Source organism: Cherax quadricarinatus, unplaced genomic scaffold, assembly GCF_038502225.1.
Source record: "Cherax quadricarinatus isolate ZL_2023a unplaced genomic scaffold, ASM3850222v1 Contig1103, whole genome shotgun sequence".
Classification (NCBI taxonomy): domain Eukaryota; kingdom Metazoa; phylum Arthropoda; class Malacostraca; order Decapoda; family Parastacidae; genus Cherax; species Cherax quadricarinatus.
In genome coordinates this window covers 206-72,294 of record NW_027196129.1, presented here as the reverse complement: position 1 = coordinate 72,294, position 72,089 = coordinate 206, and the positions used below count along the sequence as shown (strand labels likewise).

Below are 72,089 nucleotides of genomic sequence, written 5' to 3'. Positions count from 1 at the left end.
TTCAACTTTCTACCTTTACACACATTCCCAAACTCATCCACTAACCTTTGCAATTTTTCTTTAGAATCTCCCATAAGCACAGTATCATCAGCAAAAAGTAACTGTGTCAATTCCCATTTTGAATTTGATTCCCCATAATTTAATCCCACCCCTCTCCCGAACACCCTAGCATTTACTTCCTTTACAACCCCATCTATAAATATATTAAACAACCATGGTGACATTACACATCCCTGTCTAAGACCTACTTTTACCGGGAAGTAGTCTCCCTCTCTTCTACACACCCTAACCTGAGCCTCACTATCCTCATAAAAACTCTTTACAGCATTTAATAACTTACCACCTATTCCATATACTTGCAACATCTGCCACATTGCTCCTCTATCCACTCTATCATATGCCTTTTCTAAATCCATAAATGCAATAAAAACTTCCCTACCTTTATCTAAATACTGTTCACATATATGCTTCAATGTAAACACTTGATCTACACATCCCCTACCCACTCTGAAACCTCCTTGCTCATCCGCAATCCTACATTCTGTCTTACCTCTAATTCTTTCAATTATAACCCTACCGTACACTTTTCCTGGTATACTCAGTAAACTTATTCCTCTATAATTTTTACAATCTCTTTTGTCCCCTTTCCCTTTATATAAAGGGACTATACATGCTCTCCGCCAATCCCTAGGTACCTTCCCCTCTTTCATACATTTATTAAACAAAAGTACCAACCACTCCAACACTATATCCCCCCCTGCTTTTAACATTTCTGTCATGATCCCATCAGTTCCAGCTGCTTTACCCCCTTTCATTCTACGTAATGCCTCACGTACCTCCCCCACACTTACATTCTGCTCTTCTTCACTCCTAAAAGATGGTATACCTCCCTGACCAGTGCATGAAATTACTGCCTCTGTTTCTTCCTTAACATTTAAAAGTTCCTCAAAATATTCTCGCCATCTACCTAATACCTCCATCTCCCCATCTACTAACTCCCCTACTCTGTTTTTAACTGACAAATCCATACTTTCCCTAGGCTTTCTTAACTTGTTTAACTCACTCCAAAATTTTTTCTTATTTTCATTAAAATTTCTTGACAGTGCCTCTCCCACTCTATCATCTGCTCTCCTTTTGCACTCTCTCACCACTCTCTTCACCTTTCTTTTACTCTCCATATACTCTGCTCTTCTTATAACACTTCTGCTTTGTAAAAACCTCTCATAAGCTACCTTTTTCTCTTTTATCACACCCTTTACTTCATCATTCCACCAATCACTCCTCTTTCCTCCTGCCCCCACCCTCCTATAACCACAAACTTCTGCCCCACATTCTAATACTGCATTTTTAAAACTATTCCAACCCTCTTCAACCCCCCCACTACTCATCTTTGCACTAGCCCACCTTTCTGCCAATAGTCGCTTATATCTCACCCGAACTTCCTCCTCCCTTAGTTTATACACTTTCACCTCCCTCTTACTTGTTGTTGCCACCTTCCTCTTTTCCCATCTACCTCTTACTCTAACTGTAGCTACAACTAAATAATGATCCGATATATCAGTTGCCCCTCTATAAACATGTACATCCTGGAGCCTACCCATCAACCTTTTATCCACCAATACATAATCTAATAAACTACTTTCATTACGTGCTACATCATACCTTGTATATTTATTTATCCTCTTTTTCATAAAATATGTATTACTTATTACCAAATCTCTTTCTACACATAGCTCAATTAAAGGCTCCCCATTTACATTTACCCCTGGCACCCCAAATTTACCTACTACTCCCTCCATAACATTTTTACCCACTTTAGCATTGAAATCCCCAACCACCATTACTCTCACACTTGATTCAAAACTCCCCACGCATTCACTCAACATTTCCCAAAATCTCTCTCTCTCCTCTACACTTCTCTCTTCTCCAGGTGCATACACGCTTACTATAACCCACTTTTCACATCCAATCTTTATTTTACTCCACATAATCCTTGAATTAATACATTTATAGTCCCTCTTTTCCTGCCATAGCTTATCCTTCAACATTATTGCTACTCCTTCTTTAGCTCTAACTCTATTTGAAACCCCTGACCTAATCCCATTTATTCCTCTCCATTGAAACTCTCCCACCCCCTTCAGCTTTGTTTCACTTAAAGCCAGGACATCCAGCTTCTTCTCATTCATAACATCCACAATCATCTCTTTCTTATCATTTGCACAACATCCACGCACATTCAGACTTCCCACTTTGACAATTTTCTTCTTCTTATTCTTTTTAGTAATCTTTACAGGAAAAGGGGTTACTAGCCCATTGTTCCCGGCATTTTAGTTGACTTTTACAACACGCATGGCTTACGGAGGAAAGATTCTTATTCCACTTCCCCATGGATATAAAAGGAAAAGTAATAAGACCAAGAACTATTAAGATAAAATCAAAGAAAACTCAGATGAGTGTGTATAAATAAATGTGTACATGTATGTGTAGTGTGACCTAAGTGTAAGTAGAAGTAGCAAGACATATGTAATCTTGCATATTTATGAGACAGACAAAAGACACCAGCAATCCTACCATCATGTAAAACATATTTCGTTTTATATATATATATATATATATATATATATATATATATATATATATATATATATATATATATATATATATATATATATATATATATATATATATATATATATATATATATATATATATATATATATATATATATATATATATATATATATATATATATATATATATATATATATATATATATATATATATATATATATATATATATATATATATATATATATATATATATATATATATATATATATATATATATATATATATATATATATATATATATATATATATATATATATATATATATATATATATATATATATATATATATATATATATATATATATATATATATATATATATATATATATATATATATATATATATATATATATATATATATATATATATATATATATATATATATATATATATATATATATATATATATATATATATATATATATATATATATATATATATATATATATATATATATATATATATATATATATATATATATATATATATATATATATATATATATATATATATATATATATATATATATATATATATATATATATATATTTTTCTGTACATGTACATGTTACGAGCACAGGTTCATTATCAACAAGAATTATGTGTAATTTAGCATCATTCTATATTTTTTGCCAAGTATAGAATGTGGAACTGCGCCATTATCGTTTACGTAACATGTGTTACATGGGAGATAAAACCCTCTCTTCTATACATATCATGTGTGATATAATAAATAAAATCCACTTCTTCATTGAATGTTTAGTGGGGAGTTTATTGCAAACAAAAGATACTTTTATTAATAAAGAAGAATCAGAAAAAAATCACATTCACATGAAATATGTTAAAATAATTCATGAGTTAGGTAGAGTCACCCTTGGTGTCTATAAATGTGTTTAAAGCTGGAAGACATTGTAACACTGTTTGTATCACAGTAATGTTATTATAAACAAAGAATAGATTTATATCCATGTCGTTCATTCGGCTCAAAGCATTATGTAGTGACCAAAATATTGAGTTTTTGTGTATATATCAATTTACTGTATCTACATTTATTATTGCACGTTTGTTTTCAATAGCAGTTTAATATTACAACAAATAATTTTTTCGCCTTATTTCACTCCTATGTATGAGCAGGAAAGAGTTTGCAAAGAATAAACTTATGGAATAAATCAACTTTCTGTTTTTCCTAAAAATTTATGTTATCCGTGTCATTATGATAATGCAGGAAAACCATTAAAGTTACTGCTAAATGTTTATATGAGAGGAAATTTAACACACAGAGGACAGCTGAATGTTGAGTGGGAGTAGTATTTTGTTGGAAATTATTTAAGCAAGGTGGAGTCAACAATACTGAGGATGGAACAGTTATTGTTTTATTACTAAAACAAGGAAATCTCAGTAATACTCAAGTCGAGAGGAATTGGGACCGATGAAAACATTTCAAAACTCCTTGAAACCGGAAATAGAATCATGAATAAATTAGAACTAAAACGCAAAGGACATTTCTCTTGAATAAGCAGAGTGAAAATGCTATAAGTTTGTGAATATCAATGTGATCATAATGATATATTTAGCAAATTTAGCAAAAAATTAAGTTAGGTAAGGTTAGGTCAAGTTTCTAAGTTAGATTTGGTCCAAAACTTACATATCTATGTCTATATCTATCTATCTATCTATCTATCTATCTATATATATATATATATATATATATATATATATATATATATATATATATATATATATATATATATATATATATATATATATATATATATATATATATATATATATATATATATATATATATATATATATATTATTGTAACAACGAACAAGTGGTATTTAATCAATAACAAACTGCGGCTATCCGGGGCATCCAACCCTTATTGTTTTAGCCCTCCTCGTGCGAAGAGAGCGAAAATTCACGATGCTCTAACCCACTGGACCCTTCAATCCTGCAAACAACATGAGCCTAGCGAACTATTCTTCCTTCATGTTGCAAGGATACATGATGATGTGATTGCCTCAGAGATAATTTCATTCTACTCCCCCGGCTAGCTGCAATTTGTTATTGATTAAATACCACTTGTTGGTGGTTACAATAATATATATACTGCTTGTGGAGGCTAGTACGCCAAACAGGGAGTAGAATGAAATTAGCTCTGAGGCAACCATACCGTCATATGTCCTCGGAACATGAAGCAAGCCTAGTTTGCTAGGCTCATGTTGTTTGTAGGATTATATGATCAAGTGGTTTAGAGCGTCATGAATTTTCGCTCTCTTCCCATGAGGCGGTCTAAAACATGGGTTCAATTCCCTGGCTAGCTGCAGTTTGTTATTGATTAAATACCACTTGTTCGTGGTTACAATAATATATATATTTATATATAAATATATATATATATATATATATATATATATATATATATATATATATATATATATATATACATATATATACATTCATATATACATATATATACATTCATATATATATATGCATTTATATATATATATGCATATATAAAAACATATATATATACATATATAAATACAGATATATATATATATATATATATACATATATATATATATTTATATATATATATGCATATATAAATACAAATATATATATATATATATATATATATATATATATATATATATTTCCTTGGTTCAGAATGATTTTGGCTAAATTACTGCACACAAATTTTTGCTTTCCTTGTTCGGCAAGAAGAGCTTTGCTATTTATGCCAAAATCGCAAGGTTTAACTCTTCGGCAAGGCATATATACATACATATATAAAATCAGAGAGTGTTAGTAGGCCTTGTGCAGTGCTCCTCCCACAAACGAATAGTTTTATTTATGCTTAAGCATTTCCTGTAGGCTATGTAGGCCACTATCATTCTGCCATGTACTTGAACACACTCAGTGTTGGGTGGAATTTTGTACAAAAGAAGATATTCACTGTAGAATTGTGTATTGTTAACACCTATTTCATTCCAAGTTGTTAGTGTAGTCGTAGCATATTACCCATCTGCTTTTCCAAGAAGTTCAAAAGAGACGAACATGATTACTGGTTAAGTATTCTTGTTGCTCATCCAGGCAGTAATTTTCTCGGCACAACATACACAAACCATCATTTTTTCCATATTTTACTTATATCAACACTTAATATCACTATTTACTGTCTCTAGTGAAATATTTATGTGTTTACCTTCCTGATGGACTGCATGGCGGTCCTGACTGCGAGGGTAGATGCGGTCAGCATCCTCTCTCAAGTCCATCACTTCGCCCCTTTCTTTTCCCTTCTGGAAAAATGTTATTGGTCACCGACTGGCTTCCCGAAGATGAAGAAGTTTTATATTATTGAGTAAATGCAAAGTTATTAATTTCGTGAACCGTAATAAGACTCAGGAAAATATCAAAGTTGGATATAATGTAAGTCCTGCCCGGGCACAAGAATGTTGTCAGTTTTAGCATTAATAAAGCTGACCAAAGATACGTTTGAAGTTTATGTTAGTTTTGGGCAAGAATTAATAGTTTCGTGCATATTTATGTCGAATATATTAGTCACTACAAATTATATTTGTCTTGAAAATTAATAGATTTTAAAGAAGATAAAATATGTTTCACCGCTGAGGATAAATTTTCTTTCTTCCAGGCAGAATGTTTCTTTATCTTTATATATTGGTTATAGTGAGTAGTGCGACCCTAGTTAGTCAGGTAGTGGTCAAACCTGTCGATCAGGTGAGCTCAGATGTGGGCGGACTGGTGGAGCAGGTAGGTGCAGATGTGGGTGGACTGGTGGAGCAGATGGGCGTGATGGTGGGTCAGTTGGTAGAGGAGTATCACACTGGTTGTCACCTGCTGCTCATCACCGGTACACGACACTCACTCCTTACCTCCACAATACTCAGGTGAGATATATGATCGTATAATTTTTTAGCATTAAATCCTATCTACAACACGAGAGTTATTAAGGCTGTGTTTCCTGTACACCAACAGTAAATGATGAAGCAAGTGGGGATGTATACTAGTTGTACATAAGTTCCTTTGCTTAAGTTTATATTATATACATCCAGAGCAGGTTTTTTGGTGTACTTTGACTAAGAAACATAGACTACAAGAGAAAGATGAAGACTGTATGTCACCTGTGCACCATCAGTCAATAATACAAAGATTTTATAAAGAATTTATTTATAATATTTCAACATCTGAGGAAAAAGAGTTTCTTTATGTCCATGAAACCCAGATTATATTTTAAAATAAATGAATTTGTATGTATATTAACAGTAGGCACTTTGTTAATCTTATATACAATAGGTCATTGATTGTTCAACTAACAAATATTCTTATGTGCGGCAGATCATTGATTATATTGTAATCACTTTCACTATCCTTCGGTGCTGTAGCAGCTGTGAACTTGTGTCGTCGGCAAAGAGAACCTGTGAAAATTCCCATTTAGTATTTAATTCGCATATCATTTATTTCGACACCTTTCCTAACACACAAGTATTCACTTCCTTTACAATCCTATCTATGTATATGTTAAACAATCACAGTAACATTACATCCTTGTCTGAGACCATCGTATACTGAAAATTACTCTCACTTACTTCTACATATTAACCTTATCTTAACCTTCTCTGTTTTAGTAACACAGAGCAGTGACTATTCCATACATTTTTAACACCTACCACATTGGTCTCCTTTCCATCCTTTCAAATAGCTTTTCTAAATAATTAAATGCAACCTATTTTTTTTTAATAATAATTATACCGTACACTGTATTTCCGATAGACTTAACAAGTTTGTTTACCTAATTATTCACACACTCTTGTCCCTTTTTTTCCCTATAAATATACGAGATGTGACATGGCGTAACGACAGTAATTTGGTGGATTATGTATTGGTGGGTAAAAAGCTGTTTGGTAGACCTCAGGGTGGGCACATTTATGTAGGGGCAACATAAATCAGATTATTTTTTAGTTGTAGATACACTGAAAGTGAAAGGAAGATGGAACACAAACAAATGGCATCAACGAGTAAGAAAGAGGCAAAAGATTATAAACTAAACGAGGTAATTAAGGTAAGGTGTAAGCAACTATTCGTAGAAAGATTTGCTAGCGAGAGAACAGGTAATGAGGATGAATATGTATCGGGTAGATTTAAGTATATGCAGGGTTAGTGTTTAGCTGAAGTTTTTCGATATAGGAGGATGGGCGTGAGAGGGAAGAGGAGCGATTGGTGGAATGATCATATAAAGAGAGTGGTAAGAGAGAAAAAGTTAGAAAATGAGAATTTTTTGCAAAAGAGAAATTATATAAGGTCTTAGTATATATAGATAAAAAAAAAGAGGCTAAGAGACTGGTAACAGAACGTAAAATGAGAAATAATGAAAAAGAGAATGATGTGCTGTAAACAAATTTTGCTGAGAATATGGAAAAGATTTGGAGAGATGGAGGCATCAAGATGGAAAGAATATTTGAGGAACTGTTAAAAGTTAATTAAGAGACGCAAGCTGTGATTTCATGCATTGGGCAGGGAGGTAAAACACCATTTAGGAGTGAAGAAAAGCTATGTGTGAGTGTTAGGGAGGTGCCTGAGGTTATGGGTACAATAAAAGTGGATAAAGCAGCTGGGATTGATTGGATCAAGACAGAGATGTTAAAAGCGGATGGAGATATACTTTTAGAGTGGTTGGTGCTTTTACTTAATAAATGTATGAAAGAGGGTAAGGTAAAATTGTAATGGATTAAGCCTGTTGAGTATACCTCTTAAGGTGCACAGTAGAGTTATTATTGAAAGAATTAGTAGTAAAACATAGAGCAGGATTACAGATGAACAAGGATGTTTTGGGAAGAGTAGGGAATGTGTATACCAAGTTTTTACAGTAAAACTTATAAGTGAACCGTATTTAGATAAGAGTAAATGAGGAAATTCATTGAGTCCAAGAAATTCCACCGATCGGATTCGTTTGTAAACAAGTTGATGGATGCAGCAGTCACAGGAACCCTTAACACCCACCCAAGCAATGATACTACCATGGAAAATGTAAGAATACGAAGAGAAAATCGTAAGGTTATATGCGCTAACTGATAGATTCACATATAAGAATGAAACAGGTACATTAAAATTGTTAATCACTAATATTAGAATTAATAATATAGCCTTAGACTTAATATAGATTAATATTAGGTTATATTAAGTAAAGAAACTAGGTAAATTGTGCTAGCTGGCACCTCGTACAAGCAAGTTTGCTTCACAGCCTAATGGGTACTAGTCCATTCTTCTTGAACTAGATTGCTCGAAGTGAAGAACTCCATAGGGAGAACAACTCATCAAGCACACTGCCTTCAAAATACCAGCCTGGAAAACGGAGAGGCTTCCCTTCAACTATGGTTATTTGTCTCTTCCCAGACTCCCTTAGTAAGACAATACTATTTGTTGGCCAACGGTACCCGGAGGCCGGAATTTGAGCTTTGGGTTACGATCCGAGCAAAAGACCAAAAACAGAGTGAGTTAAATTGCAGTGTAACTCCTTTTAAAGATTAGTCCAGAAGCTAGTGTCTCAGACTGCATAAATACTGAATAGAGGATACCCATTGAATTCAGGGACCCCTCAAGGGGCAGGCTAGAGATACTAATATTTGCAGGAGTCAGTCCTTCTGTGCTCGTGGCATCTTGAAGTCAGAGGTCACAGAAGTTCAGATTGCTTGGGTAGAATCAAGGGATTTCTAGTTAGCATAGTGTCCACAACCAAGTAAGTCAGTTCTAATTTGTGCATGCAGATAAGAGTTTCCTGCAGAAGGAAGTGTTCTCTAAGGGTCACATGTGAGACTGGGACTTTTGGAGTGTTGGGTTACCTGTGTCAACAGTGACTGTCAGAGTGAGCATCTCACAAGGGACCAAATAGAAAATTTCCTTAGTAAAGAGGTTTTCGTTTCATTTATGGATTTGGAAAAAGCATGTGATAGGGTGGATAAAAGAGCAATGTGACTAATGTTGTAAATGTATGGAATACGTGGTAGGTTATTAAAAGTAATTAAGAATTTTTACGAGGTTTGTGAGGCTCATTTTAGGGTATGTAGGGAAGAGGGAGATTATTTTACAGTTTTACAGGTGTCCCGGAGCTCTATCGCTAGCACACTCAGCTCACACATTGAGGTCCGGAGATTGAATCCCCGGTACGGCTGGAAAACATCAGTACATATTTCCTTAAGACACCTGTTGTGAATGTTCACCCATCAGTAAAAAATGAGTCCCTGGGAGTTAGTGGACTGGTGTGGGTCACATCCTGGGACAAAACTGACATAATTTGCGGGAAATGCTCAGCATAACAAGCGAATTTCTATGTAGTAGTATGTCATTGATGTCAGCTATGGTCTGTATACCTTGTACATGTACTTGTAGAAATATAGATATTATTATTAGTAGTATTATTATTATTATTATAAAGGTATGCCTTAGACAGGGATGCATGTCACCATGGTTGTTTAACATATTCATAGAAGAGGTTGTAAGAGACATGAATGCAGTGGTAATGGAAGGAGGTGTGGGACCGAAAGATTAAGAAACTGACACAAAATGGGTGTTGTCACAGTTGCTTTTTGCTGATGACATTATGCTTTTGAGAGATTCTGAAGAAGAGTTGCAGAGGATTGAGGGCGAATTTGGAAGGATATGAAAAAAAAAAAATTAAAAGTGAGCATAGGAAAGAGCAAATTTACGGACAATAGCGTCTAAAATACCACAAATAAATCTGAATCTATAGGATCTTTAAGAATTTATTTTCCGACAATAGTAATTTGAATGAATAGAACTTAAGAGTTGGAGTAACAAACCTAGTAAGAGCCAATAGTCCTATTGTGTTGCTCACCTATTCGTATGTTAAATATAAAAAAATACAATTAGAGAAACACAAAAGTCATGAAACGATAATTGTTCCTTACGTTCATAATAAAATTCAATGATATATATTCCGAGAATCCAAAAAAAATCTCTCAAGCTATTTTGTATTTACCGAAACCCTTAACAAATCTAAATTTTATCACATTTCTTCAGTCGTATTAGTGAAGGTGTTGGTCCAGGTATGTTGATCTCTCAAGTACATTTAGGGTTTTTTTCTCATGTATTTTTATAACCTGTTATCTTATTCTTTGAGCAGGCTTGGTAAAATTGTATATATCTGTTCCCTAGATGCCTACATGAAGGTGTTGTGCCTATCGCTGTAGCAGAAATAGGGTTGATGTTCTACCAGGATCAGTTGGCCCAGACTCATCTCCTCAAGATGCTGTGGGGCGACACCAAAACTACCTGCCGGGGACTCATTCTCGACTTTACTATCACCTATAGTATCGATCTCACTCTTAGGTAATATTTAAAACAGAAACAGATGTGCCTTAAATTTGACAATATCATTTTTAGTATAAAATTCTGTGATGAATTTGCCTTTGATTTTAAGTGAAATGAGTATCTTCCGCCTTTGCCTTAAAAATATTTTACTCAAAATCATGCAGCACATTTTCATTTCATCTCTAGGAGACATCTAAGATTTTTCATTAAATTAAAATTTCCCTAACATTCGTTTTTGGTGTGAGATCTTTCCTAGGACTGGTTTCGATATACTACGAAAATATTTAGAAGTAATTCTTAGCTTAAGAGGCACGTAAATACCTCCCGTCTTCTAATAAGACGTTCAATTTTCTCACTATAATCTACCTTGTATATAATTACAATCGCATTTCCATTGTCTTTCTCGTAAGGTGAAGTCTAGAATCTTTCCTTAATTCATGGTATAACTTAACAAATTTTTGAGGACAATTGTGTCGTAGAGGTTAGAGCGAAGCTCAGACCTCTACAATACAATTGTCCTCAAAGATTTTTTAAGTTATTATATGAATTACGGAAAGATCCTAGACTTCACCTTACGAAAAAGACAAAGCAAATTATGGACAAAGTAGACTTTAGTGGAAAAATAAACATATTATTAGATAACGGGGAAACTTACGTATTTCTCAAACACCTTTAGTGGGTCCTTACTTGTGAGTCTTCTCATCTGTTCTGGATATTTATACACTTTTAAGTAATGATGCAATATTTTTCCTATTAATAATGATATTCTATCATATTTTTATGCTATCATTACCAAAACACATCATCATTATAAATTAATTACCTCTTCTTGTCAAATATTTATTCATATATGTTGTTGTTTTCTGAAAGTTATTAACATTAACAGTGGTAAATAAAAATTTGAAATGATCAAGCAGGAACTTATTATAAATGACATATTGACGTATTATAAATGATATTTTGACATACTTAAATTACACTAACCTACAAGATTTGTCGTTTATTCAGTACAGAAACATAATTACTTGAATAAATAGCAAAAAGGCACAATACCGTGACTGGAACAGTACACAAATACCCCGTAAATAGAAGTGTGTCTTTGTAAATGGTCCAAGTCGGACCGAAACGTCGTCGTTAGCTCCTCTCTTCTATGTGCAGGTTATTTGTGTATAATTACTTGGCTTAGGCGAGCTTTGAAACACTGATCACGAACCTGAGCTTAATTAGTCGATATCAGTTAAAACAAAACTTTTGAAACACTATAATCAATATTTTGGCTATTTGCGTTTGACCCACATGATATATTTACCTAATAATTATAGGAATTATATAATGCATAGATAATAAGTATAGTGCATGCAATGACTAAAGCTAATTTTTCTTAAATTTATTATATTTAAATATATATAAATAATTTCAATACAGTCAAACAAATATAGGGGGTGGTAGGAGAAGAAAATATTCAAACAGCTCCGGGGAGAACCTTGAGTTTTCGCTGAGGTACGTTTATTGTCTTCTCTGAGGATGAGGGTCCCCAGTGCAGTTACAGAGGTGGTACCTCCCTATATTTATTTAAATATATATATAAGGTGGAATGATAAAGTAAGGGGTGTGATAAAAGAGAAAAAGGTAGCTTATGAGAGGTTTTTCAAAGCAGAAGTGTTATAAGAAGAGCAGAGTATATGGAGAGTAAAAGAAAGGTGAAGAGAGTGGTGAGAGAGTGCAAAAGGAGAGCAGATGATAGAGTGGGAGAGGCACTGTCAAGAAATTTTAATAAAAATAAAAAATTTTGGAGTGAGTTAAACAAGTTAAGAAAGCCTAGGGAAAGTATGGATTTGTCAGTTAAAAACAGAGTAGGGGAGTTAGTAGATGGGGAGAGGGAGGTATTAGGTAGATGGCGAGAATATTTTGAGGAACTTTTAAATGTTGAGGAAGAAAGGGAGGCGGTAATTTCATGCACTGGCCAGGGAGGTATACCATCTTTTAGGAGTGAAGAAGAGCAGAATGTAAGTGTGGGGGAGGCACGTGAGGCATTACGTAGAATGAAAGGGGGTAAAGCAGCTGGAACTGATGGGATCATGACAGAAATGTTAAAAGCAGGGGGGAAGGATATAGTGTTGGAGTGGTTGGTACTTTTGTTTAATAAATGTATGAAAGAGGGGAAGGTACCTAGGGATTGGTGGAGAGCATGTATAGTCCCTTTAAATAAAGGGAAAGGGGACAAAAGAGATTGTAAAAATTATAGAGGAAGTTTACTGAGTATACCAGGAAAAGTAAACGGTAGGGTTATAATTGAAAGAATTAGAGGTAAGACAGAATGTAGGATTGCGGATGAGCAGGGAGGTTTCAGAGTGGGTAGGGGATGTGTAGATCAAGTGTTTACATTGAAGCATATATGTGAACAGTATTTAGATAAAGGTAGGGAAGTTTTTATTGCATTTATGGATTTAGAAAAGACATATGATAGAGTGGATAGAGGAGCAATGTGGCAGATGTTGCAAGTATATGGAATAGGTGGTAAGTTACTAAATGCTGTAAAGAGTTTTTATGAGGATAGTGAGGCTCAGGTTAGGGTGTGTAGAAGAGAGGGAGAATTCTTCCCGGTAAAAGTAGGTCTTATACAGGGATGTGTAATGTCACCATGGTTGTTTAATATATTTATAGATGGGGTTGTAAAAGAAGTAAATGCTAGGGTGTTCGGGAGAGGGGTGGGATTAAATTATGGGGAATCAAATTCAAAATGGGAAGTGACACAGTTACTTTTTGCTGATGATACTGTGCTTATGGGAGATTCTAAAGAAAAATTGCAAAGGTTAGTGGACTAATTTGGGAATGTGTGTAAAGGTAGAAAGTTGAAAGTGAACATAGAAAAGAGTAAGGTGATGAGGGCATCAAATGATTTAGATAAAGAAAAATTGGATATCAAATTGGGGAGGAGGAATATGAAAGAAGTGAATGTTTTCAGATACTTGGGAGTTGACGTGTCGGCGGATGGATTTATGAAGGATGAGGTTAATCATAGAATTGATGAGGGAAAAAAGGTGAGTGGTGCGTTGAGGTATATGTGGAGTCAAAAAAAGTTATCTATGGAGGCAAAGAAGGGAATGTATGAAAGTATAGTAGTACCAACACTCTTATATGGACGTGAAGCTTGGGTGGTAAATGCAGCAGCGAGGAGACGGTTGGTCCGGTTTAGGCCTTCCACTGAGCGGTGTATCCGGTCTAGGACCAGCAGCTGGAGGGTCACCTTTTCACACCTAGGTGTTACTTCCGGTTTTGACCATGACCTCGCCCTCGAGACTACCTCACCCTTGACCCCCCAACCAATACCCCCACCCACGACCCCCCCCCGACCCCCCTTCGCGACCCCCCCGTCGCGCCGCGCGCCCGCCCGCGCCCCCCCGCGACCGCCCCCGCCCGCCCGCCCCCGCCCGCGCCCTTCGCGACCCCCGCCCGCGCCTTCTGCTGCGTCGCCGGATCGCCCCCGCGCCTCGAATTTTTTTTTCTTATGATCTCCTTGGATCAAGGTTTTTGGATTCCCCCCTGCAGCGTCGTCCGGATCGCCCCCGCGCCTCGAAAAAATTTTTTTTTTTTCGATGATCTCCTCGGATCAAGTTTTTGGATTCCCCCCTATGGGGTTTTCGAAATTCTCCAATTCCTCGGATCAAATTTTTGGATTACCCCTCTCACTTTCACCCCCCATCCCCAAAAAATTTCTCAATATCAAAGTCTCCACTTCCTCGGATCACCCTCCCACTTTCACCCCCCAACCCCAAAAATTTCTCGATAATACAAGTTTTTGGATCCCCCCTATGGGGTTTTCGAAATTCTCCATCTCCTCGGATCAAGTTTTTTTGGATTCCCCCCTATGGGGTTTTCGAAATTCTCCATCTCCTCGGATCAAGTTTTTTGGATTCCCCCCTATGGGGTTTTCGAAATTCCTCGGATCAAGTTTTTGGAATCCCCCCTCTGGGGGTAAGCATTCAAAATAGACTCCTCCTATGGGGGCATGCTTACTACAGGTCTAAACATCTTCCCCTTATTATTTTAAAATGAACTAAAAGTTTCCTCTCATTAAGTTGAACTAAGAAGGGTGTTTACTCGGCGGTCAGTGACGTCACGTGTTAAATGAACTAAAAAGGACCACGCGCACACAGGTTGAATCTTGTCGACCCTTTTAGTTAATAAGGGGACATAGTAGTGACGTCACGCGCACACAGGCTGAATCTTGTCGATCCTTTTAGTTCATTCAAGTTAATAAGGGAACACTTACCTTCTGTCAGTGACGTCACACATACAAGCTGAATCATGTCGATCCTTTTTAGTTCATTCAAGTTAATAAGGGGATATAGTACCTACATCATAGGGAAAACATTTTCATCATCAGAAAGACACATTTCAGGATAACACTAATACACAATATTTTTTTTTTCATTATTTATTATACAAGCAATACATCACTCTATTCTCCTACGTTTAGATGGTGGAATATCAGGGTGTCCATAAGCCAAGGATTCATTAGTATTCAAATGATATCTTTTATCATCAAAGGCTGACAAACCTCTCTTATTAATTCTTACCGTACATATTTCACCTTTTACATTACTTATAGACTTACACGTGAATAATTCTCTATCTACATTTGATAAAACATTCTTATATCTTGCATGTGTTAATAATGGCATAAATTGCGAAGGAATACCCTTGGCTCTGCTGACAGTAGTTGATCTTCCAGCAATCTTGACAGAATACATTTTAGCTTTCAGGGCTATCAACTCGCTAATATGGTTATCACACATTTCAGATTTCAATAACCCCAGCTCCCCTTTTCTACTATCATCATATAAGGGATGCTCAGGACTGAAATTTGAAAAATCCATATAACCTAACAATGGTTCACTTTTTAACTCGGTGTACAAATCTTTACATTTCAAGCTAAAAATATACGAGTCAGTATCGGTATAAAGAAGTCTTACATCATCACCATAATGCTGTTTTAAAACTTTATACCAAAAATGATACAATTTCTTTTTAGCTATCTCAAGAATTTGAAAACCGAGATAAAGTGGTTGCTTAACTTCTAATATATCTTTATTGAATGTGCAAATCACTCTATCTTGATTTAAATGTGTGATATTTTTTAACAAAGGATCTTTACTCGCTCTAATAAATGCTTTCTCATTATTGATATATCTATATTTCTCAGCATACTTTGTAATATTCAGCAATGATTTCCCATATATGGCGTTATTAGTTAATTTGAAGGCTTTTGACTTGATAGGACATCTTGTAGCTGTTCTCTGTGCAATATTAGTTGATATGAAAGGTTCTAAAAATTTTGTCTGTGTATATTCATATATGGTATGAACCTTTTCCACCTCTAACCCAAGTTCCAGTAATAACTGTAACAATTCTAGACTGATCAAATAATTTTTCTGAGGTAAATGACTGCCCACTAATTTCCCATTAGATTTGGGGATCTTTCTACCTTCATTTTTCAATATAGATTCACAATAAGGAGATAACATCTCTTCTGATATATTCATATGTGATAATATTAAAGGAAGTTCATCAGTGAGTCTAGCTACCTCGGGGGATATGTGCTTGGTATCACATTCTATCCAATATCCCTTTTGACCTTCACAGGAAACATTACTTAATCCCACATCGAGGAAAGCATTCTTCTCGTCATTGGATAATTTTCTGATACCATTCTGTGGAAGAGCTTCAACCATCGCACTAGCATACAAAGAATTGAAATCTAGATATAGAATATGAGTGCCCATTCCACTCTCAACATCAAAATTAGGGTTAATTAGGGGATTATCTGCTTTAGAATACTGATTAATTGCGCAGGTAAACCCACCTCTGAGATTCCTTTTAATCAAGTCATATAATTCATGGGAATATATCATATCTAATCTTACATTAGTTTTCAATAGGAATGCATCCCAACTGAATGATGGTAAACTTATATAATTACTAACGTCTAACTTATAAATATCCTTGAGTGTTTTACGCCACTCCATGAAGACATCGGCTAACAAACCAACATCTGTCTTGAGATATAACATCAAGTAATCTCCTAAAGTCTTACATTTACCCAACTCAAACACTTTCAATGCATGTTCATAATCTTCTTGGCTGATAGCGCTATTTCTCAAAGAATTAAAAAAATGATCTTTACTCGGTAATTTTGTTTCATCGAGCTTCTTTAAACTATCAATATAATCATAACACAAAATTTGTTTTCCTTTACATAATAAAGGTAAGACATCTCGAGGCACATCTTTCAGAATAGTCTCTGTATATTTCAGGGATTTACCTGCCTTGATATGTTGTTCTGCTAACGTGGAAAGAGATCCATTCAATAAAGACAGTGAATCCTGAAACCTAACCTTACCTATGTCTACTTTCAAGAATTTGAATCCTTGTTTCGAATGAATTTCAACGTTATATTTATCAACATTCAATTCCTTTAAAATTATTCCTAAATCATACGACATGTTATGACAAAAAAGCAATAATTTCTCTCTCTTGTCTTTACACTGCATATTACAACGTGCACAATAGGCTCCAATATAATTATTGAAATTTAAAGTATGGTCATGGTGTTTATGTTTGTCCTTGGGTTTTTTGAAGGTGTTACCACATAATTCACAAGTGTTCTGAGAATCATGTCTCATCTCATCCTCCTCTGTCATATGGATTTCATGATACTGTCTTCTAAACTTTATTTTATTCCATTCACCACTAACATTTAAAATGAAATGATTAACAGCATCCTCCCCCTTATAACTCTTTATACACACTATTTCTCCTTTGCGATCAAATATAATATAACAATAGGCAATGGCTTTATGACGAGACTCAATTTTACCTGCTGGGAGAGTTGTGTCTAATGCACATTCGAAATCAAATACACCGATATATTCGTTGGAATGCGTATGACTAAAATTTTCAAAGTGTACTGTTGTTCCTTCCGGGGGGAATACGAGAACCTGATTGATTTTACATCCATCTTCGTGGATATCTAACTCTTCCTGTGTATTCAACTTCATCAAACAACTATGACAGTGCTTCTTTACACCTTTTTCTGTCATTATCGTTCTAACATACCCGTCAAAATCTTTGATTAAAACCAAATGTCTTTCATTCAACAATAACGCGCACATAATGTCCTTATATTTCTTATTCCCCTTACGACACATAGCCATAAATGTCCTATCTTGATCCTTTCTTAATTGATAAACATATAATGACACTTTATTTTCCTTCTCTAATATACCTAACTTATCACGCGTAATGGGGAAATCATCTATAGAAGATTTTGCATGATTAAGACAACCTCTCTTAGTATTAACTGCTCTGCGAATATCACGCCATGACATGTTCTTTTTATGACATTGATAGGCGGCAAAAGCACGCAGTACACATAACCCATCATTAATCTCTGGATTAAATACATATTGGTTCCCTCGCAGTTTCTCGGGATATGCCACATATGACCCCACTTGCACTCTGAATTCTACTTTAACATATTCGATACTGAAAGATTCGATTTGATCTATGATCCAGCCAGATCCTTCCTGATCTTGCAACTCTGACTCGTATCTTTCTAATATTGTTCCCACCCATCGATCAAATACTTCAGAGATTTCCTCTTCACTTACTAACTCAAACGCTAAATTTATCACAAATTGTCCATTTTGATCATCACCCGATATGTTTTGACGTAATGTCCTTATAACTATAATTGGGTGGATTCTGAGCGACATTGCTAGAGGCGATCTATCATACATATCTCGCATCTGTTCTATAAAATAATCCCTATAAACATGTAAATACATTCTTAACTCTCTGTTATAAGATGAAGGAACACTATATTTCCTCACTGTATGTCTACCTCTAAAATTCTGGATATATGTAATAACTTCTGGGGTCTCATCTTCACTATTATGCGTGTCAGACACGTCATGCGAGGTAGTTGCTCTCTCATCATCATTAATGGGGGCAGAAGTACCCGCACCTCCGCATTGTGAGGTACCAACACTAGCACTCTCACCACCAAGCTGTGCGACATTACTACCAGGTGTATTTCCTGCAGAGGAAAAAAGCACATCCAATTCATAACCCAAAAAATATTAAGATTTCAATGAACAGAGGAAAAAAAAAGCACATCCAATTCATAACCCAAAAAATATTAAGATTTCAATAATATTACGTCCAGTAATGGGGGTAAGAAGGTCACCCTTCACAATTTTTACATAATACGTTTTAAGATTTCAATGAACAGAGGAAAAAAAAAGCACATCCAATTCATAACCCAAAATATTAAGATTTCAATGAACAGAGGAAAAACAAACATAATATTTTAAGATTTCAATGAACAGCACATCCAATTCATAACCCAAAATATTAAGATTTCAATGAATAGAACAAAAAATCTTTTCTCGAGTGACTAGCACAACAACAAAAGATCACAAATTGGTTACATACCTGTTTCTATAGCCTTCTTCCATAAAGCATCTACACGTGCCCACTCATTATCCAATTGCAATAACCTTTCATTGCGTTGTACACCGCCTTTCTCGATTACCAACGAACGCTGCTTTCTAATCGATAATCTTCTCTTCACCAATGCTTCCAAGTATTTCGAATATATGCTATCCCCTGTTAAGAATTTCACTTATTAACGCACTAACCCAGTAAAAATTTCACTCGTATGCTTCAACAAAAATTAAAAATCATGTAAAAAAAAACAAAAACAATCTCCTCTTCACCAATTCACTTATTTAACCCATTAAAAATTTCACTTATTAACGCACTAACCCAGTGTATGCTTCAACAAAAAAATTAACCTAAATTTCACTCGTATGCTTCAACAAAAATTAACCCAAATTTCACTCGTATGCTTCAACAAAAATTAAACATGTAAAAAAAAAAAACAAGAATTTTCTAAGTACAACTTACCTTTCTCCATGATATGCGGTTCAGCGTTGGAAGATGAGGTCCTTTAACTTAATGAGAGGAATACTGTGGGGAAGATGAGGTCAGTCACGGATGATGGATGGAAGCACTGTCCTCGCTCTGAGTGTCTCATTGAGCTTATATAGGCCGCCCCCTCCCCCCGACACCACTGTATAATGCGGTTCACACCTAAGGTAGATTTAAGATAATCATCGCCTTACCGAACACCTGGGTCAACACAGGTCAGACAGACAGCATGATATGCGGTTCAGCGTTGGAAGATGAGGTCCTTTAACTTAATGAGAGGAAACTTTTAGTTCATTTTAAAATAATATGGGGAAGATGAGGTCAGTCACGGATGGAAGCACTGTCCTCGCTCTGAGAGACTCATTGTGGGTCACCCCAACACATGGTGTAATGCGGTTCACACCCAAGGTAGATTAAAGATAATCATCGCCTTACCGAACACCTGGGTCAACTCAGGACAGACAGGCGCCATGTAATGCGGTTCACACCCAAGGTAGAACATAACACCTGCGTCAACTCAGGACAGACAGGCGCCATGAAATGCGGGTAACATCCAAGATAGAATATAATACCAGTATATCCTTACTGAACACCTGGGTCAATCGCCACCCTAAAGCAACTAATTTTGGTGAGGCAGTCCTGCTCCACATTAACTGTGTCCCCTTATTGAACTAAAAGTATTATATATCTTGAAAACCCATTAAGACTTACAGTGTACAAGACGCCTCTCTATGGTAAACACCCTTTTTAGTTCATTCAACTTAAAGAGAGGAAGCTTTTAGATCATTTTAAAATAATAAGGGGAAGATGTTGAACTTGTCAACATACACATCTGCTGACGTTGATATATTTCGTTATCCATCAAGGATTATCATTGCCGGTTATTCGAATAGTGGCAAATCTTATTTCACATCAAAATTAATAAAGTTATACCACGAGAAATTTCATAACATTATAATATGCGGGGTGACATCACATCCCTTAGAACAAGATTCAGAGATAACTCATAAATTAACATTAAGTAACGATATTATCGACCCGCAGAATGTCATTGCATCACCTGATGAAAATACAATAATTATTGTTGATGATCTATTTTTAAAAGCAGGTAACAGTGAAATTATTCTCGAATGTTTTACTAAAGGTAGACATCATAATATAAGCATTATTCTGATTACTCAAAATATATTTCACGGAGGACGATATAGTCGTACCATGGCTTTAAACGCCACGCATTTTGCTTTATTTAAAATGAGGGATCTTGGACAAGTAGAGATTCTGGGGCGACAAGTGTTCGGAAAAAATAAGGAATTTGTAAATATATATAAATCTGCTATAAAACGATCACCCTTTGGTTATTTATTCATAGACCTTGCATTAAATACACCAGAAGCATTACAGTTGCGAACCAATGTGTTACGGCAGGATTCCTACGAAATTGTATACCAATGGAGCGAGCAAAATTAATTGAAAAGGTTTATAGAGATCCTGGATCTGCTGGGTCATTCTCTGGTGTAAACAGTTTATATACAGCTGTAAAAAAGATCGATCCGTCCATAACCTTGAAAGAGGTCAGAAATTTCTTAAATTCAGAAAGATCATATACTTTATACGTTCTTAAACCTAAGAAGTTTCCTCGTAGGAAAATAATTGCTCCTAAACCCAGAGTGATATTAACCTGTGATTTGGGTGATATGTCTAAATTATCCAGATATAATGATGGATATAAATACATTCTCGTGTGTATCGATGTTTTTTCAAGATATTTACAAGCAGTACTCATGAAAAAGAAAGACGGACCGAGCACTTTACATGCATTACAAAACATATTGGAGAATGAAAAGGCGAAGAATATATCGAGATTATTTACAGATAAAGGCAGGGAGTTTCTAAATAAACAGGTACAGAATTATCTCCAGAGTAAGCATATAAAGTTATATCATGTATTTTCGAAAGAAACAAAAGCTTCCATTGCAGAGAGAGGCTTGCAAACGATGAAACGTAAATTATACAAGTATATGACAAGTGCCAATACATTTAATTATTCAAAAGTGTTAAATGAATTAGTAGATGCGTATAATTCATCTCCGCACTCGGGGATTGGCGGTAAAACCCCATTGCAAGTCCATGGTATTACGTCATTGAATGATATAAGGAATCAGTTTCGGATAAATTATAAAAATGGAAGATCCAATAAGAAACGAATCAGTAAGAAATTGGCTGTTGGAGACACAACAAGAGTGACTCTTAGCAGATCATCCGCGTTTAACCGAGGGTTTCACACACAAAATACAGAGGAAATATTTAAAATATATAGAATTAATAATTCTCAACCTATAACAACATATCATTTGAAAGATTTGAAAGGTGAAAAGATTAAAGGAACATTTTATCGCGAAGAATTGACCCCAGTCATACCACCTCCAGAATATATTATCGACAGAGTATTGAAACGAAAAAAAATTGGTGGAATTACGCATTATTTGGTATCTTATAAAGGTTATGATTCCACTTTTAATTCGTGGGTCAAAGAAGGAGATTTGTTGAAGGTACAATGAAAAAATCATTATTAGAAAAATTTAAAGAATTAATTACATTACTTAATAGTCTCCCACGCAATCATCGGAAGAGTTTATTACAACAGTTTAAGAAAACACACATAAGTTGTATCAGTGAGATTTTCAAGAATTTGATTAAGAATAAAATACCATTAGACCCTAAAATATTTAAAAAGTACAAGAACGAGATTAAATCATTAGCTTGTAAGAAAATCGGTTTTCAGCGTAAAAAGAAATATTTGCTGAGTATCAGAGGTGGAAATCTTCTTGGCATTATATTACCTCTAGCAGTAAATATTATTTCGAGATTGTTTAATAAATCATGAAAGAATTTTATCTTGTACCAACTTCAGTTATGAATCGGAAACCTCTCGAGTTAGTAAAATCGGAGGGTGATGAGAATTTAGAAGGAGGTGGTGGTGGTGCATGCTTGAAGCGTGGTGTTAAACGCAAGTTTAAGACTACTCCCGCTAGGCAGGTCAACCCACCTGCTCTCACCTCGGTGAAACCTCAGAAAACCCCAGATTTGTCAAGATTCATGCACATAAGAGTGAGTGCGAGAAATATAGAATATGTGAAATCAATGTTGGTATTATTGCAAAGAAATCCTTTGGTGAGTTGGGATGAGAATGGTGACCTTCTTACCCCCATTACTGGACGTAATATTATTGAAATATTAAATGTTTTATCAGAAAATAATGTGAAATCAGCGAGAAGAATCGATTCTGATTACTTAACAGAAATAAAGCATTTATTAAATATATCAGGTATACATTTTGATTTTGTGAGGAATACAAAAGTGAGAAAACAATTATTACATAAAGGAGGCGGTGTAAGGAGAGAAACATCGTGGATATCATATTAGGTGAGTATATAAACTCTGTGATGTTATGTTTTTATTTAGTGTGTGTTATAAGAGTGTAGAGATGGCTGAACGTCTTCTATACGTGTGTAGCGATTCAAGTCTCGATTTATTTCCCGCCAATACACCTTCGGCTTTCATTAATAAATTATATGACCCCATTATATTAGATAATAAAATTGATTATGAGGTTGCTCTGAAAAATATAATTTACCCCAAGACGCATTATATACCGCAAAAGAATTTGAAGATATGTATTACATATGAGAAATCTACAGTAAATAAATATATGCATAAAATTGATATGAGCAAAATTATTGGAGGTGATATGACAAGGATTTTAGAGGCAATAAATGAGGATATTAATGCAAATCTCTTAATAGCAGTTAAACATACAACGGGTATTATCATCCCCAAAAACTCAATTGTGTTCACATATCATCCAGGAATAAACAGAGTGGTTATTAACTTGAAAAAAAAAATTATACTACCTTCTGATATTACCAGTGGTTATGTGGGGTTGGAATTTGATAAAGAAGGAAGCGATATGCTAGGGTTCTCAGGTAATGAAATTTTGTATGTCTTTACCAATAAAAAAGAGATTATTTTTAACGAGTCTGGTGTGAAGGCGGTAAACCCACCCGATCCTGAATCAGGTATTAATTATATGTTAATATATAGCGATTTGATTGATCCCATTAATTTTGGCGATCAGTTGGTATCTCTTTTGGGAGTAGTTGATATTAATACATTAAGATCTAATTATGACCCCACAATGTATAAACCACTTAATAAAAAGATAATTGATCAAGTGAGTATTAAGCTCGCTGATCAGAAAGGAAGGTTAATTCAATATAATGACAAGTGTTCTACTGTATGTGTACTACATTTAAGACCTATAAAACGAGAGTGAATGATCAAGTTGAGTTAATATTGAACGAACCGTCAAGATGAGAACCAGTTTCTCTCCTCCTTCAGTGGAATCATTCCTGAAACTCTTTGATACTTCGAGGGTGAAAGGGGGAGGTTTAGATGATATTATATTATATAAAGCTAGAGGGAGGGGCGGAGGATTATTGTCATTTCTCGGTGGGATGGCCAGAAAAGCATTACCATTCTTATTGAATACCTTTGCTCCGGGAGTATTACAATACGGGCAAAATGTGTTGAACGATGTTAATAATGGTATTGCATTGAAAAATTCTGCGAGAAATAGAGGCGTAGAAACATTGAAGGGTGTCGGACAGAAGTTATTATCCGGAGGAAGTAGAAAGATTGGTTTGAAACGATTGAAATTTAATAATAAAAGAAACTGGAATATTTAATTAATTTTAGTTTATTGTTAACTGTCATATTGTTAGTATGTCGGCTGGTGCTCTATACGTTACACCAGGGGGACTCAACGCCCCCGTCCCCACTTATTCTCATTCCATAACTGATGGATTCCCAAAATTACCAGGACATACCATTATTGAATCCTCAATAGCAGCTAGACGCACATGTGAAGTATTACCAGTAAATCAAGGATCTGATAAATTTCTCGAATTTAGAATACAAAGTTCAGAAGGTCATTTTTTAGATTTAACGAGTCTGGCCTTGGAAATGAACATAAATATAACAAATGAGGATGGGAGTGCACTGGGAGACGATGATAAGGTCATATTTGTGAACTCTATAAGTCAGACAATATTCAAATCTGTGTGTTTGTATCTCAATGAACAACTTATAGAATCGAATCCATTTTATTCATATACGGGTTATATTAAACTGCTTAAGCATTTATCCCCATCAAAATTAGATACATTGGGAAGAATAGCATTCTTTCGTAATAAAGACACAGCAAGTAGTACTATTACAACAGCTGATTTAGATGATATTAAGAAAGACGAAGGTAAATTAACGAATGAAGTGAATACTTGTTTCCCTTTGATGCTGGATGTGAGTAGTTTTCACGAATATATCCTGGATAGTGTCGAATGTCGATTGAGACTTGAAATGCATTCACCCGCATGGGTAATTATGACTCCATTAAGCGGAAAAACATATAAATATAATATTAATTCCATTAAATTATGGATCGATAAAGTTATTCCGTATACGAATGCATTAATTGCATTGAATTCAAGCATGAGGGCAAACCCGCAGGGGTGTGAATATCTGTTCAAGAAGACATTATTTAAATCATATATTCTGACATCTAATCAAACACAATTGATCGCAGATAATCCTTGGGGACAAGTCATACCCGATAAGATATTTATTATATTAGTTGATATGAAGACATATGATGGAGGATATAATTTTAATCCATTATATTTTCAACATGAAGATTTGAATCATTTCGGGGTTACAATTAATTCAGAAATGATTCTTAATATTGACTGTAAGTTTCCTACCCACGCGAGTAGGTTATATTACGCTACCTTGAAATCTCTGGGTTTGGAGACTGATCATCTGATTACATATAAGAGTTTTCTCCAAGGCAGAACTATATTAGGTGTTGACCTGAGAAGTGAACAGGTTAAGAATGCTATATCTGTCGAGAAGAATGGTAATTTGAGAATAGATATGACATTTGGTAAACCGAAAGATGAGAATAGAATTTGTCTGATGTTTGGTGAAACTAATGCGATTTTAAATATAAATGAAAATAGAACAGTGATAGTGCATACGCGAGTATAGATCATGAATTGTGAAGAAATAAATATTGCCTTGAAACATCATACGGGAAGATATGCCTCGTATTTGGGATGTTTTGCCGCAAATAATATAAATGAAGTTATTATGAGGATAAAAGATAAGCCGGTAATTTTCATCATTAATATATTGAACGATCAAGATGAAAATATGGGTCATTGGATTACTATATATGTGAACAAACACATATTATTATATTTAGATAGTTTCGGGGTGGATTTAAAACATTATACAAATATATATGAGAAAATTATATACAAGAGAAATTTCATGTACGGTATTAATCAGAGGATTCAACATGAAAAATCATTGGTGTGCGGCTTATATGCTATATATTTTGTGTATAAGTTAACAAATTATAGCGTCAAGAAAATTATACCATATTTGTTTAAAGATTTTGGTAGAAATAAATTAAAGAATGACCAATTTATAATGAAATATGCATATGAGCATTTCAATATACCCTCATGTTCAAGTGTATTTGCTAATAATTCAACGTGGAATTATGAAAATCTGTGTAAAATATTGGAATTATAATACGGTGGGGTAGAGGCGTTTAGAGGCGGGGCGAAAGGTTAGAGGCGGGGCGAAAGGTCATAACGCTGCTATAAATGCCCGTGCTGGGTCACTCTTTGCATCTACTGTCATTCAAGTTGGGTCAAGGATGAATCCAATTCAGTACTCCGTTGGAGGTGTCTGCGAGGAGGAGAGAAGACTGCATCCCTGTGTATGTCGGAATAATCCACCTGCGGTAAATGGTAAGTGATTTTTGTTCATTATCTGAGTGAATCTTGTTCTAATATTGAAAAAAACTTTTTTTACACATAAATGATTTTAGAAGTGTAATGTATTAACCAATAAAACTTTTTAATGCAATTAAAGATATGCCTTATTCTTCTTCTAATCGAGAATTTTTTTTTCTTTGCCAGATGCGAATATAATGCGGTTGTTGGAACTTATTCGCGCAAATCAAATCCGACAGGAGAAAATGATTTGCGAGTTGATGGGATTGTTAGGAGCGAGATCCACCCAGCCTCCTACCCATCCATATGGAGATGCTGTTGCTACCCCTCCTACCAACGAGACTTCTCCCCGACCTCATGTGGATGTTGAGACTGTGCCTCCTACTCAGGCGGTTGATGTTAACGCTTTTATCCAGGATATTGTAACTCCTACCCACGCCGAGATCGACCCTTCTCCCCAGTCTCATATGAGTGGAGAATGTGTTAGTAGTTGTTATTGCGATAAATGCGTATGGAGCGAGATGGAATATTTTATGACAAATTCCCAACCTACTTCATGTATGGATGAGGATTCCCCCATTTATTATCCACCAGCTTCCCCCCCAGAAGTTTATTGTATAACAGATGAGGAAGAAGATGATGACCCTGAACAAAATGCACAGAAATTCTACAAGAGAAGAAAAATTACTCTACGTTGATTTTAGTCAATGAATTGTAGCTTTTTTCAATGAAATTGTATTACCAGAAATGTAATGGCTGTATAATAAATAATGAAAAAAAAAAATATTGTGTATTAGTGTTATCCTGAAATGTGTCTTTCTGATGATGATGAAAATGTTTTCCCTATGATGTATATGTGTCCCCTTATTAACTTGAATGAACTGAAAGTTCGACATGATTCAGCCTGTGTTCTGGGTCCTTTTTAGTTCATTTAACTTAATGAGAGGAATACTGACGTCACTGCTGTGTCCCCTTATTAACTTGAATGAACTAAAAAAAAGGGTCGACATGATTCAGCCTGTGCGCGTGACGACACTGACATAGGGGTAAGTCGACAAGATTTAGCTTGTATGTGTGACGTCACTGCTATGTCCCCTTATTAACTAAAAGGGTAAAATATATATATATATATATATATATATATATATATATATATATATATATATATATATATATATATATATATATATATATATGCAATAAGATCACAGTAAACAGGTGATTTTAAAATATGCAAAACAACCACTGTTAAAGAGTAGTGAAATTCCAAGCACTTTCGTGACTACTCACATTGTCAAGTTCCTTGACAATGTGAGTAGTCACGAAAGCGCTTGGAATTTCACTACTCTTTCACAGTGGTTGTTTTGCATATATATATATATATATATATATATATATATATATATATATATATATATATATATATATATATATATATATATATATATATATATATATATATATATATATATATATATATATATATATATATATATATATATATATATATTTTGAGCACACATACAGAGGTACAAAAAAATACAGATAAGAGCAGCATGCCAAAGCCACTTATACTATGCATAGCATTACGGGCTGGCTTAAAATTAACTTAAGATTAACTAAGCAATGATGAAATCAGTGATAAAACATTAATGTAAACAGATTACTATAAAGCACAAGTGAGTATTACAAAGACAGGTCATATGGTTGCATTCAGTTAGGTAGTGAAGGATTCTGTTAGGTAGTGTATTTAAAAAATAATAAAGTTAGATTGGGTTTTAGGTTTAACATTTATGTGATATAATTGTGAGAAACATTTAAGATATACAATTTATAAGGTTCAGTTATTCAGTATTTATTTGGTTTTGGGTGAGTAAGTGATCTTTGAGAAGAGACTTGAATTTATAAACAGGTAGTGTTTCTTTTATATTTACAGGTAATGAATTCCAGATTTTAGGGCCTTTTATGTGCATTGAGTTTTTGCATAGTGTGAGATGGACACGAGGAACATCAAAGAGTGATCTGTGCCTTGTGTTATGGTCATGTGTTCTGTTGAGGTTGGCAAGGAGATGTTTGAGGGGAGGGTTAATATCAGAGTTAAGTGTTCTATGTATGTAATAGGTGCAGTAATAAGTATGGATGTTTTGTATGGTGAGTAGGTTTAGTGTTTTGAATATTGGTGGAGTGTGCTGCCTGTAGTGAGAATTTGTTATCATTCTAACTGCAGCCTTTTGTTGGGTAATTAGTGGTCTGAGATGGTTAATTGTTGTTGAGCCCCATGCACAAATTCCATAGGTGAGATAGGGGTAAATAAGAGAGTGATATAGGGCCAGGAGGGCTGACTGTGGAACATAGTACCGTATCTTCGATAGTATGCCTACAGTCTTGGAAATTTTCTTAGAAATTTGTTGTATATGTGTATGAAATTTGAGTCTATTATCAAGGTGGATTCCTAAGAATTTTCCCTCTGTTAGTTTTGTGATAGGTGATCCGTTTATCATTATGTTAAGAGGGACATCTGTAGCTCTGTTACCAAACTGAATGAAGTAGGTTTTGTCAATGTTTAGTGTAAGTTTGTTAGTCCTCATCCAGGTAGATATTTTCTGTAATTCGGTATTTACAGTATTGGCTAGCGTGACTGGGCTCGGGTGAGAGAAGACGTATGTAGTGTCATCTGCAAATAGTGTGGGTTTGAGTAATTGATAATAGCATCATTAGTATTTTTATTAGGCCTGAATCTAAATTGGCAGGGGTTGAGTATGTTTTGGGAGATAAGGTAGGAGTAGATTCGTTTATGAGTTAATTTTTCGAAGATTTTTGAGAGAGGGTGTAAGTTGGATATTGGCCTATAGTTATTCAACTCTGTTTGGTCTCCTCCTTTGTGGATCGGGGTGACCCTTGCTATTTTGAGTACTGTAGGGAAGGTGGAGGATTCAATGGATTTGTTAAAGAGTGTTGCAATGATTGGTGATAGCACTTGTGACACTTTTTTGTATATAAGGGGTGGTAAGGTATTTAAATCTCCTGCGCTATTTCGTGATATCTTTTTTGTTCCCAGAATTTCTGATAGGGTTTTCCAGGTCTTTTTTATATCACCTCGTAAGTTGGATAATCTGTTCTCATAATACAATTTTTTTGCCCTTCTTATCAGGCTGGTTAGGATTGACGAGTAACGTTTTGTTTGGTCTCTGGTTATGTGACCCATTCTGTACTGTTTTTCATATTGGTGTTTTGTATTTATGGATTTGAGAATGCTGGGTGTTAGCCAGGGACTGTTCAGTCTCTTTGCTGTCATCTGTAATCATCACTGTCCTGAATGCCTAAGTAACCTAGGCAAGTGTTCGTGAATGACACCCTTAGTTTCAGCTCAGCTCTTGGAGACTTTCGTCAAAATAAGGATATTTTGGTAATCTCCGAATTTGATGTCCCATGGAGATTATCGTGACATCACTAAGTGTGGGAATCCTCTCCTTCAGACAGGCAAATTCTGCAACTTCTTTATCCAAAGTTCTGAGGAAGTTCTTAAATGAGGCCTAGCTTGATGTACAAAGGTGATTGAAGTATGTCCTTTGGATCGACGATTGACCTGTTTCATCTCTACTTTGTTTGGGTAAAGCTGCCACCTATGTAATGAAATACATTACTATCGTTGTAGCAAAACCATGACGCACTATTGGCTTATTATTTCCTCTGACAAAGACAAATTATTCCATTCATTAGTGATTAAACAATTTAATAAATTCACAAAAATCAAACTGAACCATTAATCATCTTACATTAAATGACCAAGCAATGAGTAGATAATAAAATAATTGGAAAGTAATTAGAGTGAGGGTTCAATAAAACTAAGAAACACAAAATTTTAAACGTGAACTGAAGCTTTTGTTGACCAGTCTTATTATTGCTTTAAACGAGGAAGTAGTAAACTTTCCATTAGGGGTAAAACAGCCCCTTTGACATGGACAAGTTTGACTCGGGGAGAAGATAGCTTCAATTCTTTGAATCCGAGTTCTTCACCAGCACCAAGGAATCCCTCTTTTGACAATTTATTTAAAAATTTTGCTTGTGTCGTAGTCTTCTGCAACTTATTCCATGGGGGTGAATGTCAAAATGGCATACAATGTCAACAGGTTGGTAGGTAAGACATATGGGCAACAGTTAGGCAACTTTATTCCGAATAAAGTTGCCTAACTGTTGTGTATGTGTGTTACCTTCCAACTTATTCCATGCTTCATGACACTCGTAAACTGAAAAATTAATTATAACAAAATAACACTGTGTAAACTTTTATATTGTACATTATACCATAATTCCTCATTAGATTGTTGGAAGCGGCAGGTTTATGGATGTTACCAGAGACAGTGGTTGTGGTGGTGGGTAGGAGGAATGGAGTAAAGGACGTGCTTCTCCACCACAGTTTCCGCAACACTGTCAATGCCCTGTACCTCACCCTCCACGATCTCACTCTCCACGATCTTTCCCATCATAATCTCACCCTCCACGACCCACAACGACACCACTTTGCTTGCCTCAGAAGAGGCCTTACACTAAAAGGTTCGTGAAGGTACAAGATATAGCAATATTGACAATACGGATGACAGGACACAAATGCATACAGTTAAGACAGTTTAGGTATGTATATTGAATATGTTTCGGTCCTAGGAACTTGATCCCTCCTATTAGTCATTTGAAATAATCAATTTAGTTTCAGTGCTTATTAGAAGGAAGTGCGAGGTAACTAAAAATATTATCCAGAGGTATTGAGAGATTCTTGCAGAGTGATGTTGGGAGATGACTCGCCGTGGGCAACCGTGATGCCCAGTTGTGTGGCGTGTCAGGTGACACAGTAACGGTCAAAAGGACGCAGTAGGGGCGAACACAATGGAGAGTACAGGTTGGAGTACATATTACTGACATAGGTGGTTTGGACACTTAGAAAGGGTGGAGTAAAAATGGATGACTTAGAAGGTGTATAAATCAGTAATGGAAAGTAGGGGTAGAACTCGCCGTATGTTATATTTGCTTGTATGTCAGCATAGTTGCTGATCCCTGTGTTATATAGCATAGCATATTAGTATCATCCATGTGCTTTAGATAGGAGATCCCTTGTAGGCCTGTGACTTTGTGTGACGTCACGGGATGCGCATGTGTAGGCTCGTACCTCTGGCTCTCTTTCAGTCGGCGTAGACATCCAGGCTAGGACAGGCGGAGGCTGGGCTCCATTTCCCATCATCACAGTCTGACAATATATCGTTACCATCCAACAAGTGTGTCTACCTTGAACCCTCGATATCTCCATTTAAGAACCCCTACGATAAATGGTGGCATCGGAGGGCCTGTAATTCTGACGATTACAGCGATTTCTGGAGATAAGTTTCGACCAGCAAGACGGCCATTTCGTGTCACCAATAGGCCTACCGAGGTTAACGCCAGCCTGCTACCTCAAGTCAGCTACTCTCTCCCAAGCTCCTACCAGCTTCTACACCATTCACTGGTCAGTCTCTTTGTATTAGTGTTTATCTGCTTATTTGCATCACTCCCGAGGGGTTGACCCGAGTTTGCAAAATAAGCCAGCTTCCAGTCTGTGGTGAGGGAGTCAGCCCAGTCCAGAGCCTAGTCTACTTCATCCAGTTCTTTTGCCTGCCAAGCCAGCTTCCACCCCTGCTGTGCTCATCGTGAGAAGTTATCAAGCCATTCTGTGTGAAGGGTTAAGATAAGCCAGCTAGCAACTAACCCAGGTGTCTTACCCCAGTACTCAAGCAAGCTACGTGAGTAGTCTTCATCGCTTGTGATTCAAGCTCCAAGCATTCTGAGTGCTCTTTTTCATCCTTGTGGTGTTGTAGTATTTCGTGGGTTTGTTTTAAGCCAGTCGGCTTAGAATTATCTTCGCGGCAGTGTGGCTGTTCTCAGTGAGACTTACGCTGTTCAACCCATAGGCCCAACACCCACGACCACGTGTGTCTCACCATTGCCGGTCTTAGCCCTGTTAACCCACAAACCCAACTACACTCACCACGCGGCCTCAGACGCCTCACTCAGCCATTACCCACTCACCCAACCTCTACCAGTGTTTTGGCACACTACTAAGGGTTGTAGCACCATATTTTAAGGACCACGTAGGGGGGCAAGAGCTAGAGTGTGTTTCGCGCCACCGTTAAAAGCCTCCTGTGTGAAGTCTATCGTCGATGTAAGCGCAATTCTATGGTCACGTGTGCAGAGGACAGCAGCAAGACGACATAAACAATCCTCTACTCTCCACTACCATCAACCTCTTTCTTCACCAAGTCGTTACAGCGATAATTAATTTTTTTTTTTCATAGAGACATTTGCGAGTGTTGAGACATTTCTTTTGTGTTTCCAGTGATTTTTCTCTTAGTGACATTCAGTGACTCTTGATCACAATCAGTGTTTATTTGCTGATTGCATAATCTTTTTAATCTCCTTAATTCAGTGTTAATTTTCGTGCATTATCTTATGTCTGTTGTGTTGTGTGTCTTTTTATACACTTGAAGTAAGTACTTAGTGTTTTTCCTTTGTTGTGTGTGCAACATATGAGCAGTATAGAACTTGTGTTTACACTTCAGAATCACCTTGTGTTCTCAGTATTCCAGTGAAGTATTTCAGTAATTTTTCACCTCATATTCTGCATCACAACTCAGTGTTGTCTGTTATATTTTTTTTTTTTCTTCCCAGCATTTGTGTATTTTTGTTTTGTTCCCTGTGTGTTGAACATTCTTGTGTTCATATTCTTTCATTTAGCCAGTGTCTAATTTGTCTTATTTCCACAGACAATAGTGCCATTATTTTGTGCAAGCAAGAAATAATTTTTACAAAATTTTTCACACATCAAGTTTCATTGCAAGAAAATTCTAGTATTGTGTTTATGTTGATGTGTTGTATTCTGCATCACTGTGTTCAATTTTTTTTTGTTCTGTGTTTTAGCACCTATTATTTTCCATGTTTCATTGAACAAATTCACTCTTAGTGCAATTTTTAAGTTCTTCTTTTAGAGTAAATTGTTCTTTTGCTTGTTAAGTGTTGCTTGAGTGCAGTTAAGAGTTAAAGTGTTCATTCCTTGATATATTTCTTTTCTTGTGTGTGTAATAATTTTTATTATTGCACATTGACTCATTTTGCAATAATTCTTGTGCAAATATTGTGTTGCCATTAAAGTCTTTCTTGCAGAAATTTTATGCAGTGTTTTTTTTTGTTGATTAGCAATTGTTATTTTGCAATATTGCTACAGTTTATTTCAGTGCAGTTTCATATGCTCTGTTCTGTGCATAATATTTTATTCATATGTGCCATTTTATTTTATTTCAGTGAATTGTGTGTCTGTTTTAATTTTTGCACAAGTTTATTGAGTCCATTTTATCATTTTATTGTGTATTTCCCTGTTGCATTGAAAGTAAAGACAACTCACTGTGCCATTCATTCAATTTAAAGTAAAAGTTGAGCAAATCAGATTTGAGTAAAGTACAAGTTCTCTTGATTTTCAAAGTGTTGTTCATTCAGTTGCATATTTTTCTTGTGTGAGTTCTTTGCTTACTGTGTGACCTGTCAATTTTTAATTACTTATGCAGAATAGTTAAGCATTTTTTTTCCCCATTTAAGTTCACTGTGTTGTGTGTTCCTCAGCTACATTTTCTTTTGTTTCTCTAAATTCTTGTTTTACATTTTTGCAAATATGTCTCAAGTTTTCTCAAGCGATGCCTCAGCACATGCTGCTAGTACAACCATTAATGCGTCAGCCCAAAATTCGAGTAACTCCTTATCAAACGATAGACATACTCAGACATCTAGCCTGTGTAATTTCAGTTGTGATCTGTATGATGCTATGCCATTGTTCAATAGTAATCCAGACAACCTTGAAGGTTGGTTTACTGCAGTTAGAGCCAGAGCTAATGCTTCAGTTGATGGTCTTCCATCTGAGAGTTGTTTAATCAGTATCGGAAAGGAGAGTCTAGCCCGTTCTCCAGCAGCCTCACATGTATTTAACTTAATTCGTATGAAGGACTTCCAAGATCTAACCAGGTGGCAAGATTATGAACAGTTAATTCGCAATTATCTTGAACCGGTGCGAGAAACCGATCCGTTCGTTGTTCTCAAAGAATTAGTTTGCACAGCTCCGAGACCAGAAGAGTCATTAGATGAGTTTGCTCTTCGTCTTAATAACCTAATGTCCTCATTCGTTAAAGCAGGTCAAAATTCAAAGTACCTTAAAGATAACGATAAACCAGCCCTTGATGGGTTTGCCAAATTAGCTGCATTTGGAGTTATTAAACAACTAATGCCACCGACATCTATGTATGTGTACAATTCAAGTCCGCTAGATGCTACTATGGGACCGCTTGCAGCTCTAATCCATGTACGAAATTTGTGTCCCGAGGGAACCTTCCCTTATCGTAAGTCTATGCCAAACACCTTGTCCACTCCTGTACCTCCTCTAGTTTGTGCTACTACCAAAACTCCCAACCTTAATCACTCGCGTCCATCATCCAAAGCAAGTGCAAAGAGCCATCATTCCCGTAGCACCAGTAGTACGTACAGTACCCACAGTCAAAGAGTTTGCTACAATTGTGGTTACCGTGGCCATATTGCTATTAATTGTCATGACAGTCACCCTAAGAAGCGTCGTACTGATGATGAGTACCAGTCAGATCTTCCCTACTGTACTTATCATAGAATTCATGGACATGACACATCTGAGTGCAATGCTCTCTACAACCTGCAGTACTCTAGATCTTTCCGTGGCCGTTCCAACCGCAGAGCCAGGAGAGGAAACAGACGTCGTGGTTCACAAACTAACCAGAACCAGGCTCATTCTTCCAATTCGGGGGAATCCGAGCGCCCAAGTCTACTCGTCCAGTCGTGACAGTAGTAGGTGATAACGAGTACACCATCCCAGTCCAAAATTCCTATGAAGCCTTAGCCAGCCTTGAGACTGACAATCCTGCTGTTAATGCTGCTTCACGCGTCTCTGACGTAGAGGAATTTGGGGATGAAGTAGAAAATGCCTTCTCCGATGACAACCCACCTTTCTGTTTGCATATAACTCCTAACGAAACGATTGGTCCATTAGTACAAGCTTCTGTCCATAATGCGCCCGTTCATGTGTTCATGGACTCTGGTGCGCAAGTTAATATCATTAGGTCTAGCTTGTTTAAAGAGAAGCAGTTACGACGTGTCCTCCTCGTTGAACCAACTACTGTAACCTCCCTTAGTGGAGTAGCTGGTTCCCTTCTGCGAGTCCGAGGTCAGACTTCGCTCACCTTTACTATCCAAGGCAGAGACTTTACTGCTGCTTTTCTTGTTGTCGACCAGATTACTTTCCCTGGTGACCTTCTACTGGGATTTGCTTCCATGCGAGACTTACGCATTGTGCTCGACCCGTACCGATGGCATGCCCAAATTGACGACTTGATCGTTCCATTCTGGGGTTACCAGCTTGGATCAGAAATCTGTCATACTGCTGCAGAGTATGATGTACGCATTAAGTCCTTACAAGCCAATGCATTCTCCAGTAGCGTACCCAAGCAGTCAGGCACTGGTAATTCTGTCACTCCCATCTGTGTTCCACCTACACCTTCAGACTTGCAAGATAGTGTTCCGTTGCCTCAAGTGTCCGAGGACACTCAGACTGCCTTGAGTGCACAGCCTATCCCTGCAATGACTGCTAGTTCGAGTAGTAGTTTCTCCACAGGGGATGCCTTGTCAGAAAACGATTACTTGAAACTAGTAATGCCATCTCTTGTTGATGTCACATGCCGTCTGCAGAAAGACGTCTCTGTTGCGGCTAGTGCTCTCACTAGAGTGTCTGTTGTTGTTCCTAATGTTCCAGATGGTGATAACGTCCTAGTTGACAGTGATTCCTGCAAGGTCAAGGGTTTATTTGTTGAACCTTCCTTACACATTGTAAGAGACAGTAAGATCCATTTACTCCTTGCTAACACTTCGGGTCACAGTGTTCGTCTCAGAGCAAATACCAACCTCGTTGACCTAGTTCACTATCCTTACCCTGTTCAAGTACAGGATGACGTGCCACCTGACCAGTGGGTCGGTGCTATTTCAACAGTGGAGACCTCATCCACTCCGCTGGATCAATCTATCCCACCAGTTGAGGAGAAAGACTTAGCTCCCACTGATTTCCCAGACGAAGTCAAGCGTTTGTTGACTCTGTTGAACAAACGTCGTAAAGCCATTGCCTTACCAGGTGAGAAGATGGGTATAACGAACTTATTGTCCCATCGTATTCCACTTGAACCTGGTACTAGACCTATTTATATACCTGCGTACAGAATGCCTCATTCCCAAGTTGCTGTCGCAGAGGAACTGATCAATCAAATGCTCAATGATGGAGTTATTGCACATAGCAATTCACCCTGGAATGCGCCCTTGATCCTAGTGCCTAAGAAGGACGGCACTTGGCGCCCGGTGATTGACTTTAGGAAGTTAAATGCGAAAACCATTCCAGATCGCTTCCCACTTCCTGTACTAGGTGACCTTTTACGCAATATCGGAGATAACAAAGTCTTCTCGACCCTGGACTTGTTACAAGGGTTTTGGCAAGTCCCTCTTCACGAGGACAGCCAAGAGTTAACTGCATTCTCCACTCCCACAGGTCATTATCACTTCCTCCGTATGGCGTTTGGATTACGATCGTCTCCTATCACGTTCTCTAGACTCATGACCAACATCTTTAGAGGTCTTATAGGTAAAGCACTTATGGTGTACTTAGACGACGTAATCGTCATGTCCGAAGACGTGGATACACACCTGAAAAGACTTGATATAGTACTTGGCAAGCTTGAAGAAGCCAATTTAAAGATCAAACTGTCCAAATGTCAATTTTTCAGATCAGAAATTAAGTTTCTTGGTCACGTAGTCACTCCTAGAGGGGTTACGACTGATCAAAGTAAAGTAACTGCAGTACTAAATTTTCCAACTCCCAAAACTGCTGATGCCGTAAGATCCTTTGTGGGCTTAGCAGGTTTTTATAGATCTTTCATTGCCAATTTTTCTTCCATAGCTGCTCCGCTAACTGAATTGCTTAAGAAAGATGCTCCTTTTGTTTGGACCTTCCGTCAAGAAAGAGCATTCCAAACTCTAAAAGAAAAGCTAACATCTGCTCCAATTTTGAAATTCCCAGATTTTTCTAAGCCCTTCTATCTGACAACTGATGCTAGTTCAATTGGCATAGGTGCCGTACTAGCTCAGAAGACTGATGGCAAGTACAACGCAGTTGCATTTGCTAGCCGAGTCCTTACGAAGGCTGAACGTAATTATACAGTAACGGAGCAAGAAGCTTTAGCAATAGTATGGTCTTTAAAGCACTTCCGAGACATTATTTACCAGTACCCTGTTCATGTCTTGACAGACCATGCGCCACTGATACCTTTATTCCAGAACAAACAGCCTACTGGAAGGTTAGCCAGATGGACCTTGACTATCCAAGAGTTCAATCCCACTTTTGAACATTTACCTGGCAAGTCGAATGTAGTCGCAGATGCTTTATCGCGACACGTTAGTGTAGTTACTGCAGATCCTCCATTTACTGTCGAGGATGTCAAAAATGCCCAAAGAACAGATCCCATGTGGTCTGGTGTGATTCGATTCCTGCTCCAGGAAGATCTTATTCTTACTGTGAAGCCACCAGCACCCATTAGTGACTTTGTAATGAGCCAAGAATTACTGTATCGAACAGCCGAGTTGGGTACTCCAAGCAGAAGAGTTTACCAGTTAGTAATTCCACAGTCACTAGTGAACGTAGCTCTACAGCTAGTTCATGATGCACCAGGTGTTGCACACCCTGGTATGGATCGTTCTGTGAAACAAGCCAGAATGAAATACTTTTGGCCACGTATGGCAACTGACATTTCCGAGTATGTTAAGAAATGTAGTGTCTGTATGCAACATAAAGGAAATGTCAATGGTCCTAATCCAATCCAAGTGTACCCAACCACTAGCGAACCGTGGGAAAGAGTTGCCCTTGATTTGTTAACCAATTTTAAATGTTCCCTCCAAGGCAACAAACATCTGTGTGTTATGGTAGACCATTTCACCAGATATTGTGAGTTAGTTCCTATTGCAGATAAGACTGCAGAGACAGTAGCTAAAGCGTTTAAAGAACGCATTATCTGCAGGCATACCACCCCTAAGTCCTTAGTAACAGATAATGGAGGTGAATTCTGTAATGAGATTCTTGAAAATTTGTGTACTTTATACAAGATCTCTAAATCCACCATTGTTCCTCATCATCCTGCCAGCAATGGGTTAGCCGAAAGAACCAATAAGAAAGTACTTGATGTCCTGAGAGCCACTATCAACCCCAATAGTGAAACTTGGGATGAAGTCATACCAGATGTCCAATGTGCCATAAATTCTGCTTACAATGCTTCCATAGGTGATACTCCACATTATGCATTGTATGGTGTAGACAAGCGTTTACCCTATGAGTTGTTATATTCCACTCCGAAACCTAATTACAACCCTGATGATTTCGTAGCAACTCGTACCAGCATGGCTCAGAGTGTTTTTAGAAGAATCCGTGAAACACTTCATAAATCAACAGCAGAATTTACTAGAGTAACTAATAGCCGTGCTAAGCCATCAAAAGTCAAAGTAGGTTCAAGAGTAATGCTGACAAATTTCAACAAAACATCCGAAATGCCTAAGCTCGATCAAAAGTTTGTCGGACCTTATCGAGTTGTAGAACATATCTCTGGTAATAAGTATAAGGTTAGAGAAATTAGTACTGGTAAGTACAAAGAATCGCATTTAGATCATATGAAATTAGTATGCGATGTTGATGATATTGCTACCCAGACTAATGTGACAGATGCTGAAAATCCTCTTGACTCTGTACCCTCTACCTCAGATACTCAGTCAGATAACCAACCTGAATGTCGTTACTCCTTGCGTACTCGACAAGTAATGAGAAACCCACAAGTATCTTTTGTAGATACTCGTTCAGATCTCCCTCAGTCAAGGCATGTGTTAGCCATTGCAGAGGAATTCGATCCTCCCAGAGATGATAACCATTCTGCATATGTAAACCTCACCATCGCAGAATTGGGTTTAAATGTACATAGTCTGTATAACTAGATGTCCGAGATGAAGTAAATTGTCGACTGTTTGTTATTAACTGATAAGTTTTTCAGAAGAAAATTTTTTTTTTTCGTATTCACGTTCCCTCCGTATTCTGAGAATTGACAGTAATGATCTGAGTGTGCACCAGATGCCTTTGCTGTTAATTTCACCTTGTATATATATATTTATTCTTCCTCAGAATCCGTAGAGTGCATGAATACAGATCGATCGATCAATTCCACCCATATTGTAAAATGATTTGTTCTTATAGTTTGTAATGCATATTACGTTAACACCCATTACGTAAAACTCATTTTGTTAACATCCATTATGATACCATCCATTAGTTCTAAGTTATATATGAATTTGTTATTGTATAGAATCAGCCCAGAACCACCTGCCTGTTCAGCCTATAGATAGTAGTGTATGTCGAGACGACATACGTAACATGACCGAGCTGTCAGCATAGTTGCTGATCCCTGTGTTGTATAGCATAGCATATTAGTATCATCCATGTGCTTTAGATAGAAGATCCCTTAGGCCTGTGACTGTTTGTGACGTCACGGGATGCGCATGTGTAGGTCGTACCTCTGCCTCCCTCTCAGTCGGCGTTTGACATCCAGGCTAGGACAGGCAGAGGCTGGGCTCCATCTCCCATCATCACAGTCTGACAATATATCGTTACCATCCAACAAGTGTGTCTACCTTCAACCCTCGATATCTCCATTTAAGAACCCCTTAATATCTGGAATCTTAAGTATAGGGTCTTTCGAAAAGATACTTTTAATCTCATTAAACTTTTCCCGAGCTACGTCAGAAAGTTCAAGAGGTTCCTTCACAGACTTTTTAAGGAAGTCGGATAAGATGCCTGTAAGATCAGTAAGGTTCGGGATAAACCGTGCATAAAAATTTACAGAACCAAGAAAGCTACACATGAGCTTCTTGGTTTTGGGGAATTTAAATTCTAATAAAGCTTTGATCTTACTGGGGAGAGGCTGCAGAGAGTTATTAGAAAGTATCAGTCCAAGATATCTAATCTTGTTATACCCAAGGAAGCATTTCTTCGGCTTGGCAGTGAGGCCATGTGAGCGTAACCTACGCAAAACTGATGTTAATGTTTGGATATGTTCGCCCCACGTGGATGTCATTACGTAAATGTTATCAAAATAAACTGAAACATTTGGCATATTACCCAAGACCTTTCTCATCAGTCTCACGTAGGTAGCACAGGCAGTTACCAAACCGAAGGGCATAGTTCTATACTGCATCAGTCCTTGGTGGGTAGGAAAAGCGGTGTACTGCTTAGAAGAAGGATCTAACATTACTTGATGATATGCCTGCGCAATATCAATCTCTGAAAAGAAGGAAGCGTCATAAAATTTGTGTAGATCGCTATCTATTAAGGGCATAGGCTCAGCATCCCACCGAGTTATAGCATTAAGGCCTCTGAAGTCAATAGCAAGTCTATATGAATTATCCTCCTTCTTAACCATGACTACTGGTGAGCAATATGCAGATACTGAAGGTTCAATGATCTTTAGTTTTAATAATTTGTCTACCTCTCGGTCAAATGCATCCCTAAGGTGAACTGGAACTGGGTATAATTTCCGTTTGATAGGATTGTCCGTCACTAAGTCAATCTTATGGACTACCGTGGAGGTAACACCTGGAATATCAGTAAAGACGTCTGAAAAGTTACTCACACATTGAAGTAGTTCATGTCTCTTATGGTCATCCAAAGATTCATTAATATTAATGTTGGTTGCACCCGAGTGGTCAAGAGTCACCAAGTCATGTAGTTCTTCATCATAGTCTAAGTTAGAGGTGTCAATTACACACACCTTACATTCTTCAGTTGTCTTATCAAGTTCGTGTGGAAAAACTAAGTCAAAGTTATTAAGGCAGTTAACCGAATTTCTTCGGTAATATTTCTTAAGGATGTTGATATGATAAAGCTTAGGTTTCCCCTTGACTTCTATGAGGTAGTCAACTTTCCCACAAATTTTTAATACTTTATATGGACCTTTCCATGCTACTAATAATTTATTTGACTTGATAGGCAAAAGTACCAGAACTTCATCCCCTACTTTAAAACTTCTCCTCTGACTTTTGGAATCAAAATAGGTTTTGTACTGGTCCATTGACAAGCTTAGGTTTTTCGAAACTATGTCAGAGGTCTCCTCAAGTTTGGATCTAAGGTCAAGGAGAAACTGGTAAGAAGACTGAACCTCAGCATTTACCTCCTCATTAGTCCATAAGTCATGAAGGATGGACAATGGACCTCTGGCCTGTCTACCATAGAGAAGTTCAAAAGGTGAAAACCCCAAAGAGTCACTGGGAACTTCCCTCATGGCAAACAAAGCACAGGGTAGGTAACGATGCCACTCCTTAGGTTTAAGGGAGCAAAGTTTCCTTAAAATGGACTTGAGAATCGAATGCTGGCGCTCAATCCTCCCATTACAGCTGGGATGATAGGGTGTGGTGAAGAGAGGCTTCACTCCCAGAAGTTGGTAGAGATGTTGCATTAAGTCAGATGTGAATTGTGTCCCACGGTCAGACAAAATTTCTCTAGGGATGCCCACTCTGGAGAAGATGGACAAAAGGGCTTCAGCCACCTCTGTAGTAGTTATGGTCTTTAAGGGAACATGCTTCAGGGAAACTCGAAGCATAATCAACTACATGTTAATATATATCTATGTCCCCCAGATGAAAGTGGAGATAAAGGACCAACGATGTCAATAGCTACTCTTTCAAACGGTACCGTAAAGAATGGCATTTTGACCATAGGTACTCGCCTGGTACCTCGGGAGGATGACAGTTGGCAAACTTTACACGATCTACAATAGGTAGTGACATCTGAGGACATTTTTGGCCAAAAATAGGTTTCCCTAATTTTATTTAAGGTTTTACGATGCGAGAAATGTCCGGCCACTGGCAGGTCATGAGCCATTTTAAGAACAGTCTCTCTGCATTGACTTGGAACAACTAAGATGGAATAGTCTATCTCATCTGAATTTAATTTGAATACTGACTTGTACAAGATACCTTTTATATATTCAAATTTATATGAAAAGTTTTTCCTTTGGATAACTTGATTTTGTTTAGCGGCATTATGGCAATTCTGAAGAGAAGGGCAATTACGTTGTAAATTGACAAAGGAGTCCTTCGATATATCTAAAGGCTTAAAGTCAGGGAAAATCAAAGGATGGACAGTAGGAGAAGCCTGGGCTTTGGTCTGAGCCCTAGTCAAGACATTTATAGTATCGGAGGTGATATCTTCACTTTCATCTAACAAGTGAACCGGTGATCCTACTACCTCGCTTTCGAGAGTAGCATCACTGGTTTTTAATCCCACATGAATCTCACGAGACATTGTCTCATCTGAACTTTCGAGGGGCTTCTCTGACTCTACAGGAAGAGGATCTGAAACACTTATGTCCATCTTTGGTGATGAAAGGTCAACCTCAGAAGGAAGAATGGCACCTTTTACATTACCTATTAGTACGGAGCAAGAAGTGATGGGAGCTAGTACGGCTTCAGACCAACCTGTGAACCATTTAGACCTAATGTAACAACGGATGGTAGGAAAAGTGTCTGTACGGCCCAAGTAGTCTGAAAGTATAGCAGAGGAATGAGTTTCTTTAAGATTAGGGAACAGCTTATCAGAAATGACTATACATGTGCATCCAGTGTCTCGTAAAATGGTAGATACATTAAGTCCATTAACTGTTCCTGAACAGAAGGGTGCTTGGTCATTACAGTCTTTAAAACATCTTCCAACTTTTTGGACCTTCTTAGAAGGACAATCTGGACGTTTATGTCCCTTAACACCACACAAATGACAAACAGGAATAAAAGAAGTCACTTTACTTTCCACTAGAGGCTTTGATTTCTTAAGGTCTGATGAACCCTTGCCCTTAGGGTTCGATCCCTTTAGGTCTTTATAGGAATTGTGAGCCTCAGCATACAAGTCAGCGGCCTCAGCAACTTCCTCAGCTTTAATCAGGTTACGTTCTCTAATGAATGTTCTTATCTGGTGGGGAAGAGCTGTCAGGAACTGGTCAGCAACCATGAAGTCTCTAAGAGATTCATAACTGTGATCAATTCCTGAACTCTCTATCCAAAAGTCGAACAAACGAAAGAGTGTTACCTGTAACTGCTGAAAGTTCTGGCCAGGCTGTAAGATGGCATACCTGAAATCTTTCCTGTAAGAATTAGTGGTTTTTTGATATGCTTTAAGGATTGCCTTCTTCAGTAGGTTATAATTACATATGATATCCTGCGACAAAGTTGCATAGATATTCAAGGCTGTACCAGAAAATAACATTCCTAACCTGGTAGCCCAGGTGTCAGCAGGCCATTCACAGAGGGTAGCGGTATTTTCGAACCTGATAATGTATGAAGTTATGTCGTCCCCCTCTGTGAAGGGAGGTAAATTAGGTGTTGGAATATGTGCACTAGCTTCATGATGTTCCATTACTCCTTCCTCTAATTGTTGTTGTGTAAAAATTAACTTTTTATTCTCTAATTCAAGGCGAGATTTTTCGAACTCGCGATCCTTTTCTCTCTCTATTAACTCAAGTTCTCTAACTTTTTCCTCACGTTCTCTAGCCTTTTCCTCACGTTCTCTAGCTTTTTCCTCAACTTCTCTATCCTTTGCTCTTTCCTCAAGTTCTCTTAATTTAACTTGTTCCTCACGTCCTTTAGCTCTCTCCTCATGATCAAGTCTATCACGCTTCTTTTTGTCTTCTCTCTCTCTTTCTAAATGTCTTTCTTGGTTTTCTCTTTCGATTCTCTCTCTCTCCTTTTTCTCCTTTCTTTCTCTTTCTCTCTCTTTCTTGATTCTCTCTCTTTCTATTCTTTCTTCTCTCTCTTCTTCTCTCTCCTCTTTCATTTCTCTCTCTTCTCTCTCTTTCAAGTCTTTCCTGGATCTTAGCACTAATGAAAGATTCTAAATTTTTCCCTGTTATTCCTAACTTACTTCCAGCATTCATCCAAAACTGGTATTCCTCCATACTTGCAAGAATAACTTAAACTATCAGGGGAAATGAAACGGGTATTAAAGAAAACGGAGGGTTCAATTCCTGCTCCACTCAAACTGTAAATAAACCAGAGGGCTCGATCCCTGCTTCAATTAAACAATATGTATTAATTAAAACGAAGGGTTCTATGCCGGCTCCGAGCAAACAGTAAGTAGAATGGGGTCACTTGACCATCCAATCTTCTCACCAACAAATCAAGAGTGTCCTACGACAGTTCCCTTGATAAAATAAAGAGCTCAATGAAACAAATTGTCACTGGAAAATCTCGGGTCCCTAGAGTCTAATCCTCCAAAGTGTTTCAAGCTCGAACAAAAAGGTGGCAGAATTAAATATTATATCCTGCCTGACTTGACTTACAATAAATTGAGACTATAACAATCACCAAATCTTTTAAATACCTGTACTGTAGTCCTACCATAGAGAATGATTACTCATGGCTGGTGGTAACCGTCTGTGGTATGCGGCGTTGAAGTTCCAATGGTAGATTCGAGATGGAGTTGAATCTTGATTCAGTCGAGTTGATCCTGGCAAGGTCGCCACTTGTGAAGGCTTACTCAGCCCTGTAACAACTTCAGTCAGTATTACCAAGGCTGGCTCCTCCTCAGGAAAATTAATGAATAGAAAAAGAAATAATAACAGACAATGATAAACACTTTATTATTTAGAAACGGAAAATGTAAAACAATAAAACATGAATGGGTATCCTAATTGAAAGAAAAATGAAAAATGAAATGAAAAAAATTACATTTGAACTCAACGCTAATATAGGTATATCGTGGTAATGGGGTGTCAGGTGTTGGTGACACTGCGTGTTGTTGAAATCGTAGCCGTTGCTGATGTGGGGGGTAGCAGGTGTTGGTGACCACCACCGGCTCGTTCTTCACAGAGTGTAGCCGTGAATAATTACTTCAGATGACAGGAAAACAGGTTTGTTACCACTGCTATGATGAGGGGTTAGGTCCTGTGTTGGCTTACATAACAGGTAAGTAGATTAAACATGGGACGTCTCAGGACGTTAGTCCGTCTCCTTCTATTCTTCTCGTTGGTTGGCAGGTGACCCTCTCTGTCATTCCAAGCTGTAAAGAGAGACAGATTACCCACTGCTTAAGAAATCACTCTCCATGATAAGTACAATACCTAAAAGATGTGGTGATTATTAAAACATTTAACAGATAAAGACTGAAAGGACTAAGTTAATTATTGGTCAAAAGTGAAGCTTTCAACCAATAAGTCCACTAAAATATGATCAGGCGTGTACTTACAGTAGTGTTGGGAGCTGTGAGTCGAGTGATTTACTGTTTGACCGGAGCCCCACACGTCACCTTTCGGGGGGGGGGGAAGAGGGAGGGGAAGGGATAGCGGGAGCTAGACTGACCCTACCTTAACAAGCAGCCGGCAATCAAACTATCACTTTCGGGGAGGGGGAAAAAACGAAGGGGGGGGGGCAATAGTGGGAGCTGGACTTACCCTACCTTAACAAGTAGCCGGCAATGAAACTATTGTTACTATATACTCCCTCGCTACTCCTATCTATTGAACTTTTCCCTCACAATCGCACTAGAGGAAAGACCGACAATGTTGACATTTCTTGGGAATTCATTTATTGCCCTAATAACAGATGTTGCTAGAGACTTGTCCTTCCAGGTTGGGACAAACAGACAATCATTACTAAACAACAGGAGGTCGTGCTAGGATCCAGTGACTGATGAGGTATTGTTGATTTTCTTTAATTATCAGTAAATTTGGTAGCAGTTGTAGGGCGAGCTGCTTTAAGGAAGTTACAGCGTCCTACCTGGAGTATACCTGGAGAGGGTTTCTGGGGTCAACGCCCCCGCGGCCTGGTCTGAGACCAGGCCTCGTGGTGGAACAGAGCTGATTAACCAGGCTATTACTGCTGGCCACACGTAAGCCGACATACACAAACCACAGCCGGTTGATCAGGTATTGACTGTAGGTGCCCGTCCAGTGCCTTCTTGAAGACAGGGGTCTATTGGTAATCCCCTTTATGTATGCTGGGACTCTTATTGTGTCTCTTAGTGTAATCGTGGCGCCCTTGCTTTTCATTGGGGGAATGTTGCATCTTCTGCTGAGTCGTTTGCTTTCGTAAGGAGTCATTTTCGTGTGTAACATTGTGGTGGATGTTATATTTGATAGCAGTTATTAAGTTCTGTGTTGGGGTAAAGCTCTCTCTCTGCTGGGAAGGGCATATGGTTCTTCCCAGTAGGAGGCCTCCAGAATCCTAGATATTCATTGTGTGAAAGGATGATGGATTCTGATGGATTAAGGTCACAATCCCTGCGGCACACCTGGCAGCTGCATGTTGGCCGAGCGCCACTACTGCGGTACTTGCGGGAAGATTCCCGGGAGTCTGACACGGTTTGTGACATTGTGGGATCGTAAGTGTGGAGGAACACCGACTAGGAAAGGTGGGTGAAATGGGGCGTGAGTGTATGAGGTCAAAGGTTAGGGAAGGTGAATGAAAGTCTTCCAGAATTTAGATGTGTCTTCACTCCCCAGAAGCAAAGATGTAATGCAGAGAATTGACACTATGTCATCTTCGGTTGATATTCACGATGAAGTCTGAAACAATGGCCGATGTCAACAGTGTTAAACCCTTGTTCCCAAGCAAAATATATGAAGCATCGCAGGCTGGCGATCTCCTTCGTAGCATTTTTTAATTGTTTTTTAATAAGACGTTGATTTTATCTATGAACATAGTAAGATATATTGCTGATCTCTATAAATAGTTTATATAAAAATGCAGCTTGTAGCTCAGTAATAAAGCTTATCATGTAATAAATTCTCGTGGTTTCGAATCCATGAATTCAACTAAGTGTTTGTGAAATATTTGCAGTATTTATCCTAAAAGGGCTGTGGCATACCTTAAATAGAGATTATTCTGATAAATACTGATCTATGTGTAGAATATACCTTGTAGAAATTTTGTTTCTCTTTCACTAACCGTATTAATATTTCATTCAAATTAAATTATTAATTTTGGAAACACATCAGTCAATTAATTTAAGTTTTGGAACTTCCAGATTGGAATTTCTTGGGTAACTTTCAAATGATTTTTAAATCCGTATTAATAAAACATAATCATGAATATATTACCTGTATGTGTTTGTGTGAATGATCATAGCTGTATGTCGCATCACCAGTGCGAGGCGATGTGTGGGTGTACCGAAGATGTTTATATTGTAACAGCGGGGAGGCGGACGTCCAGCTTGTGCAGCAGTCGAGTCCCACATCTCTCTTTCACCTGTCTAAAAATCTGTTTATTGGTAAGTTTCAGTTATCATTGTTTTGGAAAAACGAAAGATAGAAATTTGTATCCTGGGAATTTAATAAGTGATCGACATGTTAAATTAAATAAAAAATGAAAAGACTACCGTGACTGCGGCAATATGCAGTATGCTGCTACTACTATTACCACTACCACCAGTGTCCTCGGATCATGAATAACACCTAGCTCTGCAGGGTGCATGATCTTTGTAGGATAGCTGGTTGAGTGACTAAGGCGATGTGAACATTGTTCTGTCTCTTCAGGCGGGAGAATGTGTGGGAAGATCCAGTCCTGGCTGGCCGCAGTTTGGAAAATTATTCAGTACCATATACATGTTGCAGTTTAAAAACTGTAGTGTAAAGCACCCTTCTGGCAAGACAGTGATGGAGTGAATGATGGTAAAAGTTTTTCTTTTTTCGGGCCACCCTGCCTTGGTGGGAATCGGCCAGTGTGATAATAAAAAAAAATATATATATATATATTAGTGTTAATGAGTGTGTTTGTGTGTGTGTGTGTGTGTGTGTGTGTGCGTCGTGCCGAATATGTCCTAAATGAAATATGTTGGGAAGATGTCTTAAATAACATGGATCCAAACCAGTGCCTTGAAAGGATCAACTTCCTGGCAGCTGAAGCATGTTCTAGGCATATTCCCCTAAGAAAGAAGAAGAGCAGGAGTAAACTGGAGAGAGAAAGACGTTCCCTCTATAGAAGACGATGAAGAGTCACTGAGCTCCTCAGGAGTGCTAGAATATCTGATACACGAAAGGAGGCGCTGACCAGGGAAGTGGAAGCTATCGAACTTAAGTTAAATGACTCTTACAGGAACCAGGAGAGACAGGAGAGACAGGAGAGACAGGAAGAGCTTAAAGCTATTAGTGAAATTGAAAGGAATTCGAAATATTTCTTTTCATATGCCAAAAACAAGGCAAATACCACATCTAGTATCGGGCCCTTACTCAGACAGGATGGGACTTACACAGATGACAACAAGGAAATGAGTGAAATACTGAAATCCCAGTATGACTTTGTGTTTAGTGAGCCACTAATCAGTCTGAGGATCGACGACCCAAATGATTTCTTCATGAATGAGCCTCAAAACTCCATAAATGTATGCCAGATTTCCGACATTACCCTAACTCCGATAGACTTCGAAAAAGCCATTGACAACATGCCCATGCACTCAGCCCCGGGCCCAGACTCGTGGAACTCTGTATGTATTAAGAACTGCAAGAAACCCCTCTCGCGTGCCCTAAGTACACTATGGAGGAGGAGCTTGGACATGGGTGAAATTCCAGTCACTTAAAACAACGGATATAGCCCCACTCCATAAAGGTGGCAGCAAAGCATTAGCTAAGAACTATAGACCAATAGCTCTGACGTCCCACATCATAAAAATCTTTGAAAGAGTGCTAAGAAGCAGGATTGCAAATCATCTGGATTCCCAAAATATGCACAATCCAGCGCAACATGGGTTCAGGGCAGGTCACTTCTGCCTCTCACAACTACTGGATCACTATGATATGGCTTTGGATGCACTGGAAGAAAATCAGAATGCAGATGTAATATACACAGACTTTGCAAAAGCATTTGACGAATGTGATCATGGCGTAATAGCCCACAAAATACGTGCTAAAAGAATAACTGGGAAAGTGGGGAGATGGATCTTCAACTTCCTAACAAATCGAACACAGAGAGTAGTGGTCAACAGAGTTAAATCGGAGGCTGCCATAGTGAAGAGCTCTGTTCCACAAGGCACAGTACTCGCCCCCATCTTACTCCTCATCCTCATATCAGACATAGACAGAGACATACACCACAGCTCCGTATCATCCTTTGGGGATGATACTAGGATCTGCATGAGGCTGTCATCTACTGAGGACGCGGTTAACCTCCAAGAAGATATAAACAAAGTTTTCCAGTGGGCAACGGAAAACAATATGATGTTCAATTTGGACAGATTCCAACTACTCCGTTATGGAAAACTGGAGGAGATAATAACTAGAACAGAGTATACTACATACTCTGGCCATTCAATAGAGAGGAAAAATTTTGTAAGGGACCTGGGAGTAGTAATGTCTGAGGATCTCACTTTCAAGGATCACAACAGTGCCACGATCACAAGTGCAAAGAAAATGATAGGATGGATAATGAGAACTTTCAGAACGAGAGATGCCAAGCCAATGATGATCTTTTTCAAATCACTTGTTCTCTCTAGGCTGGAATACTGCTGTACATTAACATCTCCATTCAAAGCAGGTGAAATTGCAGATCGAGAGAGTGTACAGAGATCCTTTACTGCATGTATAAGTTCTGTCAAGCACCTTAACTACTGGGAACGCTTGGAAGCACTTGACTTGTACTCGTTGGAACGCAGGAGGGAGAGATATCATAATCTACACTTGGAAAATCCTGGAAGGAATGGTCCCAAATCTGCACACAGAAATCACTCCCTACGAAAGTAAAAGACTGGGCAGGCGATGCAAAATGCCCCCAATTAAAAGTAGGGGCGCCATTGGTACACTAAGAGAAAACACCATAAGTGTCTGGGGCCCAAGACTGTTCAACAGCCTCCCATCAAGCATTAGGGGAATTACCAATAACCCCCTGGCTGCCTTCCTGGGACTGGACTTCCAGCGTGTGTGAGCGTATTTGATAGGAGTGAATAGAGACAAATGGTTTTTAGTACTTGACTTGCTGTTGGAGTGTGAGCAAAGTAACATTTATGAAGGGGTTCAGGGAAACCGTCAGGCCGGACTTGAGTCCTGGAGATGGGAAGTACAGTGTGGAGACAAAGAACTTTTTCCGTGAAAGCAAATTGAAGCAAAGAGGGGAATGTATGAGAGTATAATTGTAACAACACTCTTGTATGGGCGTGAAGCATGGGTGATGAATGTTGCAACAAGGAGAGGGCTGGAGGCAGTGGAGATGTCATGTCTGAGGGCACTCTGAAGGAGGGGTGTTAATGTTGCAGTTTAAAAACTGTAGTGTAAAGCACCCTTCTGGCAAGACAGTGATGGAGTGAATGATGGTGAAAGTTTTTCTTTTTCGAGCCACCCTGCCTTGGTGGGAATCGACTGATGTGTTAATAAAATAAAAAAAATGAATTATTAAATTATTTGAAACTTATCTAAAAATATTTAGATGGGTTAGTCTAAATTAAATTGCGCTTGTTATGATAAGGTTAAGTTTTTTAAGGTAAGTTTTATTAACTTTTACATTAAGTTTTGAAAAAAAATAAGTGTGTGTGACACTTTTCTGCTTATCAAGAAAAGGAAATCGATAAAATATACAACAGCTCCTTCCTACACCGCAGTTCTGTTCCTGTATAGTACCAGGTTCGTCTGCCATATAACACTCTCTTTATATGTTAATGTTTGACTCCTAATTTCCACTCTCTTGATCAGACGTTCAGCTTTTATCAATCTTTTTCTTAAATCGAGACGTTCGTTTTAAATTTTTAATTTAAAGATTTTGCTTCAAAACTTTCTAGTCTCAGCATTTTGCATTTAATTCATCACAGGCAAATCATTTTTTCTTGGTGATTAATTATTTTTTTGTTATATTTAATTAGTAAACGAAATTCCTGCACAACAGAATAAGAACAAAAATAATTAAAAATTTCTTCTTCAGACCAATTTCAGAATTTCATGGGTCACAAGATTAAGTTCATTGTGATGCGGAACCTCCCATATTCTGATTACCAACCTCTGAGTGACCAGCCAATTTCTCTAGTTACTTACAGAGATTGTGTTGACGCTAGGCTCGTTTCTCTCATCTCTCTTAAGCTCAACTGCAGGTTAGACCTTATCTAATTTAGTACACGACAAAAATCTTTCAATAATTAATGAGAATTTATTTTTTTTTATTCGCCGGTACTCTCCCGGCCCGGGTCTTTTCCAAGTAGTGGTGACCCGGCCTTGGCTCCCTATCTGGGGAGTGTCTCGAGACTTAAGTCTCCCATGGGAGGAGGTACAAGTACCCCCTCATCTTTGGGACCAACTGTCCCCAGGCCTAGCCACATTCCCCGCCCTCACGGGGCTCGTAGGGAGAAGCTAGGCCTCATGCTGGAAATGTTTTCACTGTTAAACCATCAAATAAATTGACAAAGAATATAAACTACATTTTCAAGCATTAAAACCCCACATATTCATGCTTGCATTATAATTTCTAATTTCTTGTACACACTGAGCAGCATCGAGGTTCGTGAGACGAGTAATCGATCTTGGGGATCTGAAACTGAAGGTAAATTTAATGGAATGTTGGGAGAATTTCAACGAGAGGAGGCTGATTGTGGTGCACCTTTAGGACCAACAGCAGAGCGACTGCGTGTTATGGAGTTTGTAAGTGGATACGAGATTGATTCGTTGAGCTTAGTGTCACTGAAGGCCAAACATCTGCCACAACACCTGTCAATAATACGACCTTTCACTGGTGAGTAATTATTATTAATACATTTCAGCAGGAAAAGATTTTGTTATTAATTTTACAAGTTCTAAAGAACTCACTGCAATGCATATAAAATACGAAATAATTCAAATATTTTTTATCTCTTGTGATCTTTTAGCTAATTGGCTGAATTGCGAAAGATTTCTTGTGTACTGTATTATATAGATCATTTTACCATATCTTAAGTAATAAGAAACTGTCAATAAACTTTTTTTTATCAGTCTCTTAATGTTGGTGAGGGGCTCTTGATTTAGGGAATTGGATCTGTGCTCCAGTTCCCTGAATTAAGCCTGAATGCCTTCCACATCCCCCCCCCCAGGCGCTGTATAATCCTCCGGGTTTAGCGCTTCCCCCTTGATTATAATAATAATATCAGTCTCTTAAGGATTCCTATTGTATTGTATTGTATTGTATTGTATTGTATTGTATTGTATTGTATTGCTCTATACACTCAGTTTATCTTATCTTGTAATGATCTCGAAAAGACTTGTACATTATATCCTTCAAATTATCATGCTGTATAGTCCTTATCAGAGTAATTTATGGGATTTGATAACAAACTCCGTTTTTATAAAGTCGTTCACTGGAAAATTAGAAATGAAATAAATTAAACGAAGGGCAAAATAAAATATTTACAGGAAAAACAAAATTTAATTTAATACATAGCACCAGTGGCAGCCTGACTTTTTTTTCTCACAGAAACTGCTTCAGAATATATCAGTATTTTATTATGATTACTAATTTGGCAAGTCCTGAGCTATAAAAATCAAATTAGAATGAATTTTTTTTGTTGCCATCAAAAAATGTCAGTTTGCTAACACACAAACTCTTAATAAAAGTAACTTATTCTTACTGATTTTGCACACTGATACTTCAGTTTGCCATCAGTCGACCACCACTGTCACACTGATGATAATTAGGATTAAAAGTATTTTTTAATGCTAATACTAGTACTGTGTGCTGGCTGTTTATCAACGGTTAAGGTGAAGATTACCACAGCTCAAACTTAGCGGCAATATATTACTAATACGTTTAATATTAAATTAGCTTATCACTATGTACAGGCGGCTTATGGTTAGCACTGATGGTGTGTGTTATAGTGTGGAACGTCGTCATGTGGTTACTTCAGCGAATATGGCAGTGGATGACAGGAATTCATTGCGTGATACTCAGCACTACTGTTTTATACAGCTGGGGATCGCTGCTGAACCAGCCGCCTACCGACCCATCCTTCACTAAACAGATCCATTTTTGTCTTTGTTTCATCACTTCTTCGTCACAAAAAAAGATCTGTAGCTCAACACTTTCAAGAGACCCAAAAACATTAATTCAAAACCATTAAGAGGCCAGAAACTTTAGCTGAACATCCTAAAGATTCCAAACAGCCGTAGCTTAAATCTCTCATGAAACTGTGGGCCATCTCTCGTAGGTTGTGAATAACTGAAAGATCCGAGACCAACAATATGTAAGGTGAGGGACAGTGCTTAATTCATTAGGAAATAACGTTGTTGTAGGGACGTTTACATAATAAAAACAACATGGGGCAATACTTAATCATAAAACCGCACTTATTAGTTGACAGCTCAGATCCCCAGTAGCCGCAACCTGGGTATCCCCTTTGTGTTGGCTGTCAGTGTCCTACGGGGCTGTTTGAAAGGTGTGTACAAAGGGATATTATATTCTTATAGATTACATATGCCACTGTTTCAATACCCAATACCAGGTTACTTCAAGGTTGTGGTCTTGAAGTTACCCGGAACTGGGCAATCGAAAGTAAATCACGATCTCGATATCGTGAGCCCTAGTTCCCTAACATCAACCCTAGGTACTGCAGTACTGAACGGAAGATGTAAGATGAGGTTGAACTTACCTGGCTCATTTTGTAATGAGAGCATGTGATGCTGGTGACTTCACTGAAGCCGTTACCGCTAACTTGATTTGAAAAGGTATGATACTCATGGCCACGTCTTCTGTTGTCTGCTTGACACACGTCGCCTGACGAATGTAACTCATATTAGTCCGTAATAATTTGTGGTAGGAAGGATGTGTTGCACTCATGCACATGGGAGAGTTACGTGATTCTTAACTCTTCCGTTATTCTTCCTGAAGATTATCAGTACACACATGGGAAATGCACTCGCAACCAGCCACAACTGTCTCTGCATTTCGACTTAAGTTGGCACGGGTGCCCACGTCTGGACACCGTCCGCTTCTTTAAAATCTTCACCTATCGAAAAATCACTGCAGTTTGTCCTACCAGCGTCTGCTCCCTTCCTTCAAGGAAGATTCTGCTGACATATGGAACACAGATAATCGATGCCAGCATGCAACAGACTTCAGTCAAGGATTACTGTTTCTTTGCATTTTAGATGCGGGCTGTGTGACTTAATACCCCTAACTATTGTATCAAGATCAAGGTAATTCATCTCTAATTTTTAATGGTCTGGTGAAACAGTAGTTCCCTCAGACTTATACACTAGTGTACAATCGAGCACATGCTCTTGTAAGGAGAGAAGTGTTCTCATGACGCCTTAGTCTAACATATGTTTCTGATGTGGGATCAATTTGCAATGTTGCTTGCTAATGAACACGTACAGCTGAGCTGTTGTTTTTGTGGGAATGAGAAAGATAGTAGCCCTCTTTCACTATTCCCTTTTGAGAGGAGCTACCTCCTTTTTAGAGGGGGATATCGCCCCCTTCACAACTGGAGAATTTTCTCCACAGCTGTCTCCTGGCGCAAGACTTATTGAGACGATGACCAGTTACGAGGTCAGAGTATGAGTGTCCTGAAGATAGTTTCTCCCTTTTAACGTTTACTTGTGTCATTGAGTTCTTGGAGCTGAGGAAGAATTTTTGATGAGCTTAAACTACAAAGTAGAAGTCGGAAAAAAAATATGATTTCAGACCAACATTTGTATGTTAATTTTCAGATACTTCAAAATGTCTCTAAAAAAATGTTGTCGGAATTTTGTATAGACCCGTTTTGGTCATGGACCTCAATCTTCACCTCCTTAAATCTTCGATAACAAGCAGGAACAATTGTGAATATTTTACACTAGTCTATTTTTATCCAGATCACAAGCCAAATTGATTGTTTCAAGCGTTTAATGCACTGATCACTTATCTCAGCATTTGTCTTTGTGACCAATAATTTGGTTATTTAAAATAAGTTTGAAGGAATGCTGTAGACTTCTTCAGTCCCTCACCCTGATGAACCTACTCAGCCTCTCAGTGCCTCTCACATCTTATGCTCTTCTATTAGCTGGTCCCACCTCCTGTTCCGCCCATCAATTCATCCCCCATTCCTGTTTTTTTTTATTCCTACCCCTTGTGGGCCATTAGTTCTTTTGCACTGCTCCTTTTTCTTATCCGTAGACTTACTCCACTTCTGCCTCTACTAATAGGACCACCACTCCATTACTACTACTACTACTGCTAGTACCATCACTAGTACTACTACCTCTACTATTGCATTCCTTCTCTATAACCTATTCCCCTACTTATTACTGTCACTACTACTTCTGCTTCTAATTCCTCACACTCGTATATATACTGGCTTCACACTCGTGTGGCTCGCATGTGGTACAAGTAGGAACGTCGTCATAAGCTTCCCTCTTTTATGTGCGGGTTATTTGTGTATTCTTCCAGTCACGGTAGTGTGCCTTTTTTCTTCATGAACTTGGAGAATGAATGATGGGTCTGGATAATGCAGGATGTGCCTGGATAGTGCAGGATTTGTCTAGATAATGCAGGGTGGGCCTGGATAATGAAGGACGGGATTTTAGCTCTGGTCTACAGCGCTCATGATCATCTGAGACATGCACGATGTGCACTGAGAATAAACCATGTACCTGGAGTGTGCATGACAGGATAGCCCTAGTGCTTACAATATTACCTGAAGAGTGCAGAATGGGCCTGTAACATGCAGGAGCGTACATGATGAACCTCTTAAAACATTTATGATGGAAACGTAGCTTGCGGTTAGAAACTGGATAACGCAGCTCAGGCCTCGAGCATGCAGGAAGGATTTATAGATTTCATAATGGGACTAGAGAATAAAAGAAATGCCTGGAGTATGCAAAATTGGCCTTCATCCATCCATCCATCCTGTAGGATGGGCCTGAAGCATATACAATAGGCATGGAGTAGGCACGATGAAACGTTAGCATGCAAAATGATACCGGAGACTGCAGGATAAGTTGGAAGCATCAGAACAGACCTGTATCATGCAGAATGACCCTAGAGCATGCACGATGGTCCTTAACGTTCAATATTATCATTGGACACTTAAAGTAAACCTGAAGTGTGGATGAATGGCCTTGAGCATGGGCCCAGAGCATATGGAATGACCCTACAGCATGCAGCATCTCTTGGAGCATGCCAAATGGGCGTCAAGTCCTTAAGATGAAAGATGAAAGGAAACACGCCCAATGTTTCCACCCCTTTCCCGGAATCAAACCCGGATCCTCAAAGTGTGAAGCAAGAGCTTTTGCCACCAGGCCACGGGCCACCGTAAAGGAGTCAGGATGGATTTGAAACCTAAAGGATGAGCGTGGAGCATACAAGTAAATCAGGGAGCATGTAGTATTTGTCAAGAACATTCAAGATGGGCCTGTATCATACACATTTACCTCGAACATTCAGGATAGGCTTGCAATTTGCAGAATGATTCTGGAGCATGTAGGAGTTGATGTATGCAGCATTGGTCTAGAGTATGCAAAAGACTCGTCCAAAAAGTAGAGAAGCAGGCAGGAATAGGAGAGAAAGTACTGAAATGGTTCAGGGATCAGGATCCGAGACAAGGTGTCAGAGTGGGTCCATGTGTCGATTGGGGTTCCATAAGGGTCAGTCCTAGATCCGGTTCTGTTTCTTGTATAAGTGAATGACATGACGGAAGGGATATAGCCAGAGGTGTCTCTGTTTACAGACGATGTAACACTACTGACGAGGATCAGGTAAGAGTACAAGAGGAACTGGACGGGCTGCAACCCTGGTCCGACAAATGGCTCCTGGAGTTTAGCCTCAGCAAGTGCAAACTTATGAAGCTTGGAGATGGACAACGGAGACCGCAGACGGAGTACAGCCTAAGAGGTTAGCGGCTGCAAAGCTCACTCATGGAAAAGGATCTTGGGGTGAGCATCATACCGAATATATCTCCTGAGGCGCAAATCATCCAAAATAACTGCAGCAGCGTATGGGCGCCTGGTAAATCTAAGCATAGCGTTTCGACATCTAAGTAAGGCGTCATTCACGACACTGTACGTCTCGTACGTCAGGCCCATATTCGAATATGCCGCACCAATATGGAACCCACACCTGGCCAAGAAATTAGAGAAAGTGCAAAGATTTGCAACAAGACTAGTCCCGGGGCTGAATAGAGGTTAAGGGAACTCAGCATGACAACACTGGAACACAGGAGAGATATGGAGGACATGATAACGGTATGTAAATTACTGAGAGAAAGTGACAGGGTTGATAGGGACAGAATGTTTCAGAGATGTGACACAGCAACAAGGGGTCACAGCTGAAAGTTAAAAACTCGGATGAGCCACAGAGATGTTAGGAACTATTTCTTCAGTCACAGTGAAGCAATCTGGTGTGTGATGTAGTGAAGGCAGGAACCATACATAGCTTTAAGAAGAGGTATAATAAAGCTCTTGAAACAGGGAATGGTCCTGGTAGTGACCAGGGAAGAGGCGGGACCAGGAGCTATGACTCGACCCCTGCAACTACAATTAGGTGACTGGTCGATGAACCGAGGTACTGATATAATAATGGGGTACTTATTAGATCGTTAAATTCTTAGAATCTGTCGTTCACTGATCGGGAGGCAGCCTATATGGAAGTGTGACATACGCTGAATAAATTGTAAGACCCCTGTACCATGACACACATGGGCTCAAGAACTTTTGCATGGCCTCATGTACTTCTTCCATGGCCTCTTGTACCTTTTGCATGGCCTCATGTACCTTTTGCATGGTTTCATGTAACTTTTCAATGGCCTCAGGAACCATTCGAGTCATGGCCACATGTATCTTCTGCACTGCATCGTGTACTTCTTTTTATGGTCAAAGGAACCTTTTACATGGCCTCAGAAACCTTTGCATGGTCTTAGTGGTCAGTCGTCACGTGAGGTCACAGACCCTGAGCTGCTTTGGGGATTAGCGTGGACGGTTACAAAGCATGGCTTGCTTCTGCAGTGTTTTAAAAACTGAGGTTGGAGAGTTGAAGGAGGAGGTCTTGCTTCTCCAGGAGGAGATTAGGAGGCTGAAGGTCCACCTCAATGGGCCTGGGAGAGAGTGTGAGGTGGTTGGAGATGTGGGGAATGAGGCTTCTAGCAGTGAGGTGCAGTCTGTCTCTCACTGTGAGGAGGCTGTAGGTGGGGAGGTAGCAACGGCTACCAGCAGTGAGGTGCAGCCCAGCACCTGCTACAAGTGGCGAGTTGTTCACAGTAATGGGAGGCGCATCAGAGTAAGGAAAGTTAAGAGTGAAGATCTGAAGGTAGGAAATCGCTTCTCTGTTCTCCAGGATGAATGTACTTCAGTGGCCAGTGAAGGTAAGGGTACTACTGCCCCTGCTAATGAAGGTAAGCGCATTCTTGTGGTTGGTGACTCTCAGGTAAGATATGTTGACCGTGCTTTTTGTAATAGGAATAAGAAGATGAGAGATAGAGTGTGCTTCCCTGGAGCTGGTGTTGGGGACATTGTCAACAGGCTGGATAATATCATGTCAGGTAATGGGAACAAGCCCATTATCTGTCTCAGTGCTGGTGGAAATGATATTGGGAAGGGTAGGAGAGAAGAGCTGCTAGATAAGTACAGGTCAGCTATAGATTTCATTAAGTCTAAGGGAGGGATCCCAATCATATGTAGCATCTTGCCTAGAAGGGGAGTAGGAAATGAATGGTTGTCTAGGGCAATTGGTGTAAATTGCTGGCTAGACAGATACTGCAAGGAACTTGCAATCCCATTCATTGACAACTGGAACAACTTTTATGGCAAACATGATATGTATGCAAGGGATGGGGTACATCTCTCTGGGGCAGGGGTGGTAGCACTTGCAGACTCGATTGAGAAGGCCATTGGTGAAATGCCTATGATTTTAAACTGATGGAAGATAGAGGTATGGGTGTGTGTGGGAAACAAGCAGGTTGCAACACTAGGGTTGGAAACAGTAAATGTATAAAAGGCATTCAGCATGAAGTTATAAATAAAGACAATAGAACAGGTCAGCAAACAAAGGGGGACAGCAGAGGGCAGCAAGGGACTAGCTCCCTTAAGGTTTACTATACTAATAGCAGGAGTGTTAGAAATAAGATAGATGAGCTAAGATTAATTGCAAGTGCAGGAAACATAGATATTATTGCTATAACAGAGACCTGGCTCAATCTGAAAGATAGAGAGATGCCCTCTGAATGTCACATACAAGGCTATAAATTATTCCACACTGACAGGGTCAACAGGAAAGGTGGTGGAGTAGCGATGTATGTCAGAGACAATTTAAATTGTTGTGTTAGACAAGATATTAAATTAGAAGCGTCAGCCACTGAATCTGTTTGGTTACAGCTTCTCGAGGGCCGAGAAAAACTAATTTTGGGTGTGATTTACAGGGCCCCAAATCTTGATAGGGAGTGCAGTAAACTTCTATGGGACGAAATTCGTAAGGCATCTACATACGAAAATGTTGTGCTAATGGGAGATTTCAACTATAGACAGATTGACTGGAGCAATTTGACAGGAAATTTAGAGTCGGGTGACTTTCTTGATACGATCCAGGATTGTTTTTTAAAACAGTTTGTGACAGAGCCAACTAGGGGAAATAACCTCCTTGACTTGGTTCTTGCCAGTAGGGAAACACTAATTAATAATCTTGAGGTTAATGATGAGCTTGGGGAGAGTGATCACAAATCACTCAGTTTTAACATATCATGGAATTCCCCTAATAATGGCAATCAAGTCTCCGTCCCTGACTTTCGCTTGGCTGATTTCATAGGACTGAAAAATTACTTAGGTGGGCTGAACTGGAATGACCTGACTAAGGGTCAGGTAGGTGGTGATGGTTGCCGATATGATGCTTTCCAGGGCATAGTTCTAGCTGCTCAGTCAAATTATGTTCCAAATAGGGAAATCAGATCAAACAAAAATGATCCTAAATGGATGAACAATAGATTAAAATATCTGATTGGTCAAAAGAGAGGCATATATAGGCAAATCAAAAGAGGAGAGGGGCAATTAAGAAATCGATATATTCAGTTAAAGAGAGAAATAAAAAAGGGAATTAGAAAAGCAAAAAGAGATTATGAGGTTAAAGTTGCAAGAGAATCGAAGACTAACCCAAAAGGATTCTTTCAGGTATACAGAAGTAAGATCAGGGACAAGATAGGCCCACTCAAAAGTTCCTCGGGTCAGCTCACTGACAGTGATAAGGAAATGTGTAGAATTTTTAACACATACTTCCTCTCAGTTTTTACACAGGAGGATACCAGCGATATTCCAGTAATGATAAATTATGTAGAACAGGACGATAATAAACTGTGCACTATTAGGGTCACAAGTGACATGGTCCTTAGGCAAATAGATAAATTAAAACCTAACAAATCCCCAGGCCCTGATGAACTGTATGCAAGGGTTCTAAAGGAATGTAAAGAGGAGCTTAGCACACCTTTGGCTAATCTTTTCAACATATCACTACAAACTGGCATGGTGCCAGATAAGTGGAAAATGGCAAATGTGATACCTATTTTCAAAACAGGTGACAGGTCCTTAGCTTCGAACTATAGACCAATAAGCCTAACCTCCATAGTGGGAAAATTTATGGAATCAATAATTGCCGAGGCAGTTCGTAGCCACCTTGAAAAGCATAAATTAATCAACGAATCTCAGCATGGTTTTACAAAGGGGCGTTCCTGCCTTACGAATTTATTAACTTTTTTCACTAAGGTATTTGAGGAGGTAGATCATGGTAATGAATATGATATTGTGTATATGGACTTCAGTAAGGCTTTTGACAGGGTCCCACATCAGAGACTATTGAGGAAAATTAAAGCACATGGAATAGGAGGAGAAATTTTTTCCTGGATAGAGGCATGGTTGACAAATAGGCAGCAGAGAGTTTGCATAAATGGGGAGAAATCAGAGTGGGGAAGCGTCACGAGCGGTGTTCCACAGGGGTCAGTGTTGGGCCCCCTGCTGTTCACAATCTACATAAACGACATAGATGAGGGCATAAAGAGCGACATCGGCAAGTTTGCCGATGACACCAAAATAGGCCGTCGAATTCATTCTGACGAGGACATTCGAGCACTCCAGGAAGATTTGAATAGACTGATGCAGTGGTCGGAGAAGTGGCAGATGCAGTTTAATATAGACAAATGCAAAGTTCTAAATGTTGGACAGGACAATAACCATGCCACATATAAACTAAATAATGTAGATCTTAATATTACGGATTGCGAAAAAGATTTAGGAGTTCTGGTTAGCAGTAATCTGAAACCAAGACAACAGTGCATAAGTGTTCGCAATAAAGCTAATAGAATCCTTGGCTTCATATCAAGAAGCATAAATAATAGGAGTCCTCAGGTTGTTCTTCAACTCTATACATCCTTGGTTAGGCCTCATTTAGATTATGCTGCACAGTTTTGGTCACCGTATTACAGAATGGATATAAATTCTCTGGAAAATGTACAAAGGAGGATGACAAAGATGATCCCATGTATCAGAAACCTTCCCTATGAGGATAGACTAAGGGCCCTGAAACTGCACTCTCTAGAAAGACGTAGAATTAGGGGGGATATGATTGAGGTGTATAAGTGGAAGACAGGAATAAATAAAGGGGATGTAAATAGTGTGCTGAAAATATCTAGCCTAGACAGGACTCGCAGCAATGGTTTTAAGTTGGAAAAATTCAGATTCAGGAAGGATATAGGAAAGTACTGGTTTGGTAATAGAGTTGTGGATGAGTGGAACAAACTCCCAAGTACCGTTATAGAGGCCAGAACGTTGTGTAGCTTTAAAAATAGGTTGGATAAATACATGAGTAGATGTGGGTGGGTGTGAGTTAGACCTGATAGCTTGTGCTAACAGGTCGGTTGCCGTGTTCCTCCCTTAAGTCAATGTGACCTGACCTGACTAGGTTGGGTGCATTGGCTTAAGCCGGTAGGAGACTTGGACCTGCCTCGCATGGGCCAGTAGGCCTTCTGCAGTGTTCCTTCGTTCTTATGTTCTTATGTTAAGAGCAGGGTGGCTTAGCTCTTCTTTTTGATTATAATAATAATAAATCTTGGAGCAGGGAGAGAGTGGATCTAGTAGTGATCAGGGAAGAGGTGGGGCCAGGAGCAGTGAATTGACCCCTGCAACCACAAATAGGTGAGTACTAATCACTGCATAACAGCTCGTGTAGTCGTCAGGTAAGAGTGAAACTAAGGCAAACATGTATCCTGAAGAAGACCATCTTTGTAGCATTAAACGGGAGGAACCAAGGTAATATACATTAATATGGTACCTCAGTGGAACTAAGTTACTTTGTCTGACTTTCTTGGATTAACCTAGGTAATCTACACATATGCTGCTATGTATAAAAATTTATGTAACTGTATTTATGTCTACCAGTACCTGAATAAACTTACTTAAACATCAAGCTACAAGGTTTATGCATCCTGGGAGACTGTAGTAACATCAGACCACAACACTGCAATAATAATGTTAAAAGTACTGCATTGACGAACAGTTAGCAAAACAGATTAGAGAACCACAATGGCCACAATGTCTCCTCCATATCCTCCTAATGATCCTGATTTGGAAATTAAAGTTAAAAAAGCCTTGGAGCGTGTCAGTGAAAATATTCACATATCAGCCAATGAGCCTTCATTGGCAGTCTATCGACTGCAGGAGCACGTGCGTCGTGCACTGCCTCCTACTGTTACCCGTCGTCAACATGTCACTGCACTCCATTCACAGCTACAAGGAGCTTGTTATGATGTGGAGTATGCTTTAGGTGCTGTTCGAGTAATGAAGGATGCCAGTGAAAAATTTACTTCACTGCAGGAGCTCTTGAAGAGTGCCATATTTCATCGTCAGCAGCTGAAATATGAACAGACACGCAGATGACACTGAAGAAGTTACAATCAGATATCAACAAGGGCTTCCACTGGGAAACAGAAAATAACGTGATGTTCCACTGTGATAAATTTGAAGTGTGGTTCGGTGGTGGCTACAAACAGTGCATGTGATTCTACCAAAATAGCTCCTATCTGACCATTTAGTTGCACCCAGATTGTATGATAAAGCAACGGGAGCCGAGCATGTACAAGCGCCTCTCTTCCCACATCACTTCCATCGACCTTCCTGACCTTCCCGACCTACCGGATGCTTTCAGGGAAACTGCCTCTCGTGTTGAGTCAGCCCTTCAACATGCCAGAAGCTCATATGAGAGTCACACTCGCAAGGAAAAGGAGAAAGGAGATAAGAAAGATGGAGATAAATCTGAAAAGAAAGAGAATGAGAACATTGATGATAAGGAAAAGAATGAGGACTCCAGTTAGCAGCATGAAAGCCTTCTAATAAGTGAAAACCAGAAAAGAGTACTTTAGAAGTGATTAATTTCATTTTTTCTTGAAATACTGTAATTGTTGTTGGATGGGTAACAAGTGATTTTGAAATTCAGATCATTTCACATTATTATATTTTTTGAAAAAATTAATTGTTTTAATGTTTGACAAAATGTGGCAGTAATGGATGAAATATTTTGTACTTGTATTGGCAATGGCAAGTAAAGAACACATACTCTGTTATCCTTGTAAATTGTGTTGCTATTCTTAGCATTTTTTCTTTCTTTCCCATTGTTAGATCATCTTTATTATGGTATCATTATTTTTATGATACTTCCTTGGTAAACAAACTAAATTCATGGGAGAGCCAAGTCCTGCATTCTCTTAATAACTGTACTAGACACATAAAGTGATTTGATAAAATTTGCTCTCACATTTAATATTTATTGATTTATTTATATAAGACAAACACTTGCTCAAGCTTATATAGAATAAAAAAATATCTTGTCACTGTCGTATTTCATAGTCCTGCATTCTCTTAATAACTGTACTAGACACACAAAGTGATTTGATAAAATTTGCTCTCACATTTAATATTTATTGATTTATTTATATAAGACAAACACTTGCTCAAGCTTATATAGAATAAAAAAATATCTTGTCACTGTCGTATTTCATAATACTGTATTTGTACCAGAAAATGTAAAGGTAGTTATTGCAAAGTGAATTATAAATATTGCCAATCTTCAATGATGCCATCGAGTGTATTTTTCATGTACTGTATTGATTTTATAATTGAATGGTGTACCTTAGTTGCTTGATCTTTATAATTGCTAGTTGATTCATTGATACTTTCATTTTAGTACAGTTGTGCTCACTAGGCAAACGCCACTTGTGATTCCAGGGGACATGTCCAATTGTTGTACATAGGATAAAATTTAGGTAGTACTTCCAAAGCATATAACGAGTCTAATTCTGTACCTAAAAATAATTGGCACAAAATTTCAAAGCACACTTAAAAATATAGTTAATTGCTTTTGAAATCCAAGTGTACGAATGTCTATGTGAAATTAACTAGAAGGAATTGGTATTTGAAATCTCATTTTGAAATAAAAATAATACAGTAAAAAGTGGATAATACGAGTTAAGAGTTTCTATTTTGACCGCCCAAAACTTCTTTGACTGTAAAGCTGTCAAGGGAATAGATCAATAATTTTACAAAAACTATATTATGGTGTCAAGGGCATAGATAAATGATTTTTCAAAAACTATCATTGAACTGACATAAATTATCAACCACTACTTAAAAAAAAATAATTTTCTAGCTGTAGTAATGTTTTGAAAGTCAAGTCTTCCAGAAGAGAAAATTCCAGTAATAGCTAATAAATTAGCAAGTTATGACAGTGGCTAGAACATCTAAGCTTAGAATAGAAATGAGTACAGTATCTGTATTTATATAATTTATCTGTACTACAGTGTGCATTTGGAAACTGTGGATTAATTATCTTCATCTTTTCAAGAATATATGGCCAAGAAAATTAATTTTGTAATAAGAGCAGATGACATGGGAATACCGTCTGCTGTTATGATTCCACTTGCTGCTTGTGTCTGTCACTACAAAATTCATTTACTCTTTCAGATTACTATCATTGTACCTCTGCTTGTATAAATGTGTACAGTATTTGTAGTGTAAAATGAAAATTACATTTTAAAATCCTGTTCATGTATGTACATTATGAAACAATATAGTTTATGAACACTGCTGTGTTCCTCCCTTAAGTCAATGTGACCTGACCTGACTAGGTTGGGTGCATTGGCTTAAGCCGGTAGGAGACTTGGACCTGCCTCGCATGGGCCAGTAGGCCTTCTGCAGTGTTCCTTCGTTCTTATGTTCTTATGTTCTTATATCTAGTAGTGCATTTTTAGCATGGAATAACACACCACTTGTATGATTTTAAGATAACTGTGTATTACCTCGAGAACCTTATATATGACTCTATTAATCACCAGAAAAACCTCGAGGATGAACCTCGAGTGTTATTATGACCTGTCTTGCCCTCTCCAGTAAACTCATATACCCTTTTCATAGCCTCGTTAATCGTTTTCTTGAAATGTGTCCCCCCTAGTGTTCATATATATCCCTTTGATGTCTTCATGAACTCCCTTTGTTTGAGCTCTAGTGCTCTAGTGTTGTGATAGAAACACAGGCCTTATCTCTAGGCTTTATTGAACATAGAATCTTCATAGTACTTCTGCAACAACAAAATATAATGACTAGTACATCTAATAATGGCTTCTACAGGGATGGTGATGTCTTGCATATGTCAAGAGAAAAGTTATAACTACAGGCCACATATTTAAACTCACCATGTAATCTGCATCGCTGATAAATGGATAAAGTAGGAGAGAATCACACACCATGTGTTGGTGCCCATGACACACACCAAACTGTTGTTGTTGTTAAGGGCCCCTAGAGGTGGTGCAGTATTATCCTGCTGCTGCTCCCCACAGGACCAGTATCACTACAATCTCCCCCTTCTAAAATATCAGAGACAGTAATCTCCCAAACTGTTAGGTGGGCGACGTACACGTCCCGACCTTCGTAGCCCTTGAGCCTCTTCACCAGGTTCGATATTTTCCAGCGGGGTTTGATTAACTGCTGGAGCAGAATCCTCTATTTCCATAGGGGTAGTCTCAAGGGGCTTTCCAGGAGAAAACGAAGCATCTTTCACATCTATTGGTGTATCTTGAGATTCCACACTAATAGGGATTTCAACTGGGGCTAAATGTCTTGTAGATACTGTAGTCTCTTCACCATTTTGGTAGCGAATGTGGGCGTAATGTGGATTAGCTTGCAGGAGCTCTACCTCTTCCACTAAAGGATCCGTCTTGTTCATCCTACGGTGACTCTTCAGGAGAACGGGTCCAGGATGACATAACCAAGTGGGCACGGAGGCTCCCGTAGAGGAACGACGTGAATAGTTGAGGAGTCTTTCATGAGGGGTTGCATTAGTAGCTGTGCACAGCAGTGATCTAATAGAGTGAAGAGCATCAGGTAGGACAGTTTGCCAGTGTTGAACAGGTAGATTGCGCGACTTTAATGTCATTGTAACTGCCTTCCATATAGTACCATTGAACCGCTCCACTTGACCATTGCCTTGAGGGTTGTAGCTTGTTGTTCTGCTGCAGGCAATACCTTTGCTAGCCAAAAACTCCTGAAGTTCGTTACTCATGAACGAGGATCCCCTGTCTGAATGGATATAAGCTGGCATACCAAAAATAGAGAACAACTGTGAAAGACAACTAATAACAGTTGAAGCAGCCATATTTGCACAGGGGAATACAAAGGGAAACCTTGAATATTCATCTACTATGTTAAGGAAATACCTATTCTGATTTGTGCTTGGTAGAGGTCCTTTGAAATCTATATTCAATCTTTCGAAAGGCTGGGTGGATTTTATGAGATGAGTCTTCTCTGGCTGATGAAAGTTTGGCTTGCACTCTGCACATACTCTGCATGCTCTGATCACTTGTCGCACATCTTCCACTGAGTAGGGCATGTTCTTTGATTTGACAAAATGGTACAGGCGTGTAACTCCTGGGTGACACAAAGCCTTGTGGAGAGCTGAGAGTGATTGCAAATCATGACATGCTGCTCCACAGTGGGACCTAGAGAATGCATCAGGTGAGATGTTCTCTTGACCCGGTCGGTACAGAATATCAAAGTCATAACACGATAGTTCCATCCTCCAGCGTAATATCTTGTCATTCTTTATCCTACTTTTGTGCCTCTTGTCGAACATATACATCACGGACCGTTGGTCAGTCCTTATGGTGAAATGTCTACCAGTTAAATAATGCCTCCAGTGGCGAACTGCTTCTATGATGGCCTGGGCTTCCTTTTCTACAGCAGCATAACATTTCTCTGATCCTTGAAAAGTTCTCGAAAAGAAGGCTACTGGTCGTCCTGCCTGAGATAAGACTGCAGCAATGGCAATGTCAGATGCATCCGTTTCCACTTCGAATGGTAGGGACTCATCAATGGCTTGAACTACTGAGTTTTCAATGTCCTGTTTGAGAGTATGGAAAGCGGCTTCTGCTTCCTTTGTCACAGGAAATGTGGTAGCACTCAATGGGCGGACTTTACTTGAATAGTTGTAGATCCATTGTGAGTAATAAGCAAAGAGACCAAGAGTTCTTCGGAGTGACTTTTTGTCTTGAGGCATTGGAAGTTCCCGTAGAGGTCGTAGTCGTTCAGGGTCTGGGAATATTGAACCTCCTTCCACTACATAACCAAGGATGCTAAGCCTTTTAGTTGAAAAAGTGCACTTTTCCTCATTGTAACTGATATTTTTCTTCTTGGCGGCTTCCAAAAACTTATCAAGGTTTGCATCATGTTCCTCCTGGGTCTTGCCACAAATGGTAACATTATCTAAATACGCGTAAGTTCCCATGAGTTGCTCTTCCTGAATGAGTGAATCCATAATTCGTTGGAAGCAGGCTACCCCATTGGTGACTCCAAAAGGGACTCTGGTAAACTGATACAGGCCATCACTAGCCTGAAACGCTGTGTATGGTTTATCTTCATTCCTTATAGGGACTTGATGATAGGCACTCTGCAGATCAATTGTGCTAAACACGTAGTACTGAGCAATTTTGTTCACTGTATCGTCAATTCGAGGTAGAGGGTACCCATCAAGAAGTGTAAATTTGTTGATTGTCTCAGAGTAATCGATAGCCAGTCTCCGTTTCCTATAACCATCTTTAACAACAACAACCTGTGCACGCCAAGGGGAATCACTCGGTTCTATAATACCCTCCTTCAGCAGCCTCTGAGTTTCTTTCTCAATGAACATCCGATCCTCATAAGAATAGCGGCGTGACTTAGCTGATATAGGATGGCAATCCGCGGTAAGATTTGCAAACAGCTTTGGTGGGTCTACCCTTAAAGTGCTAAGTCCACAGACAACAAGAGGAGGCAGTTCACCTCCATATGTTAAGGTGACACTACCATGCAGCTTCTGAAAGTCCTGACCAAGGATAACATCAGAGCACAGTTGTGGCAGAATAGCTAAATGTACATCTTGATAATCCTTTCCATTAACTCTGAGATTTACCTTACAAAACCCTAAGGTCTGAATAGAGAGAGATGTTGATGCCATGGAAACGGTACCTGATGAGTGATGTAGAGTCAAGGAGAGCCGTTTAACTAAGTCAAGGTTGATGAAACTCTCTGAGCTGCCACTATCAATAAGACCATCTACTTCTGTTCCTTTGATGAATACTTTCACAACTGCCTTTGACAGTGAATTTGGAGTAGCCGCAGAAGTCACTGTTGCTAGAGTCGCATGATCACTGGAATGTGTGGAGGCACTAGCTCTTGTTGATGCATTAGCACGACATACTTTAGCAAAGTGACCTTTCTTGTGGCATTTATGGCACATTGCTTCACGAGCAGGACACTTTGGACGTGGATGTCTTGAAAAACCACAAAAGAAACACACCGTACCTGCTGCTGCTGTCACTGAGGCAGGTTCCCCAGTAACTTCATTGCAAGAGTCTTGGTCAGGAATTGCAGCACTTACCACTCGAGAAGGCTGAGTGGTACTGTATACTTCAGAATTCTTCTGGGCTGAATCTAGAGCTCTTGCCTGGTCAAAGGCAGCGGCTAAGTCGAGAGTTTTATTCTCCAATAAACGCTGCCTTATTATTGGTGATTGCAGGCCACTGATAAAAGCATCCCTGATGGACTCTTCACAATACTGAGCAGCTGTCACTGCTTGGAAGTGACAGTCCTTACCTAAAATTTTCAGTGCTTGAAAGTATTCCTCTAAGGACTCATCAATCTGCTGGCGGCGAGTTGCAAGGCGATAGCGTGCAAAGATTTCATTTGTAGGTTTAATATACTGAGACTTGAGGGTTTTGATAGCATCTTCGTAGGTATTACACTCAGAAATAGCCTCATATATCTTAGGTGACACAAAATTGATGAGCAGACTTAGTTTATCTAGATCTTCTTTAGGAAGGGCTCCCAAGAAGTTTTCGAAAGTCTTAAACCAGTGCTTCCATTCCTGAGCAGCCGTTGATAAGCTGGGGTCACAGTCTAGCCTCTCAGGTTTCAGTAAACGCTCCATGTTGTGATGTAGTCTAGCGCAGGATCACCACCAGGTAGCCCAGGATTCTATGTTCAATAAATTGTTGTGATAGAAACACAGGCCTTATCTCTAGGCTTTATTGAACATAGAATCTTCATAGTACTTCTGCAACAACAAAATATAATGACTAGTACATCTAATAATGGCTTCTACAGGGATGGTGATGTCTTGCATATGTCAAGAGAAAAGTTATAACTACAGGCCACATATTTAAACTCACCATGTAATCTGCATCGCTGATAAATGGATAAAGTAGGAGAGAATCACACACCATGTGTTGGTGCCCATGACACACACCAAACTGTTGTTGTTGTTAAGGGCCCCTAGAGGTGGTGCAGTATTATCCTGCTGCTGCTCCCCACAGGACCAGTATCACTACAGTTATTTAATCTGATTTTTTACATTACCGGTTGTCCCAGTATCAATTTATTTCGTGTTTACAGGTGATGGTAGTAGTGTGGCTGGTGTTCTGTCTGGTCATAATCACAGGGTACAGCTCATCATTAATCGCTCACCTCACAATCCAGGGTAAGATTAAACCCCCGGAAACAGTCGAGGACCTGGTGTCTAGGAACAACTGGAGGTGGGGCCTCGAGTCGTGGCTCATAAAGGGGGCCCCTGGACAATACTTCAAATATCATACTGATCCTGTGATGCAAGAGATTAATAAGAAAATGGAGGTGAGTATTTCAGTATAGATAATTAAGGCATTACTGAGTATTACTTCATTAATTACTCGAAAAATTATTTAGAAATGTTAAACATTCATTATACAATAATAGTAGTGGCATATTCAAATTAGATAACTTTGTAATGGAAGGCATTGTTCACAGTCTGAAACCTAAATTCAATCTGAATTCTCTGGGTTGTCGGAAATGCAACTCAACGCATATAAACTGAGTATCTTTTGCTGCTCACAGTCAACATCATGGATAAACCAGTGTTTACCTGAAGGGTATTGGGCCAGTCTCTGGAAATAGGAGGGCTTGCCCTTTTTGCTGCTTCCCCATTTTCTTTATGAGAGGGAAAAAATCCCATACTGATGGATGCCAGATACTTTAATACAATATGAAGCCTGAGAGTGTGGAGATAGTTGTCAAAGTGTTAATGCTGCATTCGTTTGGTCAATACTGAATATTTAATGTTAGTATGTTTCATTATGCCTCTTCTACTGCTACTGTTTTAATATCTTGTCTTCATTTTTCTGGCACTTGGCACATACGCCCTGTTTGATGCCATCACATTCTAGCTCGAGTCATTCCCTTGAACTGATTTCTGACTCATTTCTGCAGCATTACAAGCTCCTGATGATGTGTTGTTTTGTATGAACTGGATGGGAACCGATCCCAAAGTTTCGTGAGCGATATTTATTACAATCGGAGAGCGAGACTTTCTTACTCTGCTGACGTTGTAGTCGTTTTGTCTGCTGACTTTACCTACAATAAATGGAAAAAAAATTGTCACCAGTTTTACATGAATTTAGTGATTTTTATTCATTAAGAATTTTTCCAGTTCACTGACACTTTGAAATAGCAAGGAAAAGATCACCACTTGTGATGTTGGTGAGGAAATGTAAGAATAAACAATGTGCAGCTGAAGTTGCAGACAATTGCACGAGGAGAATTTACCTGAATAAGAAAAGAAAAATTTACTAGCATTGTGAAACAAGATAATGAGTA

General features: G+C 38.4%; 4 protein-coding genes across 5 annotated transcripts; 3 read left to right on the top strand and 1 right to left on the bottom strand.

The window, feature by feature from the left end:
- Positions 1-15,399: 15,399 nt before the first annotated feature.
- Positions 15,400-19,712, bottom strand: LOC138851590 (uncharacterized). Its single transcript, XM_070080847.1, has 2 exons — positions 19,490-19,712; positions 15,400-19,091 (listed from the first exon to the last, which is right to left on the bottom strand). Exon 2 carries the CDS (start codon positions 18,838-18,840, stop codon positions 15,448-15,450), a length of 3,393 nt encoding a protein of 1,130 aa, XP_069936948.1. The 5' UTR covers positions 18,841-19,091; positions 19,490-19,712; the 3' UTR covers positions 15,400-15,447.
- Positions 19,713-20,621: 909 nt separating this feature from the next.
- Positions 20,622-27,833, top strand: LOC138851591 (uncharacterized). Of its 2 annotated transcripts, none has more exons than XR_011391292.1 (2): positions 20,622-26,862; positions 27,034-27,813. XR_011391292.1 is itself a non-coding variant. In XM_070080848.1 (2 exons), the coding sequence occupies exons 1-2, from the start codon at positions 26,769-26,771 to the stop codon at positions 27,543-27,545; spliced, it is 606 nt and encodes a 201-aa protein (XP_069936949.1). In that variant the 5' UTR covers positions 20,622-26,768; the 3' UTR covers positions 27,546-27,833. The 2 variants fall into 2 exon arrangements, 1 of the variants encoding a protein (XP_069936949.1); XM_070080848.1 differs by having other exon boundaries at positions 27,034-27,833.
- A 3,279-nt stretch (positions 27,834-31,112) lies between these two features.
- LOC138851593 (uncharacterized) lies at positions 31,113-71,090 on the top strand (the record flags this gene model as incomplete). Its single annotated transcript, XM_070080850.1, has 3 exons — positions 31,113-31,401; positions 65,776-65,861; positions 70,854-71,090. Coding segments are annotated over exons 1-3 (531 nt in total), but the record flags the coding sequence as incomplete, so codon positions are not given.
- On the top strand, positions 62,987-66,146 carry LOC138851592 (BLOC-1-related complex subunit 8 homolog). Its single transcript, XM_070080849.1, is given in 2 exon segments — positions 62,987-63,825; positions 63,981-66,146. Coding segments are annotated over 2 exon segments (633 nt in total). The 5' UTR covers positions 62,987-63,461; the 3' UTR covers positions 64,250-66,146.
- Positions 71,091-72,089: the final 999 nt, after the last annotated feature.

Excerpts from the sequence above, each read along its gene's own strand:
- LOC138851590 (XM_070080847.1), bottom strand. The coding sequence starts at position 18,840 with ATGTATTTACATGTTTATAGGGATTATTTTATAGAACAGATGCGAGAT.
- LOC138851591 (XM_070080848.1), top strand. The coding sequence starts at position 26,769 with ATGAATCCAATTCAGTACTCCGTTGGAGGTGTCTGCGAGGAGGAGAGA. Across the intron at positions 26,863-27,033 it reads TAATCCACCTGCGGTAAATG|ATGCGAATATAATGCGGTTG; the intron begins GTAAGTGATTTT and ends TTTCTTTGCCAG.